Source organism: Eubalaena glacialis, chromosome 19 (genome assembly GCF_028564815.1).
Source record: "Eubalaena glacialis isolate mEubGla1 chromosome 19, mEubGla1.1.hap2.+ XY, whole genome shotgun sequence".
Taxonomy (NCBI): Eukaryota; Metazoa; Chordata; class Mammalia; order Artiodactyla; family Balaenidae; genus Eubalaena; species Eubalaena glacialis.
Genome location: NC_083734.1, coordinates 37,239,277 through 37,307,595, shown reverse-complemented (window position 1 = coordinate 37,307,595; position 68,319 = coordinate 37,239,277). Strand labels below are relative to the sequence as shown.

The 68,319-nt window shown below is 50.8% G+C and overlaps 8 protein-coding genes across 8 annotated transcripts in view; all 8 read left to right on the top strand.

Moving 5' to 3' along the window:
• The first annotated feature begins 2,031 nt into the window (after positions 1–2,031).
• LOC133080796 (transcription factor Sp6-like) lies at positions 2,032–8,124 on the top strand. Its single transcript, XM_061176898.1, has 2 exons — positions 2,032–2,052; positions 7,189–8,124. The coding sequence occupies exons 1-2, from the start codon at positions 2,032–2,034 to the stop codon at positions 8,122–8,124; spliced, it is 957 nt and encodes a 318-aa protein (XP_061032881.1).
• Positions 8,125–11,027: 2,903 nt separating this feature from the next.
• Positions 11,028–17,124, top strand: LOC133080795 (transcription factor Sp6-like). The gene is made up of 2 exons (XM_061176897.1): positions 11,028–11,048; positions 16,189–17,124. The coding sequence occupies exons 1-2, from the start codon at positions 11,028–11,030 to the stop codon at positions 17,122–17,124; spliced, it is 957 nt and encodes a 318-aa protein (XP_061032880.1).
• Positions 17,125–25,204: 8,080 nt separating this feature from the next.
• On the top strand, positions 25,205–26,128 carry LOC133080794 (transcription factor Sp6-like; the record flags this gene model as incomplete). Its single annotated transcript, XM_061176896.1, has 1 exon — positions 25,205–26,128. A coding segment is annotated over one exon (924 nt), but the record flags the coding sequence as incomplete, so codon positions are not given.
• Positions 26,129–29,031: 2,903 nt separating this feature from the next.
• LOC133080793 (transcription factor Sp6-like) lies at positions 29,032–35,114 on the top strand. The gene is made up of 2 exons (XM_061176895.1): positions 29,032–29,052; positions 34,179–35,114. The coding sequence occupies exons 1-2, from the start codon at positions 29,032–29,034 to the stop codon at positions 35,112–35,114; spliced, it is 957 nt and encodes a 318-aa protein (XP_061032878.1).
• Positions 35,115–38,017: 2,903 nt separating this feature from the next.
• Positions 38,018–44,115, top strand: LOC133080791 (transcription factor Sp6-like). The gene is made up of 2 exons (XM_061176894.1): positions 38,018–38,038; positions 43,180–44,115. Exons 1-2 carry the CDS (start codon positions 38,018–38,020, stop codon positions 44,113–44,115), a joined length of 957 nt encoding a protein of 318 aa, XP_061032877.1.
• Positions 44,116–47,016: 2,901 nt separating this feature from the next.
• LOC133080790 (transcription factor Sp6-like) lies at positions 47,017–53,117 on the top strand. Its single transcript, XM_061176893.1, has 2 exons — positions 47,017–47,037; positions 52,182–53,117. Exons 1-2 carry the CDS (start codon positions 47,017–47,019, stop codon positions 53,115–53,117), a joined length of 957 nt encoding a protein of 318 aa, XP_061032876.1.
• An 8,078-nt stretch (positions 53,118–61,195) lies between these two features.
• On the top strand, positions 61,196–62,128 carry LOC133080789 (transcription factor Sp6-like). The gene is made up of 2 exons (XM_061176892.1): positions 61,196–61,218; positions 61,276–62,128. The coding sequence occupies exons 1-2, from the start codon at positions 61,196–61,198 to the stop codon at positions 62,126–62,128; spliced, it is 876 nt and encodes a 291-aa protein (XP_061032875.1).
• Positions 62,129–65,034: 2,906 nt separating this feature from the next.
• Positions 65,035–68,319, top strand: part of LOC133080788 (transcription factor Sp6-like) — a 6,104-nt gene continuing 2,819 nt past the window's right edge. Inside the window, exon 1 of the mRNA XM_061176891.1 lies at positions 65,035–65,055. Coding sequence (XP_061032874.1) covers positions 65,035–65,055 — 21 coding nt within the window. The remainder of the gene's footprint in view (positions 65,056–68,319) is intronic.

Genomic DNA, 68,319 nt, shown 5'->3' with positions numbered 1-68,319 from the left:
CTCTCATCTGTCACCCCAGGCAGGCCTTCAAGGCAGCCAAGAGCCCTTGCTCCAGAACTGATGTAGTTCCTCACCCTTGGTGCCTGGCATTTGCCCTCCCCTGAGGGATGGAAGGAAGAGGGTGACCTCGGTTGGGTGAGGGTAGGTGGGGGTGTCCCAGCAGAGGGACCTCCAGCGGTTCCTGCTCAGAGTGGAGGACTCTGTCCCTGCCTGGCCATCTGCTTGCAGAGAAGCTAAGCCCCACTCTTTCTTTAGCTCGACCCTCCCCTTTCGTGCTGCCTACAAGCCTTGCCCCTCCTGTAGAGTGTGTTAGGAGGCTCCTCCCCATCTCATCTCTTGTGGGGCTCCCCTTCCATATGAGGAAGTTGTCCTGTCACTGGAAGGGGCCTGCCTTCTGAGGTGATGTCCAGGAAGCTGTCCCTGTTCCCTTCTTTAGATGCCAGAAATACGTCCTGATGGTGATCCTGGAGTGGGGAACGTGGGGAGGGGTGAAGCCAGAAGAGGCTGAGCCAGGCAAAAGGAAAAAAGCTGATGGGGGCAGGGTCTGACAGGCCGCAGGAGCCTGGAGCTAGTGGGCTTTCCCAGGCTCCAGGTAGAGGCCTTAAGATTCCCCCCGACCTCCCGTTTCCCTGCCTTTCTTTCTCCACCCAGAGCCCTGTGCAAGGATTAGTTGTGTATTGATTTTTTAAGTTATAAGCAAAGGGTATTTTATTTAATATTAGGACATGTGTGTTCATGTTGTGTGTACCCATGCATGTGTGTGTTTCTGTGTGTGTGTGTGTGTGTGTGTTTCTCTACTGAGCCTGGGGTCTCCAGCCAGGGAGACCCCATCTTGTTCACCCCAGCCGAGGTCCTGGAGCCTAGGGCCACGGCATCTCTTCCTTCCTTGGGGATATCAGTCCAAGGACTGGGTGCTATTGGGAAGTGGGGCTGGGATCTGGGTGGGAATATGTTTGTGTAGAAGAGAGCCCTTCTTAAGAGGGATGGGGTGACTCTCCCTGAAGGACGCATGGGCCTGGGGTAGGTTAAGAAGTAATGTCCTTTCTTTATGCTCCCTCTTCCCCTACCTCCTGCTAATCCGACCAGAGGTCCCTTTCCTTGCTGAGAGGGCTGGGGGCAGAAGAGAGTTGGCAGTGCCTGCAGGTTGCCTGGCCAGGTGGATGAGGGGGAGAGAGGGAGGGCGCTGTGGGTGTGAGATGCCGTTTTCCTCCAGCTGAGGAAACCAGCCACCTCTCCCTTTGCCACTAGGACAGCCTTTCCCAGTGACCATCCTCAGGGGAACTCCCAAATGTGCGTTGGGGAGAGGACAGCACGGATATTCCCATGGAGGCCCCGAGCTCTAAGGTGTGCTGGTGAGGGCTTTGGATAGGTTTTCTTTTGCTCCCCTCTTTTATAGATCTAGGTTGCTTGGCTGTCTGCCCCCTTCTAGGCAGCCCCCTAGAGGAGAAATGTAGGATTTTTTTTTCTTTAAGTGCTGTGAACCCATTTTGGGGGGGGGGGGAGGAGGAGGAAGAAGCAGCCTGTGTTTTTTATGCCATAATAAAGTCATCAACCACACCACTGCTTCATTTGTCTTCCAGCTCCGGTTTCCTTTTTGACTCATGGTCTCTCAGCAGCAAGGACCAGGCTGGCTGCAGGGTGGGGTGGACACTTCTCTTTGATCCTGCAGCCCAGGGCAGCCTCACCTCCCTTTGTTTGGGGGCAGAGCTGAGCTGATTGTTGAAGGGTCTGATCCTGCCCGGAGGTTGTTGATGCAGAAGGAGGGTGGCGCTCCCTCGGGGTTGATAGCTGGGCTGACTGTCCCTCCCTGGTCTTCTCCTGTGGAGATGAAAAGGTTCTAGATATTTCCTTCCTCTTCCACATGGAAGCCCCCTCTTTCGCCTCCCCTGCCAAGAATGCCGGTTCCCTGCCTTCCCAGAGATGGCCAGCCCCTTGGCCCCCTCACCCCACCCTCGTGGGTGTGTGCCTGTCAATCAGGCCTTCTGGCTCTGAGAGAGGTGGGGGTGACCGACAGCGATTTCTCCACCCAGGATGATCCCTATCAGGGACAAGGTGATGAAAGGCAGCCGAGATATCCGATGGGCTCCCGCCCAGCTGAAAAGCATGAGGGAAAGGTTCCTAGTGCAACTCCCAGCTAGAGACCTGCCGCAGTTACACAACCACGGTGTGCACAGAAGTTCCTCACTGGACCCATCGGGCACCCCCGGATATGCACAAATGCACACTTTCCCAGGCTGCTCAAACGCCTGGTGCACAGTTGGTGCCTAACACACGTCAGATGAGTAAAAGCCTCATGGCTCCAGGGCCCCAAACCTAGGAAAGTTGACAGAGGATCAGTTTTTGGCTCCAAGGGGGCAGAGTAGGTTATTACGTTCTTTCACCTTTCCATCCTACATCTTGGCCAAAATTATCATCTACCCCAGTGGGATTCCTATTTCCCCCCACTCTAACCCTAACCCAATTTCTCAGAGCCAAATCTGGTACCCAGGCTGGCCCATTCCACCACTTGTTTGGGAGAGTCTGGGGTCACAAAGTTTCTTAAATGGGGGCATCAGAATGATTTAGGGGTTACAGAGGAAAGCAGACCAGTTGAGGGGGCCATACGTTTGTTTCTGTCTGCCTGGGTGGCGGAGGGCCAGGCGTGTTACGGTGACCTCAGGCCCACCCCGCTCCCTGGGGCTCCTCTTTTGTCTTCCTGGTTCTGGGGGACTTAGACCCCAGGAGCCTGGCGAGTCCTCTCCTGCTCTCCCCCATTGCTGCCCCCAGGGCGAGGAGGGCAGCTGTGGGGGCGGCTGGGCCTGTCTGGGCAGGGCTGGGACTGCCCCTCCTCCCCTTGCAGCTCCTCCCGCTGACCTGCATTCTTATCGGGGGCCTTTGGTGCGGCTCTCATGCCTCTCACTCGCTCGCTCTGACCGGCAATGCTGCCTGGCTGCCGCCACTCCCCACCCCCCACACCCCACCCCCCCCCCCCGCAATGGAGCCCGAGGCCACCTCTGACCCCTCAGTTCTGGCACCCCTGGCAGGACAGTCCTGGAGGGGCTGAGAGGGAGTTCGGGAAATCAAAACATCTGGCCTGACCCCTGGGCAACGTCTCTGAGCCACCCTCTCCTCTCCTGGGAAGTGGGAATAGAATCCCTCTAGGGTGGGTGAGTGAAGTCAGGAATGGGAAAGTGACCGAGGAACCTGCAGCCTGGGGACTGCAGCCTGGGGCTGTGCTGTTCTGCCCGGTCCTGCCCCCAAGCGGGCAGCTGGGGAAGTTCAGGATGTGAACCGGCTTTCAGGCCAGCCACCTCGGGGACTCATGTTTATCACCACACAGTCTTGATGTTTGCTTCCGGAATGACGTCCAATGGCAACCTCCCGACCCCCACCCCGTACATCACACCAGAAGCAGCCTTCACCTCCCATTAATCCTTGTGAGTCTGACTGCTCAGCATCTGAGCAGTGGAGGTTTGAAAAGAATCTCAGGCGCCAAATAGTATTTGGTATTTGGATAAGTATTCTCATTCTTTAAAAAAGAATAAGTATTCTCATTCTTTAAAAAAAAAACTGCCAATCAATAAAAAAGCGAAAAAAGAATATGCTGATCAGCACTATGCCTAGTGTTGTAAACACAAAGACGGGTAAGACAGGACTCCTTTTAGCAACTCATGATCTCACAGGGAAAGTAAACATATAAGCTCAAACCATAACGACAAAGTGCTGTGGAGGCACCATGAAGTAATAAAACTACATTTCTTTTAAAACAGTCGTTTCCTCCTTCTATCCACTCCCCAGCTATTTGTTGATTTTATAAATATTTGAGTTTGCTTTATGTCCACGCGTTGGCTTTAAACATGATAGACGATGCACATAAGCAGGATCTAGTCCATACTTTGAAGGAGTTTCTGCTCAGAGGAAATGGGTTGCAAAAACAGCTATATTTAAAGAAAGAAATGAATATGGGCAATGAGAGCTATAAGTTGGTATTGGAGCACAAAAGAGGGAAAAAAGACTTCAAATTGGATCAGGGAAGATGTTACTAGAGCAATGCTGTTTAAACGGGACCTCGAAGGGCCATTGGGTATCAATGACGGACATCTTGGGAAGAATAAGCTTGCAACAGGAAAGTGGGAGAAAGGCAAAACACAGGAAAAATACTCTGAGTACCTGTAGAGTACAAGTGGGAAGAGTAGGAGCTTAGAGCCACATCATCTAGGGCTTTGGAGGCCAAGCCAGGGATACCATGCCAAGCTACCATGTTACCACAGCAGTGCTTTAGCACAAGCATTAGCCTGCAACAGAACCAACCACTTGGAGGGCTTGTGAAAACACAAGCTCCACTCCCATAGTTACTGATTCCAGAGGTCCAGAGTAGGGCTGACTATTCGTATCTTCAAGAAGTTCACAAGTGATGCTGGTATTTGAAGACCACTTCCGGAGAGTTAATCTGGTGATCGCGTGGAGGATGGCTTAGAAAGGGAGAGGGTAGAGATGGAAACACCAGTCAGAAGACAGTTATACCCATCCAGGTGAAATGAGAGACTAAGCTGGAATCAATGGAAATAAGATAGTCAGCTATAGTCAAGAGTAGGTATTTTCGAATAAAAGTCAATATGATAGAAAGTGTAATACTGAAGTAAAGCTACATATTAATGAGAGGAGTAACTTCCTTTCAAGTTGTGTGAAAGGGTATCTTTTATTTCTTCTGGTAGTGAATTGGCCTAGAAAAACAGAACTCTACTGGGAAGTGTGTAAATATAAGAATATTCCTTTTAATATTAGAAATTATAATGATATATAGAGATAAAAACTTTGAGCTCATAATCTAGAATTTGATGAGACCACAAAAGGTGGCATCTAATCAATGCTTCTGCTCTCAGGAAAGATTACCTCCAAAATCTATCAAGATCTATAGTTGTATATTTAATTTATGAAGATCCTGAAGGTGAGACTCTTAAGAGAGGTGAAGGCAGGGCTAGGGGCTCTGGAAGGTTCAAATAATAATTCCTAAGGTTTGGAGTTTAGACCAAAGCTTCTTATTTGTTATTATCATTCTAACCTCTACTAGTTATTCCTACTAATTAGATATCTAATAGCTAATTGAGGCAATATTCTCCTTTTCCTTTTCCTAGAGATTTATGCTGCAGTAAAATACAGTCTATCGAAAGACGTACATTTGAACCACTACCTTTTTTGCAGTTTATCTAAGTTACAAATATAACTTCATTATATTTGGAATTTTTGTAAAGCTTAATTTTTTATAAAATTAATTTGTTACTCATTTGGAAATATGATTAAGATTACTACTAAAATTTTGTAGCAAATCCTTTTTGTCTCTAGCAAAGATTAGTGTGAGAAGTATTACACAGATCAGAGTGAATCATTATAGAGCAGTGGCTCTCAACCAGGGTGATTTTGCACGCAGGTGACATTTGGTAGCGTCTGGAGACATTTTTGCTTGTCAGAACTGTATATGCTGCTGGCATCTAGTGGACAGAGGCCAGAGATGCTACTAAACGTCCAACAGTGTACAGGAGAGCCTCCCACAGCAAAGAATTATCCAGCCCAAAATGTCGATAGTGCTGCCTTTCTGGAGAAATAAAGATCACTTAACACAAGTATTTAATGAGCATTTACTATTTTGTATCTAATGCACCACATATATAATCATGAAAGTATAAATCATAATATCTTCCACAGTGAGATTTCTTTAGCGTATGGAGGGAGTAGTGTTGTTATGTTTCATCATATATAAATTAGAATTATTGCCAAAGGATAAATGTTCTGAAAGAATATATATTTTTATTCTTCTTTTGCTTGTGTCTTTTGTTGTAGAAATCTTGGTTGCAATTTACTCACAGAACTGAGCTTTGGAACGTTTCAGGCCTGGCATGGAATGCAGTTTTTACACAAGTTGTAAGTGGAATAGAAGATGAATACATGTAAAAAACTGTGTGTAAAAACACCATGCAGTTCTTGGTTAGCTGGGTGTAAGCCCAGGATGAATTCTGGAAAGTATGTCTTGAGAGCCATTTATTTTTTTTTTTCAAATGAGGAAACTAAGGTACAAAGAGGCCAAGAGACTTGTTTAACTCAAATATATGAATCGCTCTGCTTTCCATAGTACTGATCTTTGGCACGGGCAATAAAAGGCACCAAGCAAAAACACTCAAATTAGCATTGTCATGGAATCCCACTGATGCCTCTCCAATATGCGAATGGTCCACGAAGTTCCACTTTTGAATTTCACTTTGATTCCTGCTCATGTGCAAAGTTCCTAACTGCTTAAAATGTATGCAACACAGAGCTGCAAAGAACTAAGTTTAGCACCGAATTCTTCAGGGAGCAAAAGGTGTGGGTGCTTCCCCAACCATTATTAGCTCTTTTAAATGGTAAAGCAGAAAGAATTCCTGAACACCCACCACAGGGCTCTCCCCAGCCACCCAGAACATTATTTTTCAAAAAGCATATATCTCTGAAGTGAATTATCTGTGGCCAATAGGAAGCTCTGAGGTATGGAAAAAGACGTTGTTTGTGTTCAGCTGTAGTGTGAGAAATATAAAGAAAATACATTGCTGTAGCCTAATTCAATATACTTTCTTTGCTGACTACTCTTCAGTAAGAAGTGTGGGTTTTACACCCCTTCAGCTCAAAAATTCTGTGATTTCTCACGACACAAGCAAATGAGAGTGGGTACGTTCAATGGCCCGAAGGCGATTTTAGACTCAAGGTAAAGAGCTCTTCTACACCTGGCTTTGGAAAAGACTCCCTTACCTGTCTTGTGGTTCAGAAATCCAGTTTCACACAGTTCATTTTGGGTTAATGAAGGTGTTGAGGCTGTGTCTGGAGCTGGATTAGCAATTCCTGCAGATGCCTATCTTTAGCGGCCTCCTTCCTTTCCCTTGTTAGTTTGCTGATGCCTACCTTGGGGAGAGAGCACCGAGGGTCAGTTTTTCTTTTGCCAGCACACCGGAGAGCAGGCTCATGAGGTCCCTTCACCAGGAGGTTTTAGTAGCGTCAGTACAGCGTCTTAAACTCACCGCCTTTCCTAAACATCCCATAACACCAAGAGTTCCTTATAAGAATCAGAGTTTCACTATAGTTATGTAGGCAACACAGGAAAATACATTGTGGAAATCAATCAATCAATCAATCAATCAATCACAGTTTAAAAATTAATGAATTCATTCAAAAACATTCACTGAGTGCCATGCCCACTGTTACTCCTCTCGGGTAACCTGCGAGGACCTGGAAAGCGACAGTCCCTTGGCCCCGGGACCCTCTTCCAAGCTCCTGCAGCCGGACGTGTCACACCATTACGAATCGTGGTTCCGGCCGACACGCCCAGGCACCGAGGAGGGCTCGTGGTGGGACCTTCATCCGGGTACCAGCTGGATGGACCTCCCCCACACTCAGGGCGCGCTGACCTCACCTGGCCACCCCGGGGCGCTTCAGGCTGGCTTGGGGGGCTACGTCGGAGACCACCAGCTTTGTGCCCAGCCGCCCCACCCACACCCGCACCCGCACCACCTCCTCCCAGCCGCCGGAGGGCAGCACCTCCTCGGGCCTCCCGACGGGGCGAAGGCCTTGGAAGCAGCCGCCCCGGAATCCCAGGGGCTGGATACCAGTCTGGATGGGGCGGCCCGGCCCAAAGGCTCCCGGCGGTCAGCGCCCCGCAGCTCAGGCCAGACCGTGTGCCGCTGCCCCAACTGCCTGGAGGCGGAGCGACTGGGGGCTCCGTGCGGGCCCGATGGGGGCAAGAAGAAGCATTTGCACAATTGCCACATCCCGGGCTGTGGGAAAGCCTACGCCAAGACATCGCACCTGAAGGCACACTTGCGCTGGCACAGCGGCGACCGCCCCTTCGTGTGCAACTGGCTCTTCTGCGGCAAGCGCTTCACGCGCTCCGACGAGCTGCAGCGCCGCCTCCAGACCCACACCGGCACCAAGAAGTTCCCCTGCGCAGTCTGCAGCCGAGTCTTCATGCGCAGCGACCACCTGGCCAAACACATGAAAACCCACGAGGGCGCCAAAGAGGAGGCTGCCGGGGCGGCGGCGGGAGAGGGCAAGGCCGGCGGAGCGGAGCCCCCCGGGGGCAAAGGCAAGCGCGAGGCCGAGGGCAGCGCGGCTCCCTGCAGCTGAGCTCCTCGTCCCGCCTCCCCGTCCCGCCTCCCCGTTGGTCTCCCCTGGGGCCATCAGCAGAGAGCCCTCTGGCCTGATGCCCTTGGGGGGGGGGTGGCTTGAGTAAGAGAAGGTGGTTATTTATGGAGAGGGAGGGAAAGTGGTGCGGGGGTCAGGGAGCCGGGTCGCTTAGGGGTCTCTTAGTCTCTGGGGCTGGACAGGACGGACGCGTTTGACTGGGCGGGGAGGAGCTGCGCGTGCCCATCAGTTCTCCCCTTCCTCGCTCTTTCACTTCACGCCCCTGGGCTGGGGGGTTGGGGTGGACTACCCCAACGGCGGCTGGAGGGCCGAGGGGATAGGGTGGAGGATACGGCGCGTCCCTGGAGCAGAGAGGAGTGGGGCCGCCCCGGGCGCTGGGGGTAGCTGTCTGGACACGTCGTTAGCGCCTGGGAACCCGGACATAAAAGGGCCTCTGGAGCCGCGCTGCGGCCCGGGTCCCTGTCATCCCCCCTAGAGTGCTTTACCCCGGGGTTTCCGGAGGGAGAGCTGAGATGGGGTAGCAGAGGCTGGGGGTCCCCCTAAGGGAGGAGTTTCTATCTGGCTGGGAGGGTTGTCGCCGCAGAAATAATGTCTCTGATGTGCCTCCTTATTAAGCCTTCCAGACCCAGTGTGATGGAGCCACGAGGGAAGAAGGGAAGAGGGCCAGAATGGGCGACAGCTTCCAGCCAGAACTGTGGGGTGGAGGAGGGAGCCAGATGTGGAGGTTGAGCAAGGAAGTCTTCCTCTAAAATGAGAGAAAGGGATTTGGTCAGGGAGTGGAAGTAAGCCCTTCCCTCTCTAGCTCTGATTCAGTCCTTAACTCTTGGTCTTTATAAAAGTAAAGTTCAGTAGTCCACTCTCATCTGTCACCCCAGGCAGGCCTTCAAGGCAGCCAAGAGCCCTTGCTCCAGAACTGATGTAGTTCCTCACCCTTGGTGCCTGGCATTTGCCCTCCCCTGAGGGATGGAAGGAAGAGGGTGACCTCGGTTGGGTGAGGGTAGGTGGGGGTGTCCCAGCAGAGGGACCTCCAGCGGTTCCTGCTCAGAGTGGAGGACTCTGTCCCTGCCTGGCCATCTGCTTGCAGAGAAGCTAAGCCCCACTCTTTCTTTAGCTCGACCCTCCCCTTTCGTGCTGCCTACAAGCCTTGCCCCTCCTGTAGAGTGTGTTAGGAGGCTCCTCCCCATCTCATCTCTTGTGGGGCTCCCCTTCCATATGAGGAAGTTGTCCTGTCACTGGAAGGGGCCTGCCTTCTGAGGTGATGTCCAGGAAGCTGTCCCTGTTCCCTTCTTTAGATGCCAGAAATACGTCCTGATGGTGATCCTGGAGTGGGGAACGTGGGGAGGGGTGAAGCCAGAAGAGGCTGAGCCAGGCAAAAGGAAAAAAGCTGATGGGGGCAGGGTCTGACAGGCCGCAGGAGCCTGGAGCTAGTGGGCTTTCCCAGGCTCCAGGTAGAGGCCTTAAGATTCCCCCCGACCTCCCGTTTCCCTGCCTTTCTTTCTCCACCCAGAGCCCTGTGCAAGGATTAGTTGTGTATTGATTTTTTAAGTTATAAGCAAAGGGTATTTTATTTAATATTAGGACATGTGTGTTCATGTTGTGTGTACCCATGCATGTGTGTGTTTCTGTGTGTGTGTGTGTGTGTGTGTTTCTCTACTGAGCCTGGGGTCTCCAGCCAGGGAGACCCCATCTTGTTCACCCCAGCCAAGGTCCTGGAGCCTAGGGCCACGGCATCTCTTCCTTCCTTGGGGATATCAGTCCAAGGACTGGGTGCTATTGGGAAGTGGGGCTGGGATCTGGGTGGGAATATGTTTGTGTAGAAGAGAGCCCTTCTTAAGAGGGATGGGGTGACTCTCCCTGAAGGACGCATGGGCCTGGGGTAGGTTAAGAAGTAATGTCCTTTCTTTATGCTCCCTCTTCCCCTACCTCCTGCTAATCCGACCAGAGGTCCCTTTCCTTGCTGAGAGGGCTGGGGGCAGAAGAGAGTTGGCAGTGCCTGCAGGTTGCCTGGCCAGGTGGATGAGGGGGAGAGAGGGAGGGCGCTGTGGGTGTGAGATGCCGTTTTCCTCCAGCTGAGGAAACCAGCCACCTCTCCCTTTGCCACTAGGACAGCCTTTCCCAGTGACCATCCTCAGGGGAACTCCCAAATGTGCGTTGGGGAGAGGACAGCACGGATATTCCCATGGAGGCCCCGAGCTCTAAGGTGTGCTGGTGAGGGCTTTGGATAGGTTTTCTTTTGCTCCCCTCTTTTATAGATCTAGGTTGCTTGGCTGTCTGCCCCCTTCTAGGCAGCCCCCTAGAGGAGAAATGTAGGATTTTTTTTTCTTTAAGTGCTGTGAACCCATTTTGGGGGGGGGGAGGAGGAGGAAGAAGCAGCCTGTGTTTTTTATGCCATAATAAAGTCATCAACCACACCACTGCTTCATTTGTCTTCCAGCTCCGGTTTCCTTTTTGACTCATGGTCTCTCAGCAGCAAGGACCAGGCTGGCTGCAGGGTGGGGTGGACACTTCTCTTTGATCCTGCAGCCCAGGGCAGCCTCACCTCCCTTTGTTTGGGGGCAGAGCTGAGCTGATTGTTGAAGGGTCTGATCCTGCCCGGAGGTTGTTGATGCAGAAGGAGGGTGGCGCTCCCTCGGGGTTGATAGCTGGGCTGACTGTCCCTCCCTGGTCTTCTCCTGTGGAGATGAAAAGGTTCTAGATATTTCCTTCCTCTTCCACATGGAAGCCCCCTCTTTCGCCTCCCCTGCCAAGAATGCCGGTTCCCTGCCTTCCCAGAGATGGCCAGCCCCTTGGCCCCCTCACCCCACCCTCGTGGGTGTGTGCCTGTCAATCAGGCCTTCTGGCTCTGAGAGAGGTGGGGGTGACCGACAGCGATTTCTCCACCCAGGATGATCCCTATCAGGGACAAGGTGATGAAAGGCAGCCGAGATATCCGATGGGCTCCCGCCCAGCTGAAAAGCATGAGGGAAAGGTTCCTAGTGCAACTCCCAGCTAGAGACCTGCCGCAGTTACACAACCACGGTGTGCACAGAAGTTCCTCACTGGACCCATCGGGCACCCCCGGATATGCACAAATGCACACTTTCCCAGGCTGCTCAAACGCCTGGTGCACAGTTGGTGCCTAACACACGTCAGATGAGTAAAAGCCTCATGGCTCCAGGGCCCCAAACCTAGGAAAGTTGACAGAGGATCAGTTTTTGGCTCCAAGGGGGCAGAGTAGGTTATTACGTTCTTTCACCTTTCCATCCTACATCTTGGCCAAAATTATCATCTACCCCAGTGGGATTCCTATTTCCCCCCACTCTAACCCTAACCCAATTTCTCAGAGCCAAATCTGGTACCCAGGCTGGCCCATTCCACCACTTGTTTGGGAGAGTCTGGGGTCACAAAGTTTCTTAAATGGGGGCATCAGAATGATTTAGGGGTTACAGAGGAAAGCAGACCAGTTGAGGGGGCCATACGTTTGTTTCTGTCTGCCTGGGTGGCGGAGGGCCAGGCGTGTTACGGTGACCTCAGGCCCACCCCGCTCCCTGGGGCTCCTCTTTTGTCTTCCTGGTTCTGGGGGACTTAGACCCCAGGAGCCTGGCGAGTCCTCTCCTGCTCTCCCCCATTGCTGCCCCCAGGGCGAGGAGGGCAGCTGTGGGGGCGGCTGGGCCTGTCTGGGCAGGGCTGGGACTGCCCCTCCTCCCCTTGCAGCTCCTCCCGCTGACCTGCATTCTTATCGGGGGCCTTTGGTGCGGCTCTCATGCCTCTCACTCGCTCGCTCTGACCGGCAATGCTGCCTGGCTGCCGCCACTCCCCACCCCCCACACCCCACCCCCCCCCCCCGCAATGGAGCCCGAGGCCACCTCTGACCCCTCAGTTCTGGCACCCCTGGCAGGACAGTCCTGGAGGGGCTGAGAGGGAGTTCGGGAAATCAAAACATCTGGCCTGACCCCTGGGCAACGTCTCTGAGCCACCCTCTCCTCTCCTGGGAAGTGGGAATAGAATCCCTCTAGGGTGGGTGAGTGAAGTCAGGAATGGGAAAGTGACCGAGGAACCTGCAGCCTGGGGACTGCAGCCTGGGGCTGTGCTGTTCTGCCCGGTCCTGCCCCCAAGCGGGCAGCTGGGGAAGTTCAGGATGTGAACCGGCTTTCAGGCCAGCCACCTCGGGGACTCATGTTTATCACCACACAGTCTTGATGTTTGCTTCCGGAATGACGTCCAATGGCAACCTCCCGACCCCCACCCCGTACATCACACCAGAAGCAGCCTTCACCTCCCATTAATCCTTGTGAGTCTGACTGCTCAGCATCTGAGCAGTGGAGGTTTGAAAAGAATCTCAGGCGCCAAATAGTATTTGGTATTTGGATAAGTATTCTCATTCTTTAAAAAAGAATAAGTATTCTCATTCTTTAAAAAAAAAACTGCCAATCAATAAAAAAGCGAAAAAAGAATATGCTGATCAGCACTATGCCTAGTGTTGTAAACACAAAGACGGGTAAGACAGGACTCCTTTTAGCAACTCATGATCTCACAGGGAAAGTAAACATATAAGCTCAAACCATAACGACAAAGTGCTGTGGAGGCACCATGAAGTAATAAAACTACATTTCTTTTAAAACAGTCGTTTCCTCCTTCTATCCACTCCCCAGCTATTTGTTGATTTTATAAATATTTGAGTTTGCTTTATGTCCACGCGTTGGCTTTAAACATGATAGACGATGCACATAAGCAGGATCTAGTCCATACTTTGAAGGAGTTTCTGCTCAGAGGAAATGGGTTGCAAAAACAGCTATATTTAAAGAAAGAAATGAATATGGGCAATGAGAGCTATAAGTTGGTATTGGAGCACAAAAGAGGGAAAAAAGACTTCAAATTGGATCAGGGAAGATGTTACTAGAGCAATGCTGTTTAAACGGGACCTCGAAGGGCCATTGGGTATCAATGACGGACATCTTGGGAAGAATAAGCTTGCAACAGGAAAGTGGGAGAAAGGCAAAACACAGGAAAAATACTCTGAGTACCTGTAGAGTACAAGTGGGAAGAGTAGGAGCTTAGAGCCACATCATCTAGGGCTTTGGAGGCCAAGCCAGGGATACCATGCCAAGCTACCATGTTACCACAGCAGTGCTTTAGCACAAGCATTAGCCTGCAACAGAACCAACCACTTGGAGGGCTTGTGAAAACACAAGCTCCACTCCCATAGTTACTGATTCCAGAGGTCCAGAGTAGGGCTGACTATTCGTATCTTCAAGAAGTTCACAAGTGATGCTGGTATTTGAAGACCACTTCCGGAGAGTTAATCTGGTGATCGCGTGGAGGATGGCTTAGAAAGGGAGAGGGTAGAGATGGAAACACCAGTCAGAAGACAGTTATACCCATCCAGGTGAAATGAGAGACTAAGCTGGAATCAATGGAAATAAGATAGTCAGCTATAGTCAAGAGTAGGTATTTTCGAATAAAAGTCAATATGATAGAAAGTGTAATACTGAAGTAAAGCTACATATTAATGAGAGGAGTAACTTCCTTTCAAGTTGTGTGAAAGGGTATCTTTTATTTCTTCTGGTAGTGAATTGGCCTAGAAAAACAGAACTCTACTGGGAAGTGTGTAAATATAAGAATATTCCTTTTAATATTAGAAATTATAATGATATATAGAGATAAAAACTTTGAGCTCATAATCTAGAATTTGATGAGACCACAAAAGGTGGCATCTAATCAATGCTTCTGCTCTCAGGAAAGATTACCTCCAAAATCTATCAAGATCTATAGTTGTATATTTAATTTATGAAGATCCTGAAGGTGAGACTCTTAAGAGAGGTGAAGGCAGGGCTAGGGGCTCTGGAAGGTTCAAATAATAATTCCTAAGGTTTGGAGTTTAGACCAAAGCTTCTTATTTGTTATTATCATTCTAACCTCTACTAGTTATTCCTACTAATTAGATATCTAATAGCTAATTGAGGCAATATTCTCCTTTTCCTTTTCCTAGAGATTTATGCTGCAGTAAAATACAGTCTATCGAAAGACGTACATTTGAACCACTACCTTTTTTGCAGTTTATCTAAGTTACAAATATAACTTCATTATATTTGGAATTTTTGTAAAGCTTAATTTTTAATAAAATTAATTTGTTACTCATTTGGAAATATGATTAAGATTACTACTAAAATTTTGTAGCAAATCCTTTTTGTCTCTAGCAAAGATTAGTGTGAGAAGTATTACACAGATCAGAGTGAATCATTATAGAGCAGTGGCTCTCAACCAGGGTGATTTTGCACGCAGGTGACATTTGGTAGCGTCTGGAGACATTTTTGCTTGTCAGAACTGTATATGCTGCTGGCATCTAGTGGACAGAGGCCAGAGATGCTACTAAACGTCCAACAGTGTACAGGAGAGCCTCCCACAGCAAAGAATTATCCAGCCCAAAATGTCGATAGTGCTGCCTTTCTGGAGAAATAAAGATCACTTAACACAAGTATTTAATGAGCATTTACTATTTTGTATCTAATGCACCACATATATAATCATGAAAGTATAAATCATAATATCTTCCACAGTGAGATTTCTTTAGCGTATGGAGGGAGTAGTGTTGTTATGTTTCATCATATATAAATTAGAATTATTGCCAAAGGATAAATGTTCTGAAAGAATATATATTTTTATTCTTCTTTTGCTTGTGTCTTTTGTTGTAGAAATCTTGGTTGCAATTTACTCACAGAACTGAGCTTTGGAACGTTTCAGGCCTGGCATGGAATGCAGTTTTTACACAAGTTGTAAGTGGAATAGAAGATGAATACATGTAAAAAACTGTGTGTAAAAACACCATGCAGTTCTTGGTTAGCTGGGTGTAAGCCCAGGATGAATTCTGGAAAGTATGTCTTGAGAGCCATTTATTTTTTTTTTTCAAATGAGGAAACTAAGGTACAAAGAGGCCAAGAGACTTGTTTAACTCAAATATATGAATCGCTCTGCTTTCCATAGTACTGATCTTTGGCACGGGCAATAAAAGGCACCAAGCAAAAACACTCAAATTAGCATTGTCATGGAATCCCACTGATGCCTCTCCAATATGCGAATGGTCCACGAAGTTCCACTTTTGAATTTCACTTTGATTCCTGCTCATGTGCAAAGTTCCTAACTGCTTAAAATGTATGCAACACAGAGCTGCAAAGAACTAAGTTTAGCACCGAATTCTTCAGGGAGCAAAAGGTGTGGGTGCTTCCCCAACCATTATTAGCTCTTTTAAATGGTAAAGCAGAAAGAATTCCTGAACACCCACCACAGGGCTCTCCCCAGCCACCCAGAACATTATTTTTCAAAAAGCATATATCTCTGAAGTGAATTATCTGTGGCCAATAGGAAGCTCTGAGGTATGGAAAAAGACGTTGTTTGTGTTCAGCTGTAGTGTGAGAAATATAAAGAAAATACATTGCTGTAGCCTAATTCAATATACTTTCTTTGCTGACTACTCTTCAGTAAGAAGTGTGGGTTTTACACCCCTTCAGCTCAAAAATTCTGTGATTTCTCACGACACAAGCAAATGAGAGTGGGTACGTTCAATGGCCCGAAGGCGATTTTAGACTCAAGGTAAAGAGCTCTTCTACACCTGGCTTTGGAAAAGACTCCCTTACCTGTCTTGTGGTTCAGAAATCCAGTTTCACACAGTTCATTTTGGGTTAATGAAGGTGTTGAGGCTGTGTCTGGAGCTGGATTAGCAATTCCTGCAGATGCCTATCTTTAGCGGCCTCCTTCCTTTCCCTTGTTAGTTTGCTGATGCCTACCTTGGGGAGAGAGCACCGAGGGTCAGTTTTTCTTTTGCCAGCACACCGGAGAGCAGGCTCATGAGGTCCCTTCACCAGGAGGTTTTAGTAGCGTCAGTACAGCGTCTTAAACTCACCGCCTTTCCTAAACATCCCATAACACCAAGAGTTCCTTATAAGAATCAGAGTTTCACTATAGTTATGTAGGCAACACAGGAAAATACATTGTGGAAATCAATCAATCAATCAATCAATCAATCAATCACAGTTTAAAAATTAATGAATTCATTCAAAAACATTCACTGAGTGCCATGCCCACTGTTACTCCTCTCGGGTAACCTGCGAGGACCTGGAAAGCGACAGTCCCTTGGCCCCGGGACCCTCTTCCAAGCTCCTGCAGCCGGACGTGTCACACCATTACGAATCGTGGTTCCGGCCGACACGCCCAGGCACCGAGGAGGGCTCGTGGTGGGACCTTCATCCGGGTACCAGCTGGATGGACCTCCCCCACACTCAGGGCGCGCTGACCTCACCTGGCCACCCCGGGGCGCTTCAGGCTGGCTTGGGGGGCTACGTCGGAGACCACCAGCTTTGTGCCCAGCCGCCCCACCCACACCCGCACCCGCACCACCTCCTCCCAGCCGCCGGAGGGCAGCACCTCCTCGGGCCTCCCGACGGGGCGAAGGCCTTGGAAGCAGCCGCCCCGGAATCCCAGGGGCTGGATACCAGTCTGGATGGGGCGGCCCGGCCCAAAGGCTCCCGGCGGTCAGCGCCCCGCAGCTCAGGCCAGACCGTGTGCCGCTGCCCCAACTGCCTGGAGGCGGAGCGACTGGGGGCTCCGTGCGGGCCCGATGGGGGCAAGAAGAAGCATTTGCACAATTGCCACATCCCGGGCTGTGGGAAAGCCTACGCCAAGACATCGCACCTGAAGGCACACTTGCGCTGGCACAGCGGCGACCGCCCCTTCGTGTGCAACTGGCTCTTCTGCGGCAAGCGCTTCACGCGCTCCGACGAGCTGCAGCGCCGCCTCCAGACCCACACCGGCACCAAGAAGTTCCCCTGCGCAGTCTGCAGCCGAGTCTTCATGCGCAGCGACCACCTGGCCAAACACATGAAAACCCACGAGGGCGCCAAAGAGGAGGCTGCCGGGGCGGCGGCGGGAGAGGGCAAGGCCGGCGGAGCGGAGCCCCCCGGGGGCAAAGGCAAGCGCGAGGCCGAGGGCAGCGCGGCTCCCTGCAGCTGAGCTCCTCGTCCCGCCTCCCCGTCCCGCCTCCCCGTTGGTCTCCCCTGGGGCCATCAGCAGAGAGCCCTCTGGCCTGATGCCCTTGGGGGGGGGTGGCTTGAGTAAGAGAAGGTGGTTATTTATGGAGAGGGAGGGAAAGTGGTGCGGGGGTCAGGGAGCCGGGTCGCTTAGGGGTCTCTTAGTCTCTGGGGCTGGACAGGACGGACGCGTTTGACTGGGCGGGGAGGAGCTGCGCGTGCCCATCAGTTCTCCCCTTCCTCGCTCTTTCACTTCACGCCCCTGGGCTGGGGGGTTGGGGTGGACTACCCCAACGGCGGCTGGAGGGCCGAGGGGATAGGGTGGAGGATACGGCGCGTCCCCGGAGCAGAGAGGAGTGGGGCCGCCCCGGGCGCTGGGGGTAGCTGTCTGGACACGTCGTTAGCGCCTGGGAACCCGGACATAAAAGGGCCTCTGGAGCCGCGCTGCGGCCCGGGTCCCTGTCATCCCCCCTAGAGTGCTTTACCCCGGGGTTTCCGGAGGGAGAGCTGAGATGGGGTAGCAGAGGCTGGGGGTCCCCCTAAGGGAGGAGTTTCTATCTGGCTGGGAGGGTTGTCGCCGCAGAAATAATGTCTCTGATGTGCCTCCTTATTAAGCCTTCCAGACCCAGTGTGATGGAGCCACGAGGGAAGAAGGGAAGAGGGCCAGAATGGGCGACAGCTTCCAGCCAGAACTGTGGGGTGGAGGAGGGAGCCAGATGTGGAGGTTGAGCAAGGAAGTCTTCCTCTAAAATGAGAGAAAGGGATTTGGTCAGGGAGTGGAAGTAAGCCCTTCCCTCTCTAGCTCTGATTCAGTCCTTAACTCTTGGTCTTTATAAAAGTAAAGTTCAGTAGTCCACTCTCATCTGTCACCCCAGGCAGGCCTTCAAGGCAGCCAAGAGCCCTTGCTCCAGAACTGATGTAGTTCCTCACCCTTGGTGCCTGGCATTTGCCCTCCCCTGAGGGATGGAAGGAAGAGGGTGACCTCGGTTGGGTGAGGGTAGGTGGGGGTGTCCCAGCAGAGGGACCTCCAGCGGTTCCTGCTCAGAGTGGAGGACTCTGTCCCTGCCTGGCCATCTGCTTGCAGAGAAGCTAAGCCCCACTCTTTCTTTAGCTCGACCCTCCCCTTTCGTGCTGCCTACAAGCCTTGCCCCTCCTGTAGAGTGTGTTAGGAGGCTCCTCCCCATCTCATCTCTTGTGGGGCTCCCCTTCCATATGAGGAAGTTGTCCTGTCACTGGAAGGGGCCTGCCTTCTGAGGTGATGTCCAGGAAGCTGTCCCTGTTCCCTTCTTTAGATGCCAGAAATACGTCCTGATGGTGATCCTGGAGTGGGGAACGTGGGGAGGGGTGAAGCCAGAAGAGGCTGAGCCAGGCAAAAGGAAAAAAGCTGATGGGGGCAGGGTCTGACAGGCCGCAGGAGCCTGGAGCTAGTGGGCTTTCCCAGGCTCCAGGTAGAGGCCTTAAGATTCCCCCCGACCTCCCGTTTCCCTGCCTTTCTTTCTCCACCCAGAGCCCTGTGCAAGGATTAGTTGTGTATTGATTTTTTAAGTTATAAGCAAAGGGTATTTTATTTAATATTAGGACATGTGTGTTCATGTTGTGTGTACCCATGCATGTGTGTGTTTCTGTGTGTGTGTGTGTGTGTGTGTTTCTCTACTGAGCCTGGGGTCTCCAGCCAGGGAGACCCCATCTTGTTCACCCCAGCCGAGGTCCTGGAGCCTAGGGCCACGGCATCTCTTCCTTCCTTGGGGATATCAGTCCAAGGACTGGGTGCTATTGGGAAGTGGGGCTGGGATCTGGGTGGGAATATGTTTGTGTAGAAGAGAGCCCTTCTTAAGAGGGATGGGGTGACTCTCCCTGAAGGACGCATGGGCCTGGGGTAGGTTAAGAAGTAATGTCCTTTCTTTATGCTCCCTCTTCCCCTACCTCCTGCTAATCCGACCAGAGGTCCCTTTCCTTGCTGAGAGGGCTGGGGGCAGAAGAGAGTTGGCAGTGCCTGCAGGTTGCCTGGCCAGGTGGATGAGGGGGAGAGAGGGAGGGCGCTGTGGGTGTGAGATGCCGTTTTCCTCCAGCTGAGGAAACCAGCCACCTCTCCCTTTGCCACTAGGACAGCCTTTCCCAGTGACCATCCTCAGGGGAACTCCCAAATGTGCGTTGGGGAGAGGACAGCACGGATATTCCCATGGAGGCCCCGAGCTCTAAGGTGTGCTGGTGAGGGCTTTGGATAGGTTTTCTTTTGCTCCCCTCTTTTATAGATCTAGGTTGCTTGGCTGTCTGCCCCCTTCTAGGCAGCCCCCTAGAGGAGAAATGTAGGATTTTTTTTTCTTTAAGTGCTGTGAACCCATTTTGGGGGGGGGGAGGAGGAGGAAGAAGCAGCCTGTGTTTTTTATGCCATAATAAAGTCATCAACCACACCACTGCTTCATTTGTCTTCCAGCTCCGGTTTCCTTTTTGACTCATGGTCTCTCAGCAGCAAGGACCAGGCTGGCTGCAGGGTGGGGTGGACACTTCTCTTTGATCCTGCAGCCCAGGGCAGCCTCACCTCCCTTTGTTTGGGGGCAGAGCTGAGCTGATTGTTGAAGGGTCTGATCCTGCCCGGAGGTTGTTGATGCAGAAGGAGGGTGGCGCTCCCTCGGGGTTGATAGCTGGGCTGACTGTCCCTCCCTGGTCTTCTCCTGTGGAGATGAAAAGGTTCTAGATATTTCCTTCCTCTTCCACATGGAAGCCCCCTCTTTCGCCTCCCCTGCCAAGAATGCCGGTTCCCTGCCTTCCCAGAGATGGCCAGCCCCTTGGCCCCCTCACCCCACCCTCGTGGGTGTGTGCCTGTCAATCAGGCCTTCTGGCTCTGAGAGAGGTGGGGGTGACCGACAGCGATTTCTCCACCCAGGATGATCCCTATCAGGGACAAGGTGATGAAAGGCAGCCGAGATATCCGATGGGCTCCCGCCCAGCTGAAAAGCATGAGGGAAAGGTTCCTAGTGCAACTCCCAGCTAGAGACCTGCCGCAGTTACACAACCACGGTGTGCACAGAAGTTCCTCACTGGACCCATCGGGCACCCCCGGATATGCACAAATGCACACTTTCCCAGGCTGCTCAAACGCCTGGTGCACAGTTGGTGCCTAACACACGTCAGATGAGTAAAAGCCTCATGGCTCCAGGGCCCCAAACCTAGGAAAGTTGACAGAGGATCAGTTTTTGGCTCCAAGGGGGCAGAGTAGGTTATTACGTTCTTTCACCTTTCCATCCTACATCTTGGCCAAAATTATCATCTACCCCAGTGGGATTCCTATTTCCCCCCACTCTAACCCTAACCCAATTTCTCAGAGCCAAATCTGGTACCCAGGCTGGCCCATTCCACCACTTGTTTGGGAGAGTCTGGGGTCACAAAGTTTCTTAAATGGGGGCATCAGAATGATTTAGGGGTTACAGAGGAAAGCAGACCAGTTGAGGGGGCCATACGTTTGTTTCTGTCTGCCTGGGTGGCGGAGGGCCAGGCGTGTTACGGTGACCTCAGGCCCACCCCGCTCCCTGGGGCTCCTCTTTTGTCTTCCTGGTTCTGGGGGACTTAGACCCCAGGAGCCTGGCGAGTCCTCTCCTGCTCTCCCCCATTGCTGCCCCCAGGGCGAGGAGGGCAGCTGTGGGGGCGGCTGGGCCTGTCTGGGCAGGGCTGGGACTGCCCCTCCTCCCCTTGCAGCTCCTCCCGCTGACCTGCATTCTTATCGGGGGCCTTTGGTGCGGCTCTCATGCCTCTCACTCGCTCGCTCTGACCGGCAATGCTGCCTGGCTGCCGCCACTCCCCACCCCCCACACCCCACCCCCCCCCCCCCGCAATGGAGCCCGAGGCCACCTCTGACCCCTCAGTTCTGGCACCCCTGGCAGGACAGTCCTGGAGGGGCTGAGAGGGAGTTCGGGAAATCAAAACATCTGGGCTGACCCCTGGGCAACGTCTCTGAGCCACCCTCTCCTCTCCTGGGAAGTGGGAATAGAATCCCTCTAGGGTGGGTGAGTGAAGTCAGGAATGGGAAAGTGACCGAGGAACCTGCAGCCTGGGGACTGCAGCCTGGGGCTGTGCTGTTCTGCCCGGTCCTGCCCCCAAGCGGGCAGCTGGGGAAGTTCAGGATGTGAACCGGCTTTCAGGCCAGCCACCTCGGGGACTCATGTTTATCACCACACAGTCTTGATGTTTGCTTCCGGAATGACGTCCAATGGCAACCTCCCGACCCCCACCCCGTACATCACACCAGAAGCAGCCTTCACCTCCCATTAATCCTTGTGAGTCTGACTGCTCAGCATCTGAGCAGTGGAGGTTTGAAAAGAATCTCAGGCGCCAAATAGTATTTGGTATTTGGATAAGTATTCTCATTCTTTAAAAAAGAATAAGTATTCTCATTCTTTAAAAAAAAAACTGCCAATCAATAAAAAAGCGAAAAAAGAATATGCTGATCAGCACTATGCCTAGTGTTGTAAACACAAAGACGGGTAAGACAGGACTCCTTTTAGCAACTCATGATCTCACAGGGAAAGTAAACATATAAGCTCAAACCATAACGACAAAGTGCTGTGGAGGCACCATGAAGTAATAAAACTACATTTCTTTTAAAACAGTCGTTTCCTCCTTCTATCCACTCCCCAGCTATTTGTTGATTTTATAAATATTTGAGTTTGCTTTATGTCCACGCGTTGGCTTTAAACATGATAGACGATGCACATAAGCAGGATCTAGTCCATACTTTGAAGGAGTTTCTGCTCAGAGGAAATGGGTTGCAAAAACAGCTATATTTAAAGAAAGAAATGAATATGGGCAATGAGAGCTATAAGTTGGTATTGGAGCACAAAAGAGGGAAAAAAGACTTCAAATTGGATCAGGGAAGATGTTACTAGAGCAATGCTGTTTAAACGGGACCTCGAAGGGCCATTGGGTATCAATGACGGACATCTTGGGAAGAATAAGCTTGCAACAGGAAAGTGGGAGAAAGGCAAAACACAGGAAAAATACTCTGAGTACCTGTAGAGTACAAGTGGGAAGAGTAGGAGCTTAGAGCCACATCATCTAGGGCTTTGGAGGCCAAGCCAGGGATACCATGCCAAGCTACCATGTTACCACAGCAGTGCTTTAGCACAAGCATTAGCCTGCAACAGAACCAACCACTTGGAGGGCTTGTGAAAACACAAGCTCCACTCCCATAGTTACTGATTCCAGAGGTCCAGAGTAGGGCTGACTATTCGTATCTTCAAGAAGTTCACAAGTGATGCTGGTATTTGAAGACCACTTCCGGAGAGTTAATCTGGTGATCGCGTGGAGGATGGCTTAGAAAGGGAGAGGGTAGAGATGGAAACACCAGTCAGAAGACAGTTATACCCATCCAGGTGAAATGAGAGACTAAGCTGGAATCAATGGAAATAAGATAGTCAGCTATAGTCAAGAGTAGGTATTTTCGAATAAAAGTCAATATGATAGAAAGTGTAATACTGAATTAAAGCTACATATTAATGAGAGGAGTAACTTCCTTTCAAGTTGTGTGAAAGGGTATCTTTTATTTCTTCTGGTAGTGAATTGGCCTAGAAAAACAGAACTCTACTGGGAAGTGTGTAAATATAAGAATATTCCTTTTAATATTAGAAATTATAATGATATATAGAGATAAAAACTTTGAGCTCATAATCTAGAATTTGATGAGACCACAAAAGGTGGCATCTAATCAATGCTTCTGCTCTCAGGAAAGATTACCTCCAAAATCTATCAAGATCTATAGTTGTATATTTAATTTATGAAGATCCTGAAGGTGAGACTCTTAAGAGAGGTGAAGGCAGGGCTAGGGGCTCTGGAAGGTTCAAATAATAATTCCTAAGGTTTGGAGTTTAGACCAAAGCTTCTTATTTGTTATTATCATTCTAACCTCTACTAGTTATTCCTACTAATTAGATATCTAATAGCTAATTGAGGCAATATTCTCCTTTTCCTTTTCCTAGAGATTTATGCTGCAGTAAAATACAGTCTATCGAAAGACGTACATTTGAACCACTACCTTTTTTGCAGTTTATCTAAGTTACAAATATAACTTCATTATATTTGGAATTTTTGTAAAGCTTAATTTTTAATAAAATTAATTTGTTACTCATTTGGAAATATGATTAAGATTACTACTAAAATTTTGTAGCAAATCCTTTTTGTCTCTAGCAAAGATTAGTGTGAGAAGTATTACACAGATCAGAGTGAATCATTATAGAGCAGTGGCTCTCAACCAGGGTGATTTTGCACGCAGGTGACATTTGGTAGCGTCTGGAGACATTTTTGCTTGTCAGAACTGTATATGCTGCTGGCATCTAGTGGACAGAGGCCAGAGATGCTACTAAACGTCCAACAGTGTACAGGAGAGCCTCCCACAGCAAAGAATTATCCAGCCCAAAATGTCGATAGTGCTGCCTTTCTGGAGAAATAAAGATCACTTAACACAAGTATTTAATGAGCATTTACTATTTTGTATCTAATGCACCACATATATAATCATGAAAGTATAAATCATAATATCTTCCACAGTGAGATTTCTTTAGCGTATGGAGGGAGTAGTGTTGTTATGTTTCATCATATATAAATTAGAATTATTGCCAAAGGATAAATGTTCTGAAAGAATATATATTTTTATTCTTCTTTTGCTTGTGTCTTTTGTTGTAGAAATCTTGGTTGCAATTTACTCACAGAACTGAGCTTTGGAACGTTTCAGGCCTGGCATGGAATGCAGTTTTTACACAAGTTGTAAGTGGAATAGAAGATGAATACATGTAAAAAACTGTGTGTAAAAACACCATGCAGTTCTTGGTTAGCTGGGTGTAAGCCCAGGATGAATTCTGGAAAGTATGTCTTGAGAGCCATTTATTTTTTTTTTTCAAATGAGGAAACTAAGGTACAAAGAGGCCAAGAGACTTGTTTAACTCAAATATATGAATCGCTCTGCTTTCCATAGTACTGATCTTTGGCACGGGCAATAAAAGGCACCAAGCAAAAACACTCAAATTAGCATTGTCATGGAATCCCACTGATGCCTCTCCAATATGCGAATGGTCCATGAAGTTCCACTTTTGAATTTCACTTTGATTCCTGCTCATGTGCAAAGTTCCTAACTGCTTAAAATGTATGCAACACAGAGCTGCAAAGAACTAAGTTTAGCACCGAATTCTTCAGGGAGCAAAAGGTGTGGGTGCTTCCCCAACCATTATTAGCTCTTTTAAATGGTAAAGCAGAAAGAATTCCTGAACACCCACCACAGGGCTCTCCCCAGCCACCCAGAACATTATTTTTCAAAAAGCATATATCTCTGAAGTGAATTATCTGTGGCCAATAGGAAGCTCTGAGGTATGGAAAAAGACGTTGTTTGTGTTCAGCTGTAGTGTGAGAAATATAAAGAAAATACATTGCTGTAGCCTAATTCAATATACTTTCTTTGCTGACTACTCTTCAGTAAGAAGTGTGGGTTTTACACCCCTTCAGCTCAAAAATTCTGTGATTTCTCACGACACAAGCAAATGAGAGTGGGTACGTTCAATGGCCCGAAGGCGATTTTAGACTCAAGGTAAAGAGCTCTTCTACACCTGGCTTTGGAAAAGACTCCCTTACCTGTCTTGTGGTTCAGAAATCCAGTTTCACACAGTTCATTTTGGGTTAATGAAGGTGTTGAGGCTGTGTCTGGAGCTGGATTAGCAATTCCTGCAGATGCCTATCTTTAGCGGCCTCCTTCCTTTCCCTTGTTAGTTTGCTGATGCCTACCTTGGGGAGAGAGCACCGAGGGTCAGTTTTTCTTTTGCCAGCACACCGGAGAGCAGGCTCATGAGGTCCCTTCACCAGGAGGTTTTAGTAGCGTCAGTACAGCGTCTTAAACTCACCGCCTTTCCTAAACATCCCATAACACCAAGAGTTCCTTATAAGAATCAGAGTTTCACTATAGTTATGTAGGCAACACAGGAAAATACATTGTGGAAATCAATCAATCAATCAATCAATCAATCAATCAATCACAGTTTAAAAATTAATGAATTCATTCAAAAACATTCACTGAATGCCATGCCCACTGTTACTCCTCTCGGGTAACCTGCGAGGACCTGGAAAGCGACAGTCCCTTGGCCCCGGGACCCTCTTCCAAGCTCCTGCAGCCGGACGTGTCACACCATTACGAATCGTGGTTCCGGCCGACACGCCCAGGCACCGAGGAGGGCTCGTGGTGGGACCTTCATCCGGGTACCAGCTGGATGGACCTCCCCCACACTCAGGGCGCGCTGACCTCACCTGGCCACCCCGGGGCGCTTCAGGCTGGCTTGGGGGGCTACGTCGGAGACCACCAGCTTTGTGCCCAGCCGCCCCACCCACACCCGCACCCGCACCACCTCCTCCCAGCCGCCGGAGGGCAGCACCTCCTCGGGCCTCCCGACGGGGCGAAGGCCTTGGAAGCAGCCGCCCCGGAATCCCAGGGGCTGGATACCAGTCTGGATGGGGCGGCCCGGCCCAAAGGCTCCCGGCGGTCAGCGCCCCGCAGCTCAGGCCAGACCGTGTGCCGCTGCCCCAACTGCCTGGAGGCGGAGCGACTGGGGGCTCCGTGCGGGCCCGATGGGGGCAAGAAGAAGCATTTGCACAATTGCCACATCCCGGGCTGTGGGAAAGCCTACGCCAAGACATCGCACCTGAAGGCACACTTGCGCTGGCACAGCGGCGACCGCCCCTTCGTGTGCAACTGGCTCTTCTGCGGCAAGCGCTTCACGCGCTCCGACGAGCTGCAGCGCCGCCTCCAGACCCACACCGGCACCAAGAAGTTCCCCTGCGCAGTCTGCAGCCGAGTCTTCATGCGCAGCGACCACCTGGCCAAACACATGAAAACCCACGAGGGCGCCAAAGAGGAGGCTGCCGGGGCGGCGGCGGGAGAGGGCAAGGCCGGCGGAGCGGAGCCCCCCGGGGGCAAAGGCAAGCGCGAGGCCGAGGGCAGCGCGGCTCCCTGCAGCTGAGCTCCTCGTCCCGCCTCCCCGTCCCGCCTCCCCGTTGGTCTCCCCTGGGGCCATCAGCAGAGAGCCCTCTGGCCTGATGCCCTTGGGGGGGGGGTGGCTTGAGTAAGAGAAGGTGGTTATTTATGGAGAGGGAGGGAAAGTGGTGCGGGGGTCAGGGAGCCGGGTCGCTTAGGGGTCTCTTAGTCTCTGGGGCTGGACAGGACGGACGCGTTTGACTGGGCGGGGAGGAGCTGCGCGTGCCCATCAGTTCTCCCCTTCCTCGCTCTTTCACTTCACGCCCCTGGGCTGGGGGGTTGGGGTGGACTACCCCAACGGCGGCTGGAGGGCCGAGGGGATAGGGTGGAGGATACGGCGCGTCCCCGGAGCAGAGAGGAGTGGGGCCGCCCCGGGCGCTGGGGGTAGCTGTCTGGACACGTCGTTAGCGCCTGGGAACCCGGACATAAAAGGGCCTCTGGAGCCGCGCTGCGGCCCGGGTCCCTGTCATCCCCCCTAGAGTGCTTTACCCCGGGGTTTCCGGAGGGAGAGCTGAGATGGGGTAGCAGAGGCTGGGGGTCCCCCTAAGGGAGGAGTTTCTATCTGGCTGGGAGGGTTGTCACCGCAGAAATAATGTCTCTGATGTGCCTCCTTATTAAGCCTTCCAGACCCAGTGTGATGGAGCCACGAGGGAAGAAGGGAAGAGGGCCAGAATGGGCGACAGCTTCCAGCCAGAACTGTGGGGTGGAGGAGGGAGCCAGATGTGGAGGTTGAGCAAGGAAGTCTTCCTCTAAAATGAGAGAAAGGGATTTGGTCAGGGAGTGGAAGTAAGCCCTTCCCTCTCTAGCTCTGATTCAGTCCTTAACTCTTGGTCTTTATAAAAGTAAAGTTCAGTAGTCCACTCTCATCTGTCACCCCAGGCAGGCCTTCAAGGCAGCCAAGAGCCCTTGCTCCAGAACTGATGTAGTTCCTCACCCTTGGTGCCTGGCATTTGCCCTCCCCTGAGGGATGGAAGGAAGAGGGTGACCTCGGTTGGGTGAGGGTAGGTGGGGGTGTCCCAGCAGAGGGACCTCCAGCGGTTCCTGCTCAGAGTGGAGGACTCTGTCCCTGCCTGGCCATCTGCTTGCAGAGAAGCTAAGCCCCACTCTTTCTTTAGCTCGACCCTCCCCTTTCGTGCTGCCTACAAGCCTTGCCCCTCCTGTAGAGTGTGTTAGGAGGCTCATCCCCATCTCATCTCTTGTGGGGCTCCCCTTCCATATGAGGAAGTTGTCCTGTCACTGGAAGGGGCCTGCCTTCTGAGGTGATGTCCAGGAAGCTGTCCCTGTTCCCTTCTTTAGATGCCAGAAATACGTCCTGATGGTGATCCTGGAGTGGGGAACGTGGGGAGGGGTGAAGCCAGAAGAGGCTGAGCCAGGCAAAAGGAAAAAAGCTGATGGGGGCAGGGTCTGACAGGCCGCAGGAGCCTGGAGCTAGTGGGCTTTCCCAGGCTCCAGGTAGAGGCCTTAAGATTCCCCCCGACCTCCCGTTTCCCTGCCTTTCTTTCTCCACCCAGAGCCCTGTGCAAGGATTAGTTGTGTATTGATTTTTTAAGTTATAAGCAAAGGGTATTTTATTTAATATTAGGACATGTGTGTTCATGTTGTGTGTACCCATGCATGTGTGTGTTTCTGTGTGTGTGTGTGTGTGTGTGTTTCTCTACTGAGCCTGGGGTCTCCAGCCAGGGAGACCCCATCTTGTTCACCCCAGCCGAGGTCCTGGAGCCTAGGCCCACGGCATCTCTTCCTTCCTTGGGGATATCAGTCCAAGGACTGGGTGCTATTGGGAAGTGGGGCTGGGATCTGGGTGGGAATATGTTTGTGTAGAAGAGAGCCCTTCTTAAGAGGGATGGGGTGACTCTCCCTGAAGGACGCATGGGCCTGGGGTAGGTTAAGAAGTAATGTCCTTTCTTTATGCTCCCTCTTCCCCTACCTCCTGCTAATCCGACCAGAGGTCCCTTTCCTTGCTGAGAGGGCTGGGGGCAGAAGAGAGTTGGCAGTGCCTGCAGGTTGCCTGGCCAGGTGGATGAGGGGGAGAGAGGGAGGGCGCTGTGGGTGTGAGATGCCGTTTTCCTCCAGCTGAGGAAACCAGCCACCTCTCCCTTTGCCACTAGGACAGCCTTTCCCAGTGACCATCCTCAGGGGAACTCCCAAATGTGCGTTGGGGAGAGGACAGCACGGATATTCCCATGGAGGCCCCGAGCTCTAAGGTGTGCTGGTGAGGGCTTTGGATAGGTTTTCTTTTGCTCCCCTCTTTTATAGATCTAGGTTGCTTGGCTGTCTGCCCCCTTCTAGGCAGCCCCCTAGAGGAGAAATGTAGGATTTTTTTTTCTTTAAGTGCTGTGAACCCATTTTGGGGGGGGGGAGGAGGAGGAAGAAGCAGCCTGTGTTTTTTATGCCATAATAAAGTCATCAACCACACCACTGCTTCATTTGTCTTCCAGCTCCGGTTTCCTTTTTGACTCATGGTCTCTCAGCAGCAAGGACCAGGCTGGCTGCAGGGTGGGGTGGACACTTCTCTTTGATCCTGCAGCCCAGGGCAGCCTCACCTCCCTTTGTTTGGGGGCAGAGCTGAGCTGATTGTTGAAGGGTCTGATCCTGCCCGGAGGTTGTTGATGCAGAAGGAGGGTGGCGCTCCCTCGGGGTTGATAGCTGGGCTGACTGTCCCTCCCTGGTCTTCTCCTGTGGAGATGAAAAGGTTCTAGATATTTCCTTCCTCTTCCACATGGAAGCCCCCTCTTTCGCCTCCCCTGCCAAGAATGCCGGTTCCCTGCCTTCCCAGAGATGGCCAGCCCCTTGGCCCCCTCACCCCACCCTCGTGGGTGTGTGCCTGTCAATCAGGCCTTCTGGCTCTGAGAGAGGTGGGGGTGACCGACAGCGATTTCTCCACCCAGGATGATCCCTATCAGGGACAAGGTGATGAAAGGCAGCCGAGATATCCGATGGGCTCCCGCCCAGCTGAAAAGCATGAGGGAAAGGTTCCTAGTGCAACTCCCAGCTAGAGACCTGCCGCAGTTACACAACCACGGTGTGCACAGAAGTTCCTCACTGGACCCATCGGGCACCCCCGGATATGCACAAATGCACACTTTCCCAGGCTGCTCAAACGCCTGGTGCACAGTTGGTGCCTAACACACGTCAGATGAGTAAAAGCCTCATGGCTCCAGGGCCCCAAACCTAGGAAAGTTGACAGAGGATCAGTTTTTGGCTCCAAGGGGGCAGAGTAGGTTATTACGTTCTTTCACCTTTCCATCCTACATCTTGGCCAAAATTATCATCTACCCCAGTGGGATTCCTATTTCCCCCCACTCTAACCCTAACCCAATTTCTCAGAGCCAAATCTGGTACCCAGGCTGGCCCATTCCACCACTTGTTTGGGAGAGTCTGGGGTCACAAAGTTTCTTAAATGGGGGCATCAGAATGATTTAGGGGTTACAGAGGAAAGCAGACCAGTTGAGGGGGCCATACGTTTGTTTCTGTCTGCCTGGGTGGCGGAGGGCCAGGCGTGTTACGGTGACCTCAGGCCCACCCCGCTCCCTGGGGCTCCTCTTTTGTCTTCCTGGTTCTGGGGGACTTAGACCCCAGGAGCCTGGCGAGTCCTCTCCTGCTCTCCCCCATTGCTGCCCCCAGGGCGAGGAGGGCAGCTGTGGGGGCGGCTGGGCCTGTCTGGGCAGGGCTGGGACTGCCCCTCCTCCCCTTGCAGCTCCTCCCGCTGACCTGCATTCTTATCGGGGGCCTTTGGTGCGGCTCTCATGCCTCTCACTCGCTCGCTCTGACCGGCAATGCTGCCTGGCTGCCGCCACTCCCCACCCCCCACACCCCACCCCCCCCCCCCCCGCAATGGAGCCCGAGGCCACCTCTGACCCCTCAGTTCTGGCACCCCTGGCAGGACAGTCCTGGAGGGGCTGAGAGGGAGTTCGGGAAATCAAAACATCTGGCCTGACCCCTGGGCAACGTCTCTGAGCCACCCTCTCCTCTCCTGGGAAGTGGGAATAGAATCCCTCTAGGGTGGGTGAGTGAAGTCAGGAATGGGAAAGTGACCGAGGAACCTGCAGCCTGGGGACTGCAGCCTGGGGCTGTGCTGTTCTGCCCGGTCCTGCCCCCAAGCGGGCAGCTGGGGAAGTTCAGGATGTGAACCGGCTTTCAGGCCAGCCACCTCGGGGACTCATGTTTATCACCACACAGTCTTGATGTTTGCTTCCGGAATGACGTCCAATGGCAACCTCCCGACCCCCACCCCGTACATCACACCAGAAGCAGCCTTCACCTCCCATTAATCCTTGTGAGTCTGACTGCTCAGCATCTGAGCAGTGGAGGTTTGAAAAGAATCTCAGGCGCCAAATAGTATTTGGTATTTGGATAAGTATTCTCATTCTTTAAAAAAGAATAAGTATTCTCATTCTTTAAAAAAAAAACTGCCAATCAATAAAAAAGCGAAAAAAGAATATGCTGATCAGCACTATGCCTAGTGTTGTAAACACAAAGACGGGTAAGACAGGACTCCTTTTAGCAACTCATGATCTCACAGGGAAAGTAAACATATAAGCTCAAACCATAACGACAAAGTGCTGTGGAGGCACCATGAAGTAATAAAACTACATTTCTTTTAAAACAGTCGTTTCCTCCTTCTATCCACTCCCCAGCTATTTGTTGATTTTATAAATATTTGAGTTTGCTTTATGTCCACGCGTTGGCTTTAAACATGATAGACGATGCACATAAGCAGGATCTAGTCCATACTTTGAAGGAGTTTCTGCTCAGAGGAAATGGGTTGCAAAAACAGCTATATTTAAAGAAAGAAATGAATATGGGCAATGAGAGCTATAAGTTGGTATTGGAGCACAAAAGAGGGAAAAAAGACTTCAAATTGGATCAGGGAAGATGTTACTAGAGCAATGCTGTTTAAACGGGACCTCGAAGGGCCATTGGGTATCAATGACGGACATCTTGGGAAGAATAAGCTTGCAACAGGAAAGTGGGAGAAAGGCAAAACACAGGAAAAATACTCTGAGTACCTGTAGAGTACAAGTGGGAAGAGTAGGAGCTTAGAGCCACATCATCTAGGGCTTTGGAGGCCAAGCCAGGGATACCATGCCAAGCTACCATGTTACCACAGCAGTGCTTTAGCACAAGCATTAGCCTGCAACAGAACCAACCACTTGGAGGGCTTGTGAAAACACAAGCTCCACTCCCATAGTTACTGATTCCAGAGGTCCAGAGTAGGGCTGACTATTCGTATCTTCAAGAAGTTCACAAGTGATGCTGGTATTTGAAGACCACTTCCGGAGAGTTAATCTGGTGATCGCGTGGAGGATGGCTTAGAAAGGGAGAGGGTAGAGATGGAAACACCAGTCAGAAGACAGTTATACCCATCCAGGTGAAATGAGAGACTAAGCTGGAATCAATGGAAATAAGATAGTCAGCTATAGTCAAGAGTAGGTATTTTCGAATAAAAGTCAATATGATAGAAAGTGTAATACTGAATTAAAGCTACATATTAATGAGAGGAGTAACTTCCTTTCAAGTTGTGTGAAAGGGTATCTTTTATTTCTTCTGGTAGTGAATTGGCCTAGAAAAACAGAACTCTACTGGGAAGTGTGTAAATATAAGAATATTCCTTTTAATATTAGAAATTATAATGATATATAGAGATAAAAACTTTGAGCTCATAATCTAGAATTTGATGAGACCACAAAAGGTGGCATCTAATCAATGCTTCTGCTCTCAGGAAAGATTACCTCCAAAATCTATCAAGATCTATAGTTGTATATTTAATTTATGAAGATCCTGAAGGTGAGACTCTTAAGAGAGGTGAAGGCAGGGCTAGGGGCTCTGGAAGGTTCAAATAATAATTCCTAAGGTTTGGAGTTTAGACCAAAGCTTCTTATTTGTTATTATCATTCTAACCTCTACTAGTTATTCCTACTAATTAGATATCTAATAGCTAATTGAGGCAATATTCTCCTTTTCCTTTTCCTAGAGATTTATGCTGCAGTAAAATACAGTCTATCGAAAGACGTACATTTGAACCACTACCTTTTTTGCAGTTTATCTAAGTTACAAATATAACTTCATTATATTTGGAATTTTTGTAAAGCTTAATTTTTAATAAAATTAATTTGTTACTCATTTGGAAATATGATTAAGATTACTACTAAAATTTTGTAGCAAATCCTTTTTGTCTCTAGCAAAGATTAGTGTGAGAAGTATTACACAGATCAGAGTGAATCATTATAGAGCAGTGGCTCTCAACCAGGGTGATTTTGCACGCAGGTGACATTTGGTAGCGTCTGGAGACATTTTTGCTTGTCAGAACTGTATATGCTGCTGGCATCTAGTGGACAGAGGCCAGAGATGCTACTAAACGTCCAACAGTGTACAGGAGAGCCTCCCACAGCAAAGAATTATCCAGCCCAAAATGTCGATAGTGCTGCCTTTCTGGAGAAATAAAGATCACTTAACACAAGTATTTAATGAGCATTTACTATTTTGTATCTAATGCACCACATATATAATCATGAAAGTATAAATCATAATATCTTCCACAGTGAGATTTCTTTAGCGTATGGAGGGAGTAGTGTTGTTATGTTTCATCATATATAAATTAGAATTATTGCCAAAGGATAAATGTTCTGAAAGAATATATATTTTTATTCTTCTTTTGCTTGTGTCTTTTGTTGTAGAAATCTTGGTTGCAATTTACTCACAGAACTGAGCTTTGGAACGTTTCAGGCCTGGCATGGAATGCAGTTTTTACACAAGTTGTAAGTGGAATAGAAGATGAATACATGTAAAAAACTGTGTGTAAAAACACCATGCAGTTCTTGGTTAGCTGGGTGTAAGCCCAGGATGAATTCTGGAAAGTATGTCTTGAGAGCCATTTATTTTTTTTTTTCAAATGAGGAAACTAAGGTACAAAGAGGCCAAGAGACTTGTTTAACTCAAATATATGAATCGCTCTGCTTTCCATAGTACTGATCTTTGGCACGGGCAATAAAAGGCACCAAGCAAAAACACTCAAATTAGCATTGTCATGGAATCCCACTGATGCCTCTCCAATATGCGAATGGTCCACGAAGTTCCACTTTTGAATTTCACTTTGATTCCTGCTCATGTGCAAAGTTCCTAACTGCTTAAAATGTATGCAACACAGAGCTGCAAAGAACTAAGTTTAGCACCGAATTCTTCAGGGAGCAAAAGGTGTGGGTGCTTCCCCAACCATTATTAGCTCTTTTAAATGGTAAAGCAGAAAGAATTCCTGAACACCCACCACAGGGCTCTCCCCAGCCACCCAGAACATTATTTTTCAAAAAGCATATATCTCTGAAGTGAATTATCTGTGGCCAATAGGAAGCTCTGAGGTATGGAAAAAGACGTTGTTTGTGTTCAGCTGTAGTGTGAGAAATATAAAGAAAATACATTGCTGTAGCCTAATTCAATATACTTTCTTTGCTGACTACTCTTCAGTAAGAAGTGTGGGTTTTACACCCCTTCAGCTCAAAAATTCTGTGATTTCTCACGACACAAGCAAATGAGAGTGGGTACGTTCAATGGCCCGAAGGCGATTTTAGACTCAAGGTAAAGAGCTCTTCTACACCTGGCTTTGGAAAAGACTCCCTTACCTGTCTTGTGGTTCAGAAATCCAGTTTCACACAGTTCATTTTGGGTTAATGAAGGTGTTGAGGCTGTGTCTGGAGCTGGATTAGCAATTCCTGCAGATGCCTATCTTTAGCGGCCTCCTTCCTTTCCCTTGTTAGTTTGCTGATGCCTACCTTGGGGAGAGAGCACCGAGGGTCAGTTTTTCTTTTGCCAGCACACCGGAGAGCAGGCTCATGAGGTCCCTTCACCAGGAGGTTTTAGTAGCGTCAGTACAGCGTCTTAAACTCACCGCCTTTCCTAAACATCCCATAACACCAAGAGTTCCTTATAAGAATCAGAGTTTCACTATAGTTATGTAGGCAACACAGGAAAATACATTGTGGAAATCAATCAATCAATCACAGTTTAAAAATTAATGAATTCATTCAAAAACATTCACTGAGTGCCATGCCCACTGTTACTCCTCTCGGGTAACCTGCGAGGACCTGGAAAGCGACAGTCCCTTGGCCCCGGGACCCTCTTCCAAGCTCCTGCAGCCGGACGTGTCACACCATTACGAATCGTGGTTCCGGCCGACACGCCCAGGCACCGAGGAGGGCTCGTGGTGGGACCTTCATCCGGGTACCAGCTGGATGGACCTCCCCCACACTCAGGGCGCGCTGACCTCACCTGGCCACCCCGGGGCGCTTCAGGCTGGCTTGGGGGGCTACGTCGGAGACCACCAGCTTTGTGCCCAGCCGCCCCACCCACACCCGCACCCGCACCACCTCCTCCCAGCCGCCGGAGGGCAGCACCTCCTCGGGCCTCCCGACGGGGCGAAGGCCTTGGAAGCAGCCGCCCCGGAATCCCAGGGGCTGGATACCAGTCTGGATGGGGCGGCCCGGCCCAAAGGCTCCCGGCGGTCAGCGCCCCGCAGCTCAGGCCAGACCGTGTGCCGCTGCCCCAACTGCCTGGAGGCGGAGCGACTGGGGGCTCCGTGCGGGCCCGATGGGGGCAAGAAGAAGCATTTGCACAATTGCCACATCCCGGGCTGTGGGAAAGCCTACGCCAAGACATCGCACCTGAAGGCACACTTGCGCTGGCACAGCGGCGACCGCCCCTTCGTGTGCAACTGGCTCTTCTGCGGCAAGCGCTTCACGCGCTCCGACGAGCTGCAGCGCCGCCTCCAGACCCACACCGGCACCAAGAAGTTCCCCTGCGCAGTCTGCAGCCGAGTCTTCATGCGCAGCGACCACCTGGCCAAACACATGAAAACCCACGAGGGCGCCAAAGAGGAGGCTGCCGGGGCGGCGGCGGGAGAGGGCAAGGCCGGCGGAGCGGAGCCCCCCGGGGGCAAAGGCAAGCGCGAGGCCGAGGGCAGCGCGGCTCCCTGCAGCTGAGCTCCTCGTCCCGCCTCCCCGTCCCGCCTCCCCGTTGGTCTCCCCTGGGGCCATCAGCAGAGAGCCCTCTGGCCTGATGCCCTTGGGGGGGGGTGGCTTGAGTAAGAGAAGGTGGTTATTTATGGAGAGGGAGGGAAAGTGGTGCGGGGGTCAGGGAGCCGGGTCGCTTAGGGGTCTCTTAGTCTCTGGGGCTGGACAGGACGGACGCGTTTGACTGGGCGGGGAGGAGCTGCGCGTGCCCATCAGTTCTCCCCTTCCTCGCTCTTTCACTTCACGCCCCTGGGCTGGGGGGTTGGGGTGGACTACCCCAACGGCGGCTGGAGGGCCGAGGGGATAGGGTGGAGGATACGGCGCGTCCCCGGAGCAGAGAGGAGTGGGGCCGCCCCGGGCGCTGGGGGTAGCTGTCTGGACACGTCGTTAGCGCCTGGGAACCCGGACATAAAAGGGCCTCTGGAGCCGCGCTGCGGCCCGGGTCCCTGTCATCCCCCCTAGAGTGCTTTACCCCGGGGTTTCCGGAGGGAGAGCTGAGATGGGGTAGCAGAGGCTGGGGGTCCCCCTAAGGGAGGAGTTTCTATCTGGCTGGGAGGGTTGTCACCGCAGAAATAATGTCTCTGATGTGCCTCCTTATTAAGCCTTCCAGACCCAGTGTGATGGAGCCACGAGGGAAGAAGGGAAGAGGGCCAGAATGGGCGACAGCTTCCAGCCAGAACTGTGGGGTGGAGGAGGGAGCCAGATGTGGAGGTTGAGCAAGGAAGTCTTCCTCTAAAATGAGAGAAAGGGATTTGGTCAGGGAGTGGAAGTAAGCCCTTCCCTCTCTAGCTCTGATTCAGTCCTTAACTCTTGGTCTTTATAAAAGTAAAGTTCAGTAGTCCACTCTCATCTGTCACCCCAGGCAGGCCTTCAAGGCAGCCAAGAGCCCTTGCTCCAGAACTGATGTAGTTCCTCACCCTTGGTGCCTGGCATTTGCCCTCCCCTGAGGGATGGAAGGAAGAGGGTGACCTCGGTTGGGTGAGGGTAGGTGGGGGTGTCCCAGCAGAGGGACCTCCAGCGGTTCCTGCTCAGAGTGGAGGACTCTGTCCCTGCCTGGCCATCTGCTTGCAGAGAAGCTAAGCCCCACTCTTTCTTTAGCTCGACCCTCCCCTTTCGTGCTGCCTACAAGCCTTGCCCCTCCTGTAGAGTGTGTTAGGAGGCTCCTCCCCATCTCATCTCTTGTGGGGCTCCCCTTCCATATGAGGAAGTTGTCCTGTCACTGGAAGGGGCCTGCCTTCTGAGGTGATGTCCAGGAAGCTGTCCCTGTTCCCTTCTTTAGATGCCAGAAATACGTCCTGATGGTGATCCTGGAGTGGGGAACGTGGGGAGGGGTGAAGCCAGAAGAGGCTGAGCCAGGCAAAAGGAAAAAAGCTGATGGGGGCAGGGTCTGACAGGCCGCAGGAGCCTGGAGCTAGTGGGCTTTCCCAGGCTCCAGGTAGAGGCCTTAAGATTCCCCCCGACCTCCCGTTTCCCTGCCTTTCTTTCTCCACCCAGAGCCCTGTGCAAGGATTAGTTGTGTATTGATTTTTTAAGTTATAAGCAAAGGGTATTTTATTTAATATTAGGACATGTGTGTTCATGTTGTGTGTACCCATGCATGTGTGTGTTTCTGTGTGTGTGTGTGTGTGTGTGTTTCTCTACTGAGCCTGGGGTCTCCAGCCAGGGAGACCCCATCTTGTTCACCCCAGCCAAGGTCCTGGAGCCTAGGCCCACGGCATCTCTTCCTTCCTTGGGGATATCAGTCCAAGGACTGGGTGCTATTGGGAAGTGGGGCTGGGATCTGGGTGGGAATATGTTTGTGTAGAAGAGAGCCCTTCTTAAGAGGGATGGGGTGACTCTCCCTGAAGGACGCATGGGCCTGGGGTAGGTTAAGAAGTAATGTCCTTTCTTTATGCTCCCTCTTCCCCTACCTCCTGCTAATCCGACCAGAGGTCCCTTTCCTTGCTGAGAGGGCTGGGGGCAGAAGAGAGTTGGCAGTGCCTGCAGGTTGCCTGGCCAGGTGGATGAGGGGGAGAGAGGGAGGGCGCTGTGGGTGTGAGATGCCGTTTTCCTCCAGCTGAGGAAACCAGCCACCTCTCCCTTTGCCACTAGGACAGCCTTTCCCAGTGACCATCCTCAGGGGAACTCCCAAATGTGCGTTGGGGAGAGGACAGCACGGATATTCCCATGGAGGCCCCGAGCTCTAAGGTGTGCTGGTGAGGGCTTTGGATAGGTTTTCTTTTGCTCCCCTCTTTTATAGATCTAGGTTGCTTGGCTGTCTGCCCCCTTCTAGGCAGCCCCCTAGAGGAGAAATGTAGGATTTTTTTTTCTTTAAGTGCTGTGAACCCATTTTGGGGGGGGGGGAGGAGGAGGAAGAAGCAGCCTGTGTTTTTTATGCCATAATAAAGTCATCAACCACACCACTGCTTCATTTGTCTTCCAGCTCCGGTTTCCTTTTTGACTCATGGTCTCTCAGCAGCAAGGACCAGGCTGGCTGCAGGGTGGGGTGGACACTTCTCTTTGATCCTGCAGCCCAGGGCAGCCTCACCTCCCTTTGTTTGGGGGCAGAGCTGAGCTGATTGTTGAAGGGTCTGATCCTGCCCGGAGGTTGTTGATGCAGAAGGAGGGTGGCGCTCCCTCGGGGTTGATAGCTGGGCTGACTGTCCCTCCCTGGTCTTCTCCTGTGGAGATGAAAAGGTTCTAGATATTTCCTTCCTCTTCCACATGGAAGCCCCCTCTTTCGCCTCCCCTGCCAAGAATGCCGGTTCCCTGCCTTCCCAGAGATGGCCAGCCCCTTGGCCCCCTCACCCCACCCTCGTGGGTGTGTGCCTGTCAATCAGGCCTTCTGGCTCTGAGAGAGGTGGGGGTGACCGACAGCGATTTCTCCACCCAGGATGATCCCTATCAGGGACAAGGTGATGAAAGGCAGCCGAGATATCCGATGGGCTCCCGCCCAGCTGAAAAGCATGAGGGAAAGGTTCCTAGTGCAACTCCCAGCTAGAGACCTGCCGCAGTTACACAACCACGGTGTGCACAGAAGTTCCTCACTGGACCCATCGGGCACCCCCGGATATGCACAAATGCACACTTTCCCAGGCTGCTCAAACGCCTGGTGCACAGTTGGTGCCTAACACACGTCAGATGAGTAAAAGCCTCATGGCTCCAGGGCCCCAAACCTAGGAAAGTTGACAGAGGATCAGTTTTTGGCTCCAAGGGGGCAGAGTAGGTTATTACGTTCTTTCACCTTTCCATCCTACATCTTGGCCAAAATTATCATCTACCCCAGTGGGATTCCTATTTCCCCCCACTCTAACCCTAACCCAATTTCTCAGAGCCAAATCTGGTACCCAGGCTGGCCCATTCCACCACTTGTTTGGGAGAGTCTGGGGTCACAAAGTTTCTTAAATGGGGGCATCAGAATGATTTAGGGGTTACAGAGGAAAGCAGACCAGTTGAGGGGGCCATACGTTTGTTTCTGTCTGCCTGGGTGGCGGAGGGCCAGGCGTGTTACGGTGACCTCAGGCCCACCCCGCTCCCTGGGGCTCCTCTTTTGTCTTCCTGGTTCTGGGGGACTTAGACCCCAGGAGCCTGGCGAGTCCTCTCCTGCTCTCCCCCATTGCTGCCCCCAGGGCGAGGAGGGCAGCTGTGGGGGCGGCTGGGCCTGTCTGGGCAGGGCTGGGACTGCCCCTCCTCCCCTTGCAGCTCCTCCCGCTGACCTGCATTCTTATCGGGGGCCTTTGGTGCGGCTCTCATGCCTCTCACTCGCTCGCTCTGACCGGCAATGCTGCCTGGCTGCCGCCACTCCCCACCCCCCACACCCCACCCCCCCCCCCCCGCAATGGAGCCCGAGGCCACCTCTGACCCCTCAGTTCTGGCACCCCTGGCAGGACAGTCCTGGAGGGGCTGAGAGGGAGTTCGGGAAATCAAAACATCTGGCCTGACCCCTGGGCAACGTCTCTGAGCCACCCTCTCCTCTCCTGGGAAGTGGGAATAGAATCCCTCTAGGGTGGGTGAGTGAAGTCAGGAATGGGAAAGTGACCGAGGAACCTGCAGCCTGGGGACTGCAGCCTGGGGCTGTGCTGTTCTGCCCGGTCCTGCCCCCAAGCGGGCAGCTGGGGAAGTTCAGGATGTGAACCGGCTTTCAGGCCAGCCACCTCGGGGACTCATGTTTATCACCACACAGTCTTGATGTTTGCTTCCGGAATGACGTCCAATGGCAACCTCCCGACCCCCACCCCGTACATCACACCAGAAGCAGCCTTCACCTCCCATTAATCCTTGTGAGTCTGACTGCTCAGCATCTGAGCAGTGGAGGTTTGAAAAGAATCTCAGGCGCCAAATAGTATTTGGTATTTGGATAAGTATTCTCATTCTTTAAAAAAGAATAAGTATTCTCATTCTTTAAAAAAAAAACTGCCAATCAATAAAAAAGCGAAAAAAGAATATGCTGATCAGCACTATGCCTAGTGTTGTAAACACAAAGACGGGTAAGACAGGACTCCTTTTAGCAACTCATGATCTCACAGGGAAAGTAAACATATAAGCTCAAACCATAACGACAAAGTGCTGTGGAGGCACCATGAAGTAATAAAACTACATTTCTTTTAAAACAGTCGTTTCCTCCTTCTATCCACTCCCCAGCTATTTGTTGATTTTATAAATATTTGAGTTTGCTTTATGTCCACGCGTTGGCTTTAAACATGATAGACGATGCACATAAGCAGGATCTAGTCCATACTTTGAAGGAGTTTCTGCTCAGAGGAAATGGGTTGCAAAAACAGCTATATTTAAAGAAAGAAATGAATATGGGCAATGAGAGCTATAAGTTGGTATTGGAGCACAAAAGAGGGAAAAAAGACTTCAAATTGGATCAGGGAAGATGTTACTAGAGCAATGCTGTTTAAACGGGACCTCGAAGGGCCATTGGGTATCAATGACGGACATCTTGGGAAGAATAAGCTTGCAACAGGAAAGTGGGAGAAAGGCAAAACACAGGAAAAATACTCTGAGTACCTGTAGAGTACAAGTGGGAAGAGTAGGAGCTTAGAGCCACATCATCTAGGGCTTTGGAGGCCAAGCCAGGGATACCATGCCAAGCTACCATGTTACCACAGCAGTGCTTTAGCACAAGCATTAGCCTGCAACAGAACCAACCACTTGGAGGGCTTGTGAAAACACAAGCTCCACTCCCATAGTTACTGATTCCAGAGGTCCAGAGTAGGGCTGACTATTCGTATCTTCAAGAAGTTCACAAGTGATGCTGGTATTTGAAGACCACTTCCGGAGAGTTAATCTGGTGATCGCGTGGAGGATGGCTTAGAAAGGGAGAGGGTAGAGATGGAAACACCAGTCAGAAGACAGTTATACCCATCCAGGTGAAATGAGAGACTAAGCTGGAATCAATGGAAATAAGATAGTCAGCTATAGTCAAGAGTAGGTATTTTCGAATAAAAGTCAATATGATAGAAAGTGTAATACTGAATTAAAGCTACATATTAATGAGAGGAGTAACTTCCTTTCAAGTTGTGTGAAAGGGTATCTTTTATTTCTTCTGGTAGTGAATTGGCCTAGAAAAACAGAACTCTACTGGGAAGTGTGTAAATATAAGAATATTCCTTTTAATATTAGAAATTATAATGATATATAGAGATAAAAACTTTGAGCTCATAATCTAGAATTTGATGAGACCACAAAAGGTGGCATCTAATCAATGCTTCTGCTCTCAGGAAAGATTACCTCCAAAATCTATCAAGATCTATAGTTGTATATTTAATTTATGAAGATCCTGAAGGTGAGACTCTTAAGAGAGGTGAAGGCAGGGCTAGGGGCTCTGGAAGGTTCAAATAATAATTCCTAAGGTTTGGAGTTTAGACCAAAGCTTCTTATTTGTTATTATCATTCTAACCTCTACTAGTTATTCCTACTAATTAGATATCTAATAGCTAATTGAGGCAATATTCTCCTTTTCCTTTTCCTAGAGATTTATGCTGCAGTAAAATACAGTCTATCGAAAGACGTACATTTGAACCACTACCTTTTTTGCAGTTTATCTAAGTTACAAATATAACTTCATTATATTTGGAATTTTTGTAAAGCTTAATTTTTAATAAAATTAATTTGTTACTCATTTGGAAATATGATTAAGATTACTACTAAAATTTTGTAGCAAATCCTTTTTGTCTCTAGCAAAGATTAGTGTGAGAAGTATTACACAGATCAGAGTGAATCATTATAGAGCAGTGGCTCTCAACCAGGGTGATTTTGCACGCAGGTGACATTTGGTAGCGTCTGGAGACATTTTTGCTTGTCAGAACTGTATATGCTGCTGGCATCTAGTGGACAGAGGCCAGAGATGCTACTAAACGTCCAACAGTGTACAGGAGAGCCTCCCACAGCAAAGAATTATCCAGCCCAAAATGTCGATAGTGCTGCCTTTCTGGAGAAATAAAGATCACTTAACACAAGTATTTAATGAGCATTTACTATTTTGTATCTAATGCACCACATATATAATCATGAAAGTATAAATCATAATATCTTCCACAGTGAGATTTCTTTAGCGTATGGAGGGAGTAGTGTTGTTATGTTTCATCATATATAAATTAGAATTATTGCCAAAGGATAAATGTTCTGAAAGAATATATATTTTTATTCTTCTTTTGCTTGTGTCTTTTGTTGTAGAAATCTTGGTTGCAATTTACTCACAGAACTGAGCTTTGGAACGTTTCAGGCCTGGCATGGAATGCAGTTTTTACACAAGTTGTAAGTGGAATAGAAGATGAATACATGTAAAAAACTGTGTGTAAAAACACCATGCAGTTCTTGGTTAGCTGGGTGTAAGCCCAGGATGAATTCTGGAAAGTATGTCTTGAGAGCCATTTATTTTTTTTTTTCAAATGAGGAAACTAAGGTACAAAGAGGCCAAGAGACTTGTTTAACTCAAATATATGAATCGCTCTGCTTTCCATAGTACTGATCTTTGGCACGGGCAATAAAAGGCACCAAGCAAAAACACTCAAATTAGCATTGTCATGGAATCCCACTGATGCCTCTCCAATATGCGAATGGTCCATGAAGTTCCACTTTTGAATTTCACTTTGATTCCTGCTCATGTGCAAAGTTCCTAACTGCTTAAAATGTATGCAACACAGAGCTGCAAAGAACTAAGTTTAGCACCGAATTCTTCAGGGAGCAAAAGGTGTGGGTGCTTCCCCAACCATTATTAGCTCTTTTAAATGGTAAAGCAGAAAGAATTCCTGAACACCCACCACAGGGCTCTCCCCAGCCACCCAGAACATTATTTTTCAAAAAGCATATATCTCTGAAGTGAATTATCTGTGGCCAATAGGAAGCTCTGAGGTATGGAAAAAGACGTTGTTTGTGTTCAGCTGTAGTGTGAGAAATATAAAGAAAATACATTGCTGTAGCCTAATTCAATATACTTTCTTTGCTGACTACTCTTCAGTAAGAAGTGTGGGTTTTACACCCCTTCAGCTCAAAAATTCTGTGATTTCTCACGACACAAGCAAATGAGAGTGGGTACGTTCAATGGCCCGAAGGCGATTTTAGACTCAAGGTAAAGAGCTCTTCTACACCTGGCTTTGGAAAAGACTCCCTTACCTGTCTTGTGGTTCAGAAATCCAGTTTCACACAGTTCATTTTGGGTTAATGAAGGTGTTGAGGCTGTGTCTGGAGCTGGATTAGCAATTCCTGCAGATGCCTATCTTTAGCGGCCTCCTTCCTTTCCCTTGTTAGTTTGCTGATGCCTACCTTGGGGAGAGAGCACCGAGGGTCAGTTTTTCTTTTGCCAGCACACCGGAGAGCAGGCTCATGAGGTCCCTTCACCAGGAGGTTTTAGTAGCGTCAGTACAGCGTCTTAAACTCACCGCCTTTCCTAAACATCCCATAACACCAAGAGTTCCTTATAAGAATCAGAGTTTCACTATAGTTATGTAGGCAACACAGGAAAATACATTGTGGAAATCAATCAATCAATCAATCAATCAATCAATCACAGTTTAAAAATTAATGAATTCATTCAAAAACATTCACTGAGTGCCATGCCCACTGTTACTCCTCTCGGGTAACCTGCGAGGACCTGGAAAGCGACAGTCCCTTGGCCCCGGGACCCTCTTCCAAGCTCCTGCAGCCGGACGTGTCACACCATTACGAATCGTGGTTCCGGCCGACACGCCCAGGCACCGAGGAGGGCTCGTGGTGGGACCTTCATCCGGGTACCAGCTGGATGGACCTCCCCCACACTCAGGGCGCGCTGACCTCACCTGGCCACCCCGGGGCGCTTCAGGCTGGCTTGGGGGGCTACGTCGGAGACCACCAGCTTTGTGCCCAGCCGCCCCACCCACACCCGCACCCGCACCACCTCCTCCCAGCCGCCGGAGGGCAGCACCTCCTCGGGCCTCCCGACGGGGCGAAGGCCTTGGAAGCAGCCGCCCCGGAATCCCAGGGGCTGGATACCAGTCTGGATGGGGCGGCCCGGCCCAAAGGCTCCCGGCGGTCAGCGCCCCGCAGCTCAGGCCAGACCGTGTGCCGCTGCCCCAACTGCCTGGAGGCGGAGCGACTGGGGGCTCCGTGCGGGCCCGATGGGGGCAAGAAGAAGCATTTGCACAATTGCCACATCCCGGGCTGTGGGAAAGCCTACGCCAAGACATCGCACCTGAAGGCACACTTGCGCTGGCACAGCGGCGACCGCCCCTTCGTGTGCAACTGGCTCTTCTGCGGCAAGCGCTTCACGCGCTCCGACGAGCTGCAGCGCCGCCTCCAGACCCACACCGGCACCAAGAAGTTCCCCTGCGCAGTCTGCAGCCGAGTCTTCATGCGCAGCGACCACCTGGCCAAACACATGAAAACCCACGAGGGCGCCAAAGAGGAGGCTGCCGGGGCGGCGGCGGGAGAGGGCAAGGCCGGCGGAGCGGAGCCCCCCGGGGGCAAAGGCAAGCGCGAGGCCGAGGGCAGCGCGGCTCCCTGCAGCTGAGCTCCTCGTCCCGCCTCCCCGTCCCGCCTCCCCGTTGGTCTCCCCTGGGGCCATCAGCAGAGAGCCCTCTGGCCTGATGCCCTTGGGGGGGGGTGGCTTGAGTAAGAGAAGGTGGTTATTTATGGAGAGGGAGGGAAAGTGGTGCGGGGGTCAGGGAGCCGGGTCGCTTAGGGGTCTCTTAGTCTCTGGGGCTGGACAGGACGGACGCGTTTGACTGGGCGGGGAGGAGCTGCGCGTGCCCATCAGTTCTCCCCTTCCTCGCTCTTTCACTTCACGCCCCTGGGCTGGGGGGTTGGGGTGGACTACCCCAACGGCGGCTGGAGGGCCGAGGGGATAGGGTGGAGGATACGGCGCGTCCCCGGAGCAGAGAGGAGTGGGGCCGCCCCGGGCGCTGGGGGTAGCTGTCTGGACACGTCGTTAGCGCCTGGGAACCCGGACATAAAAGGGCCTCTGGAGCCGCGCTGCGGCCCGGGTCCCTGTCATCCCCCCTAGAGTGCTTTACCCCGGGGTTTCCGGAGGGAGAGCTGAGATGGGGTAGCAGAGGCTGGGGGTCCCCCTAAGGGAGGAGTTTCTATCTGGCTGGGAGGGTTGTCGCCGCAGAAATAATGTCTCTGATGTGCCTCCTTATTAAGCCTTCCAGACCCAGTGTGATGGAGCCACGAGGGAAGAAGGGAAGAGGGCCAGAATGGGCGACAGCTTCCAGCCAGAACTGTGGGGTGGAGGAGGGAGCCAGATGTGGAGGTTGAGCAAGGAAGTCTTCCTCTAAAATGAGAGAAAGGGATTTGGTCAGGGAGTGGAAGTAAGCCCTTCCCTCTCTAGCTCTGATTCAGTCCTTAACTCTTGGTCTTTATAAAAGTAAAGTTCAGTAGTCCACTCTCATCTGTCACCCCAGGCAGGCCTTCAAGGCAGCCAAGAGCCCTTGCTCCAGAACTGATGTAGTTCCTCACCCTTGGTGCCTGGCATTTGCCCTCCCCTGAGGGATGGAAGGAAGAGGGTGACCTCGGTTGGGTGAGGGTAGGTGGGGGTGTCCCAGCAGAGGGACCTCCAGCGGTTCCTGCTCAGAGTGGAGGACTCTGTCCCTGCCTGGCCATCTGCTTGCAGAGAAGCTAAGCCCCACTCTTTCTTTAGCTCGACCCTCCCCTTTCGTGCTGCCTACAAGCCTTGCCCCTCCTGTAGAGTGTGTTAGGAGGCTCCTCCCCATCTCATCTCTTGTGGGGCTCCCCTTCCATATGAGGAAGTTGTCCTGTCACTGGAAGGGGCCTGCCTTCTGAGGTGATGTCCAGGAAGCTGTCCCTGTTCCCTTCTTTAGATGCCAGAAATACGTCCTGATGGTGATCCTGGAGTGGGGAACGTGGGGAGGGGTGAAGCCAGAAGAGGCTGAGCCAGGCAAAAGGAAAAAAGCTGATGGGGGCAGGGTCTGACAGGCCGCAGGAGCCTGGAGCTAGTGGGCTTTCCCAGGCTCCAGGTAGAGGCCTTAAGATTCCCCCCGACCTCCCGTTTCCCTGCCTTTCTTTCTCCACCCAGAGCCCTGTGCAAGGATTAGTTGTGTATTGATTTTTTAAGTTATAAGCAAAGGGTATTTTATTTAATATTAGGACATGTGTGTTCATGTTGTGTGTACCCATGCATGTGTGTGTTTCTGTGTGTGTGTGTGTGTGTGTTTCTATACTGAGCCTGGGGTCTCCAGCCAGGGAGACCCCATCTTGTTCACCCCAGCCAAGGTCCTGGAGCCTAGGCCCACGGCATCTCTTCCTTCCTTGGGGATATCAGTCCAAGGACTGGGTGCTATTGGGAAGTGGGGCTGGGATCTGGGTGGGAATATGTTTGTGTAGAAGAGAGCCCTTCTTAAGAGGGATGGGGTGACTCTCCCTGAAGGACGCATGGGCCTGGGGTAGGTTAAGAAGTAATGTCCTTTCTTTATGCTCCCTCTTCCCCTACCTCCTGCTAATCCGACCAGAGGTCCCTTTCCTTGCTGAGAGGGCTGGGGGCAGAAGAGAGTTGGCAGTGCCTGCAGGTTGCCTGGCCAGGTGGATGAGGGGGAGAGAGGGAGGGCGCTGTGGGTGTGAGATGCCGTTTTCCTCCAGCTGAGGAAACCAGCCACCTCTCCCTTTGCCACTAGGACAGCCTTTCCCAGTGACCATCCTCAGGGGAACTCCCAAATGTGCGTTGGGGAGAGGACAGCACGGATATTCCCATGGAGGCCCCGAGCTCTAAGGTGTGCTGGTGAGGGCTTTGGATAGGTTTTCTTTTGCTCCCCTCTTTTATAGATCTAGGTTGCTTGGCTGTCTGCCCCCTTCTAGGCAGCCCCCTAGAGGAGAAATGTAGGATTTTTTTTTCTTTAAGTGCTGTGAACCCATTTTGGGGGGGGGGGAGGAGGAGGAAGAAGCAGCCTGTGTTTTTTATGCCATAATAAAGTCATCAACCACACCACTGCTTCATTTGTCTTCCAGCTCCGGTTTCCTTTTTGACTCATGGTCTCTCAGCAGCAAGGACCAGGCTGGCTGCAGGGTGGGGTGGACACTTCTCTTTGATCCTGCAGCCCAGGGCAGCCTCACCTCCCTTTGTTTGGGGGCAGAGCTGAGCTGATTGTTGAAGGGTCTGATCCTGCCCGGAGGTTGTTGATGCAGAAGGAGGGTGGCGCTCCCTCGGGGTTGATAGCTGGGCTGACTGTCCCTCCCTGGTCTTCTCCTGTGGAGATGAAAAGGTTCTAGATATTTCCTTCCTCTTCCACATGGAAGCCCCCTCTTTCGCCTCCCCTGCCAAGAATGCCGGTTCCCTGCCTTCCCAGAGATGGCCAGCCCCTTGGCCCCCTCACCCCACCCTCGTGGGTGTGTGCCTGTCAATCAGGCCTTCTGGCTCTGAGAGAGGTGGGGGTGACCGACAGCGATTTCTCCACCCAGGATGATCCCTATCAGGGACAAGGTGATGAAAGGCAGCCGAGATATCCGATGGGCTCCCGCCCAGCTGAAAAGCATGAGGGAAAGGTTCCTAGTGCAACTCCCAGCTAGAGACCTGCCGCAGTTACACAACCACGGTGTGCACAGAAGTTCCTCACTGGACCCATCGGGCACCCCCGGATATGCACAAATGCACACTTTCCCAGGCTGCTCAAACGCCTGGTGCACAGTTGGTGCCTAACACACGTCAGATGAGTAAAAGCCTCATGGCTCCAGGGCCCCAAACCTAGGAAAGTTGACAGAGGATCAGTTTTTGGCTCCAAGGGGGCAGAGTAGGTTATTACGTTCTTTCACCTTTCCATCCTACATCTTGGCCAAAATTATCATCTACCCCAGTGGGATTCCTATTTCCCCCCACTCTAACCCTAACCCAATTTCTCAGAGCCAAATCTGGTACCCAGGCTGGCCCATTCCACCACTTGTTTGGGAGAGTCTGGGGTCACAAAGTTTCTTAAATGGGGGCATCAGAATGATTTAGGGGTTACAGAGGAAAGCAGACCAGTTGAGGGGGCCATACGTTTGTTTCTGTCTGCCTGGGTGGCGGAGGGCCAGGCGTGTTACGGTGACCTCAGGCCCACCCCGCTCCCTGGGGCTCCTCTTTTGTCTTCCTGGTTCTGGGGGACTTAGACCCCAGGAGCCTGGCGAGTCCTCTCCTGCTCTCCCCCATTGCTGCCCCCAGGGCGAGGAGGGCAGCTGTGGGGGCGGCTGGGCCTGTCTGGGCAGGGCTGGGACTGCCCCTCCTCCCCTTGCAGCTCCTCCCGCTGACCTGCATTCTTATCGGGGGCCTTTGGTGCGGCTCTCATGCCTCTCACTCGCTCGCTCTGACCGGCAATGCTGCCTGGCTGCCGCCACTCCCCACCCCCCACACCCCACCCCCCCCCCCCGCAATGGAGCCCGAGGCCACCTCTGACCCCTCAGTTCTGGCACCCCTGGCAGGACAGTCCTGGAGGGGCTGAGAGGGAGTTCGGGAAATCAAAACATCTGGCCTGACCCCTGGGCAACGTCTCTGAGCCACCCTCTCCTCTCCTGGGAAGTGGGAATAGAATCCCTCTAGGGTGGGTGAGTGAAGTCAGGAATGGGAAAGTGACCGAGGAACCTGCAGCCTGGGGACTGCAGCCTGGGGCTGTGCTGTTCTGCCCGGTCCTGCCCCCAAGCGGGCAGCTGGGGAAGTTCAGGATGTGAACCGGCTTTCAGGCCAGCCACCTCGGGGACTCATGTTTATCACCACACAGTCTTGATGTTTGCTTCCGGAATGACGTCCAATGGCAACCTCCCGACCCCCACCCCGTACATCACACCAGAAGCAGCCTTCACCTCCCATTAATCCTTGTGAGTCTGACTGCTCAGCATCTGAGCAGTGGAGGTTTGAAAAGAATCTCAGGCGCCAAATAGTATTTGGTATTTGGATAAGTATTCTCATTCTTTAAAAAAGAATAAGTATTCTCATTCTTTAAAAAAAAAACTGCCAATCAATAAAAAAGCGAAAAAAGAATATGCTGATCAGCACTATGCCTAGTGTTGTAAACACAAAGACGGGTAAGACAGGACTCCTTTTAGCAACTCATGATCTCACAGGGAAAGTAAACATATAAGCTCAAACCATAACGACAAAGTGCTGTGGAGGCACCATGAAGTAATAAAACTACATTTCTTTTAAAACAGTCGTTTCCTCCTTCTATCCACTCCCCAGCTATTTGTTGATTTTATAAATATTTGAGTTTGCTTTATGTCCACGCGTTGGCTTTAAACATGATAGACGATGCACATAAGCAGGATCTAGTCCATACTTTGAAGGAGTTTCTGCTCAGAGGAAATGGGTTGCAAAAACAGCTATATTTAAAGAAAGAAATGAATATGGGCAATGAGAGCTATAAGTTGGTATTGGAGCACAAAAGAGGGAAAAAAGACTTCAAATTGGATCAGGGAAGATGTTACTAGAGCAATGCTGTTTAAACGGGACCTCGAAGGGCCATTGGGTATCAATGACGGACATCTTGGGAAGAATAAGCTTGCAACAGGAAAGTGGGAGAAAGGCAAAGCACAGGAAAAATACTCTGAGTACCTGTAGAGTACAAGTGGGAAGAGTAGGAGCTTAGAGCCACATCATCTAGGGCTTTGGAGGCCAAGCCAGGGATACCATGCCAAGCTACCATGTTACCACAGCAGTGCTTTAGCACAAGCATTAGCCTGCAACAGAACCAACCACTTGGAGGGCTTGTGAAAACACAAGCTCCACTCCCATAGTTACTGATTCCAGAGGTCCAGAGTAGGGCTGACTATTCGTATCTTCAAGAAGTTCACAAGTGATGCTGGTATTTGAAGACCACTTCCGGAGAGTTAATCTGGTGATCGCGTGGAGGATGGCTTAGAAAGGGAGAGGGTAGAGATGGAAACACCAGTCAGAAGACAGTTATACCCATCCAGGTGAAATGAGAGACTAAGCTGGAATCAATGGAAATAAGATAGTCAGCTATAGTCAAGAGTAGGTATTTTCGAATAAAAGTCAATATGATAGAAAGTGTAATACTGAATTAAAGCTACATATTAATGAGAGGAGTAACTTCCTTTCAAGTTGTGTGAAAGGGTATCTTTTATTTCTTCTGGTAGTGAATTGGCCTAGAAAAACAGAACTCTACTGGGAAGTGTGTAAATATAAGAATATTCCTTTTAATATTAGAAATTATAATGATATATAGAGATAAAAACTTTGAGCTCATAATCTAGAATTTGATGAGACCACAAAAGGTGGCATCTAATCAATGCTTCTGCTCTCAGGAAAGATTACCTCCAAAATCTATCAAGATCTATAGTTGTATATTTAATTTATGAAGATCCTGAAGGTGAGACTCTTAAGAGAGGTGAAGGCAGGGCTAGGGGCTCTGGAAGGTTCAAATAATAATTCCTAAGGTTTGGAGTTTAGACCAAAGCTTCTTATTTGTTATTATCATTCTAACCTCTACTAGTTATTCCTACTAATTAGATATCTAATAGCTAATTGAGGCAATATTCTCCTTTTCCTTTTCCTAGAGATTTATGCTGCAGTAAAATACAGTCTATCGAAAGACGTACATTTGAACCACTACCTTTTTTGCAGTTTATCTAAGTTACAAATATAACTTCATTATATTTGGAATTTTTGTAAAGCTTAATTTTTAATAAAATTAATTTGTTACTCATTTGGAAATATGATTAAGATTACTACTAAAATTTTGTAGCAAATCCTTTTTGTCTCTAGCAAAGATTAGTGTGAGAAGTATTACACAGATCAGAGTGAATCATTATAGAGCAGTGGCTCTCAACCAGGGTGATTTTGCACGCAGGTGACATTTGGTAGCGTCTGGAGACATTTTTGCTTGTCAGAACTGTATATGCTGCTGGCATCTAGTGGACAGAGGCCAGAGATGCTATTAAACGTCCAACAGTGTACAGGAGAGCCTCCCACAGCAAAGAATTATCCAGCCCAAAATGTCGATAGTGCTGCCTTTCTGGAGAAATAAAGATCACTTAACACAAGTATTTAATGAGCATTTACTATTTTGTATCTAATGCACCACATATATAATCATGAAAGTATAAATCATAATATCTTCCACAGTGAGATTTCTTTAGCGTATGGAGGGAGTAGTGTTGTTATGTTTCATCATATATAAATTAGAATTATTGCCAAAGGATAAATGTTCTGAAAGAATATATATTTTTATTCTTCTTTTGCTTGTGTCTTTTGTTGTAGAAATCTTGGTTGCAATTTACTCACAGAACTGAGCTTTGGAACGTTTCAGGCCTGGCATGGAATGCAGTTTTTACACAAGTTGTAAGTGGAATAGAAGATGAATACATGTAAAAAACTGTGTGTAAAAACACCATGCAGTTCTTGGTTAGCTGGGTGTAAGCCCAGGATGAATTCTGGAAAGTATGTCTTGAGAGCCATTTATTTTTTTTTTTCAAATGAGGAAACTAAGGTACAAAGAGGCCAAGAGACTTGTTTAACTCAAATATATGAATCGCTCTGCTTTCCATAGTACTGATCTTTGGCACGGGCAATAAAAGGCACCAAGCAAAAACACTCAAATTAGCATTGTCATGGAATCCCACTGATGCCTCTCCAATATGCGAATGGTCCATGAAGTTCCACTTTTGAATTTCACTTTGATTCCTGCTCATGTGCAAAGTTCCTAACTGCTTAAAATGTATGCAACACAGAGCTGCAAAGAACTAAGTTTAGCACCGAATTCTTCAGGGAGCAAAAGGTGTGGGTGCTTCCCCAACCATTATTAGCTCTTTTAAATGGTAAAGCAGAAAGAATTCCTGAACACCCACCACAGGGCTCTCCCCAGCCACCCAGAACATTATTTTTCAAAAAGCATATATCTCTGAAGTGAATTATCTGTGGCCAATAGGAAGCTCTGAGGTATGGAAAAAGACGTTGTTTGTGTTCAGCTGTAGTGTGAGAAATATAAAGAAAATACATTGCTGTAGCCTAATTCAATATACTTTCTTTGCTGACTACTCTTCAGTAAGAAGTGTGGGTTTTACACCCCTTCAGCTCAAAAATTCTGTGATTTCTCACGACACAAGCAAATGAGAGTGGGTACGTTCAATGGCCCGAAGGCGATTTTAGACTCAAGGTAAAGAGCTCTTCTACACCTGGCTTTGGAAAAGACTCCCTTACCTGTCTTGTGGTTCAGAAATCCAGTTTCACACAGTTCATTTTGGGTTAATGAAGGTGTTGAGGCTGTGTCTGGAGCTGGATTAGCAATTCCTGCAGATGCCTATCTTTAGCGGCCTCCTTCCTTTCCCTTGTTAGTTTGCTGATGCCTACCTTGGGGAGAGAGCACCGAGGGTCAGTTTTTCTTTTGCCAGCACACCGGAGAGCAGGCTCATGAGGTCCCTTCACCAGGAGGTTTTAGTAGCGTCAGTACAGCGTCTTAAACTCACCGCCTTTCCTAAACATCCCATAACACCAAGAGTTCCTTATAAGAATCAGAGTTTCACTATAGTTATGTAGGCAACACAGGAAAATACATTGTGGAAATCAATCAATCAATCAATCAATCAATCAATCAATCACAGTTTAAAAATTAATGAATTCATTCAAAAACATTCACTGAGTGCCATGCCCACTGTTACTCCTCTCGGGTAACCTGCGAGGACCTGGAAAGCGACAGTCCCTTGGCCCCGGGACCCTCTTCCAAGCTCCTGCAGCCGGACGTGTCACACCATTACGAATCGTGGTTCCGGCCGACACGCCCAGGCACCGAGGAGGGCTCGTGGTGGGACCTTCATCCGGGTACCAGCTGGATGGACCTCCCCCACACTCAGGGCGCGCTGACCTCACCTGGCCACCCCGGGGCGCTTCAGGCTGGCTTGGGGGGCTACGTCGGAGACCACCAGCTTTGTGCCCAGCCGCCCCACCCACACCCGCACCCGCACCACCTCCTCCCAGCCGCCGGAGGGCAGCACCTCCTCGGGCCTCCCGACGGGGCGAAGGCCTTGGAAGCAGCCGCCCCGGAATCCCAGGGGCTGGATACCAGTCTGGATGGGGCGGCCCGGCCCAAAGGCTCCCGGCGGTCAGCGCCCCGCAGCTCAGGCCAGACCGTGTGCCGCTGCCCCAACTGCCTGGAGGCGGAGCGACTGGGGGCTCCGTGCGGGCCCGATGGGGGCAAGAAGAAGCATTTGCACAATTGCCACATCCCGGGCTGTGGGAAAGCCTACGCCAAGACATCGCACCTGAAGGCACACTTGCGCTGGCACAGCGGCGACCGCCCCTTCGTGTGCAACTGGCTCTTCTGCGGCAAGCGCTTCACGCGCTCCGACGAGCTGCAGCGCCGCCTCCAGACCCACACCGGCACCAAGAAGTTCCCCTGCGCAGTCTGCAGCCGAGTCTTCATGCGCAGCGACCACCTGGCCAAACACATGAAAACCCACGAGGGCGCCAAAGAGGAGGCTGCCGGGGCGGCGGCGGGAGAGGGCAAGGCCGGCGGAGCGGAGCCCCCCGGGGGCAAAGGCAAGCGCGAGGCCGAGGGCAGCGCGGCTCCCTGCAGCTGAGCTCCTCGTCCCGCCTCCCCGTCCCGCCTCCCCGTTGGTCTCCCCTGGGGCCATCAGCAGAGAGCCCTCTGGCCTGATGCCCTTGGGGGGGGGGGGTGGCTTGAGTAAGAGAAGGTGGTTATTTATGGAGAGGGAGGGAAAGTGGTGCGGGGGTCAGGGAGCCGGGTCGCTTAGGGGTCTCTTAGTCTCTGGGGCTGGACAGGACGGACGCGTTTGACTGGGCGGGGAGGAGCTGCGCGTGCCCATCAGTTCTCCCCTTCCTCGCTCTTTCACTTCACGCCCCTGGGCTGGGGGGTTGGGGTGGACTACCCCAACGGCGGCTGGAGGGCCGAGGGGATAGGGTGGAGGATACGGCGCGTCCCCGGAGCAGAGAGGAGTGGGGCCGCCCCGGGCGCTGGGGGTAGCTGTCTGGACACGTCGTTAGCGCCTGGGAACCCGGACATAAAAGGGCCTCTGGAGCCGCGCTGCGGCCCGGGTCCCTGTCATCCCCCCTAGAGTGCTTTACCCCGGGGTTTCCGGAGGGAGAGCTGAGATGGGGTAGCAGAGGCTGGGGGTCCCCCTAAGGGAGGAGTTTCTATCTGGCTGGGAGGGTTGTCGCCGCAGAAATAATGTCTCTGATGTGCCTCCTTATTAAGCCTTCCAGACCCAGTGTGATGGAGCCACGAGGGAAGAAGGGAAGAGGGCCAGAATGGGCGACAGCTTCCAGCCAGAACTGTGGGGTGGAGGAGGGAGCCAGATGTGGAGGTTGAGCAAGGAAGTCTTCCTCTAAAATGAGAGAAAGGGATTTGGTCAGGGAGTGGAAGTAAGCCCTTCCCTCTCTAGCTCTGATTCAGTCCTTAACTCTTGGTCTTTATAAAAGTAAAGTTCAGTAGTCCACTCTCATCTGTCACCCCAGGCAGGCCTTCAAGGCAGCCAAGAGCCCTTGCTCCAGAACTGATGTAGTTCCTCACCCTTGGTGCCTGGCATTTGCCCTCCCCTGAGGGATGGAAGGAAGAGGGTGACCTCGGTTGGGTGAGGGTAGGTGGGGGTGTCCCAGCAGAGGGACCTCCAGCGGTTCCTGCTCAGAGTGGAGGACTCTGTCCCTGCCTGGCCATCTGCTTGCAGAGAAGCTAAGCCCCACTCTTTCTTTAGCTCGACCCTCCCCTTTCGTGCTGCCTACAAGCCTTGCCCCTCCTGTAGAGTGTGTTAGGAGGCTCCTCCCCATCTCATCTCTTGTGGGGCTCCCCTTCCATATGAGGAAGTTGTCCTGTCACTGGAAGGGGCCTGCCTTCTGAGGTGATGTCCAGGAAGCTGTCCCTGTTCCCTTCTTTAGATGCCAGAAATACGTCCTGATGGTGATCCTGGAGTGGGGAACGTGGGGAGGGGTGAAGCCAGAAGAGGCTGAGCCAGGCAAAAGGAAAAAAGCTGATGGGGGCAGGGTCTGACAGGCCGCAGGAGCCTGGAGCTAGTGGGCTTTCCCAGGCTCCAGGTAGAGGCCTTAAGATTCCCCCCGACCTCCCGTTTCCCTGCCTTTCTTTCTCCACCCAGAGCCCTGTGCAAGGATTAGTTGTGTATTGATTTTTTAAGTTATAAGCAAAGGGTATTTTATTTAATATTAGGACATGTGTGTTCATGTTGTGTGTACCCATGCATGTGTGTGTTTCTGTGTGTGTGTGTGTGTGTGTGTGTTTCTCTACTGAGCCTGGGGTCTCCAGCCAGGGAGACCCCATCTTGTTCACCCCAGCCAAGGTCCTGGAGCCTAGGCCCACGGCATCTCTTCCTTCCTTGGGGATATCAGTCCAAGGACTGGGTGCTATTGGGAAGTGGGGCTGGGATCTGGGTGGGAATATGTTTGTGTAGAAGAGAGCCCTTCTTAAGAGGGATGGGGTGACTCTCCCTGAAGGACGCATGGGCCTGGGGTAGGTTAAGAAGTAATGTCCTTTCTTTATGCTCCCTCTTCCCCTACCTCCTGCTAATCCGACCAGAGGTCCCTTTCCTTGCTGAGAGGGCTGGGGGCAGAAGAGAGTTGGCAGTGCCTGCAGGTTGCCTGGCCAGGTGGATGAGGGGGAGAGAGGGAGGGCGCTGTGGGTGTGAGATGCCGTTTTCCTCCAGCTGAGGAAACCAGCCACCTCTCCCTTTGCCACTAGGACAGCCTTTCCCAGTGACCATCCTCAGGGGAACTCCCAAATGTGCGTTGGGGAGAGGACAGCACGGATATTCCCATGGAGGCCCCGAGCTCTAAGGTGTGCTGGTGAGGGCTTTGGATAGGTTTTCTTTTGCTCCCCTCTTTTATAGATCTAGGTTGCTTGGCTGTCTGCCCCCTTCTAGGCAGCCCCCTAGAGGAGAAATGTAGGATTTTTTTTTCTTTAAGTGCTGTGAACCCATTTTGGGGGGGGGGGAGGAGGAGGAAGAAGCAGCCTGTGTTTTTTATGCCATAATAAAGTCATCAACCACACCACTGCTTCATTTGTCTTCCAGCTCCGGTTTCCTTTTTGACTCATGGTCTCTCAGCAGCAAGGACCAGGCTGGCTGCAGGGTGGGGTGGACACTTCTCTTTGATCCTGCAGCCCAGGGCAGCCTCACCTCCCTTTGTTTGGGGGCAGAGCTGAGCTGATTGTTGAAGGGTCTGATCCTGCCCGGAGGTTGTTGATGCAGAAGGAGGGTGGCGCTCCCTCGGGGTTGATAGCTGGGCTGACTGTCCCTCCCTGGTCTTCTCCTGTGGAGATGAAAAGGTTCTAGATATTTCCTTCCTCTTCCACATGGAAGCCCCCTCTTTCGCCTCCCCTGCCAAGAATGCCGGTTCCCTGCCTTCCCAGAGATGGCCAGCCCCTTGGCCCCCTCACCCCACCCTCGTGGGTGTGTGCCTGTCAATCAGGCCTTCTGGCTCTGAGAGAGGTGGGGGTGACCGACAGCGATTTCTCCACCCAGGATGATCCCTATCAGGGACAAGGTGATGAAAGGCAGCCGAGATATCCGATGGGCTCCCGCCCAGCTGAAAAGCATGAGGGAAAGGTTCCTAGTGCAACTCCCAGCTAGAGACCTGCCGCAGTTACACAACCACGGTGTGCACAGAAGTTCCTCACTGGACCCATCGGGCACCCCCGGATATGCACAAATGCACACTTTCCCAGGCTGCTCAAACGCCTGGTGCACAGTTGGTGCCTAACACACGTCAGATGAGTAAAAGCCTCATGGCTCCAGGGCCCCAAACCTAGGAAAGTTGACAGAGGATCAGTTTTTGGCTCCAAGGGGGCAGAGTAGGTTATTACGTTCTTTCACCTTTCCATCCTACATCTTGGCCAAAATTATCATCTACCCCAGTGGGATTCCTATTTCCCCCCACTCTAACCCTAACCCAATTTCTCAGAGCCAAATCTGGTACCCAGGCTGGCCCATTCCACCACTTGTTTGGGAGAGTCTGGGGTCACAAAGTTTCTTAAATGGGGGCATCAGAATGATTTAGGGGTTACAGAGGAAAGCAGACCAGTTGAGGGGGCCATACGTTTGTTTCTGTCTGCCTGGGTGGCGGAGGGCCAGGCGTGTTACGGTGACCTCAGGCCCACCCCGCTCCCTGGGGCTCCTCTTTTGTCTTCCTGGTTCTGGGGGACTTAGACCCCAGGAGCCTGGCGAGTCCTCTCCTGCTCTCCCCCATTGCTGCCCCCAGGGCGAGGAGGGCAGCTGTGGGGGCGGCTGGGCCTGTCTGGGCAGGGCTGGGACTGCCCCTCCTCCCCTTGCAGCTCCTCCCGCTGACCTGCATTCTTATCGGGGGCCTTTGGTGCGGCTCTCATGCCTCTCACTCGCTCGCTCTGACCGGCAATGCTGCCTGGCTGCCGCCACTCCCCACCCCCCACACCCCACCCCCCCCCCCCCGCAATGGAGCCCGAGGCCACCTCTGACCCCTCAGTTCTGGCACCCCTGGCAGGACAGTCCTGGAGGGGCTGAGAGGGAGTTCGGGAAATCAAAACATCTGGCCTGACCCCTGGGCAACGTCTCTGAGCCACCCTCTCCTCTCCTGGGAAGTGGGAATAGAATCCCTCTAGGGTGGGTGAGTGAAGTCAGGAATGGGAAAGTGACCGAGGAACCTGCAGCCTGGGGACTGCAGCCTGGGGCTGTGCTGTTCTGCCCGGTCCTGCCCCCAAGCGGGCAGCTGGGGAAGTTCAGGATGTGAACCGGCTTTCAGGCCAGCCACCTCGGGGACTCATGTTTATCACCACACAGTCTTGATGTTTGCTTCCGGAATGACGTCCAATGGCAACCTCCCGACCCCCACCCCGTACATCACACCAGAAGCAGCCTTCACCTCCCATTAATCCTTGTGAGTCTGACTGCTCAGCATCTGAGCAGTGGAGGTTTGAAAAGAATCTCAGGCGCCAAATAGTATTTGGTATTTGGATAAGTATTCTCATTCTTTAAAAAAGAATAAGTATTCTCATTCTTTAAAAAAAAAACTGCCAATCAATAAAAAAGCGAAAAAAGAATATGCTGATCAGCACTATGCCTAGTGTTGTAAACACAAAGACGGGTAAGACAGGACTCCTTTTAGCAACTCATGATCTCACAGGGAAAGTAAACATATAAGCTCAAACCATAACGACAAAGTGCTGTGGAGGCACCATGAAGTAATAAAACTACATTTCTTTTAAAACAGTCGTTTCCTCCTTCTATCCACTCCCCAGCTATTTGTTGATTTTATAAATATTTGAGTTTGCTTTATGTCCACGCGTTGGCTTTAAACATGATAGACGATGCACATAAGCAGGATCTAGTCCATACTTTGAAGGAGTTTCTGCTCAGAGGAAATGGGTTGCAAAAACAGCTATATTTAAAGAAAGAAATGAATATGGGCAATGAGAGCTATAAGTTGGTATTGGAGCACAAAAGAGGGAAAAAAGACTTCAAATTGGATCAGGGAAGATGTTACTAGAGCAATGCTGTTTAAACGGGACCTCGAAGGGCCATTGGGTATCAATGACGGACATCTTGGGAAGAATAAGCTTGCAACAGGAAAGTGGGAGAAAGGCAAAGCACAGGAAAAATACTCTGAGTACCTGTAGAGTACAAGTGGGAAGAGTAGGAGCTTAGAGCCACATCATCTAGGGCTTTGGAGGCCAAGCCAGGGATACCATGCCAAGCTACCATGTTACCACAGCAGTGCTTTAGCACAAGCATTAGCCTGCAACAGAACCAACCACTTGGAGGGCTTGTGAAAACACAAGCTCCACTCCCATAGTTACTGATTCCAGAGGTCCAGAGTAGGGCTGACTATTCGTATCTTCAAGAAGTTCACAAGTGATGCTGGTATTTGAAGACCACTTCCGGAGAGTTAATCTGGTGATCGCGTGGAGGATGGCTTAGAAAGGGAGAGGGTAGAGATGGAAACACCAGTCAGAAGACAGTTATACCCATCCAGGTGAAATGAGAGACTAAGCTGGAATCAATGGAAATAAGATAGTCAGCTATAGTCAAGAGTAGGTATTTTCGAATAAAAGTCAATATGATAGAAAGTGTAATACTGAATTAAAGCTACATATTAATGAGAGGAGTAACTTCCTTTCAAGTTGTGTGAAAGGGTATCTTTTATTTCTTCTGGTAGTGAATTGGCCTAGAAAAACAGAACTCTACTGGGAAGTGTGTAAATATAAGAATATTCCTTTTAATATTAGAAATTATAATGATATATAGAGATAAAAACTTTGAGCTCATAATCTAGAATTTGATGAGACCACAAAAGGTGGCATCTAATCAATGCTTCTGCTCTCAGGAAAGATTACCTCCAAAATCTATCAAGATCTATAGTTGTATATTTAATTTATGAAGATCCTGAAGGTGAGACTCTTAAGAGAGGTGAAGGCAGGGCTAGGGGCTCTGGAAGGTTCAAATAGTAATTCCTAAGGTTTGGAGTTTAGACCAAAGCTTCTTATTTGTTATTATCATTCTAACCTCTACTAGTTATTCCTACTAATTAGATATCTAATAGCTAATTGAGGCAATATTCTCCTTTTCCTTTTCCTAGAGATTTATGCTGCAGTAAAATACAGTCTATCGAAAGACGTACATTTGAACCACTACCTTTTTTGCAGTTTATCTAAGTTACAAATATAACTTCATTATATTTGGAATTTTTGTAAAGCTTAATTTTTAATAAAATTAATTTGTTACTCATTTGGAAATATGATTAAGATTACTACTAAAATTTTGTAGCAAATCCTTTTTGTCTCTAGCAAAGATTAGTGTGAGAAGTATTACACAGATCAGAGTGAATCATTATAGAGCAGTGGCTCTCAACCAGGGTGATTTTGCACGCAGGTGACATTTGGTAGCGTCTGGAGACATTTTTGCTTGTCAGAACTGTATATGCTGCTGGCATCTAGTGGACAGAGGCCAGAGATGCTACTAAACGTCCAACAGTGTACAGGAGAGCCTCCCACAGCAAAGAATTATCCAGCCCAAAATGTCGATAGTGCTGCCTTTCTGGAGAAATAAAGATCACTTAACACAAGTATTTAATGAGCATTTACTATTTTGTATCTAATGCACCACATATATAATCATGAAAGTATAAATCATAATATCTTCCACAGTGAGATTTCTTTAGCGTATGGAGGGAGTAGTGTTGTTATGTTTCATCATATATAAATTAGAATTATTGCCAAAGGATAAATGTTCTGAAAGAATATATATTTTTATTCTTCTTTTGCTTGTGTCTTTTGTTGTAGAAATCTTGGTTGCAATTTACTCACAGAACTGAGCTTTGGAACGTTTCAGGCCTGGCATGGAATGCAGTTTTTACACAAGTTGTAAGTGGAATAGAAGATGAATACATGTAAAAAACTGTGTGTAAAAACACCATGCAGTTCTTGGTTAGCTGGGTGTAAGCCCAGGGTGAATTCTGGAAAGTATGTCTTGAGAGCCATTTATTTTTTTTTTTCAAATGAGGAAACGAAGGTACAAAGAGGCCAAGAGACTTGTTTAACTCAAATATATGAATCGCTCTGCTTTCCATAGTACTGATCTTTGGCACGGGCAATAAAAGGCACCAAGCAAAAACACTCAAATTAGCATTGTCATGGAATCCCACTGATGCCTCTCCAATATGCGAATGGTCCATGAAGTTCCACTTTTGAATTTCACTTTGATTCCTGCTCATGTGCAAAGTTCCTAACTGCTTAAAATGTATGCAACACAGAGCTGCAAAGAACTAAGTTTAGCACCGAATTCTTCAGGGAGCAAAAGGTGTGGGTGCTTCCCCAACCATTATTAGCTCTTTTAAATGGTAAAGCAGAAAGAATTCCTGAACACCCACCACAGGGCTCTCCCCAGCCACCCAGAACATTATTTTTCAAAAAGCATATATCTCTGAAGTGAATTATCTGTGGCCAATAGGAAGCTCTGAGGTATGGAAAAAGACGTTGTTTGTGTTCAGCTGTAGTGTGAGAAATATAAAGAAAATACATTGCTGTAGCCTAATTCAATATACTTTCTTTGCTGACTACTCTTCAGTAAGAAGTGTGGGTTTTACACCCCTTCAGCTCAAAAATTCTGTGATTTCTCACGACACAAGCAAATGAGAGTGGGTACGTTCAATGGCCCGAAGGCGATTTTAGACTCAAGGTAAAGAGCTCTTCTACACCTGGCTTTGGAAAAGACTCCCTTACCTGTCTTGTGGTTCAGAAATCCAGTTTCACACAGTTCATTTTGGGTTAATGAAGGTGTTGAGGCTGTGTCTGGAGCTGGATTAGCAATTCCTGCAGATGCCTATCTTTAGCGGCCTCCTTCCTTTCCCTTGTTAGTTTGCTGATGCCTACCTTGGGGAGAGAGCACCGAGGGTCAGTTTTTCTTTTGCCAGCACACCGGAGAGCAGGCTCATGAGGTCCCTTCACCAGGAGGTTTTAGTAGCGTCAGTACAGCGTCTTAAACTCACCGCCTTTCCTAAACATCCCATAACACCAAGAGTTCCTTATAAGAATCAGAGTTTCACTATAGTTATGTAGGCAACACAGGAAAATACATTGTGGAAATCAATCAATCAATCAATCAATCAATCAATCAATCACAGTTTAAAAATTAATGAATTCATTCAAAAACATTCACTGAGTGCCATGCCCACTGTTACTCCTCTCGGGTAACCTGCGAGGACCTGGAAAGCGACAGTCCCTTGGCCCCGGGACCCTCTTCCAAGCTCCTGCAGCCGGACGTGTCACACCATTACGAATCGTGGTTCCGGCCGACACGCCCAGGCACCGAGGAGGGCTCGTGGTGGGACCTTCATCCGGGTACCAGCTGGATGGACCTCCCCCCACACTCAGGGCGCGCTGACCTCACCTGGCCACCCCGGGGCGCTTCAGGCTGGCTTGGGGGGCTACGTCGGAGACCACCAGCTTTGTGCCCAGCCGCCCCACCCACACCCGCACCCGCACCACCTCCTCCCAGCCGCCGGAGGGCAGCACCTCCTCGGGCCTCCCGACGGGGCGAAGGCCTTGGAAGCAGCCGCCCCGGAATCCCAGGGGCTGGATACCAGTCTGGATGGGGCGGCCCGGCCCAAAGGCTCCCGGCGGTCAGCGCCCCGCAGCTCAGGCCAGACCGTGTGCCGCTGCCCCAACTGCCTGGAGGCGGAGCGACTGGGGGCTCCGTGCGGGCCCGATGGGGGCAAGAAGAAGCATTTGCACAATTGCCACATCCCGGGCTGTGGGAAAGCCTACGCCAAGACATCGCACCTGAAGGCACACTTGCGCTGGCACAGCGGCGACCGCCCCTTCGTGTGCAACTGGCTCTTCTGCGGCAAGCGCTTCACGCGCTCCGACGAGCTGCAGCGCCGCCTCCAGACCCACACCGGCACCAAGAAGTTCCCCTGCGCAGTCTGCAGCCGAGTCTTCATGCGCAGCGACCACCTGGCCAAACACATGAAAACCCACGAGGGCGCCAAAGAGGAGGCTGCCGGGGCGGCGGCGGGAGAGGGCAAGGCCGGCGGAGCGGAGCCCCCCGGGGGCAAAGGCAAGCGCGAGGCCGAGGGCAGCGCGGCTCCCTGCAGCTGAGCTCCTCGTCCCGCCTCCCCGTCCCGCCTCCCCGTTGGTCTCCCCTGGGGCCATCAGCAGAGCGCCCTCTGGCCTGATGCCCTTGGGGGGGGGGTGGCTTGAGTAAGAGAAGGTGGTTATTTATGGAGAGGGAGGGAAAGTGGTGCGGGGGTCAGGGAGCCGGGTCGCTTAGGGGTCTCTTAGTCTCTGGGGCTGGACAGGACGGACGCGTTTGACTGGGCGGGGAGGAGCTGCGCGTGCCCATCAGTTCTCCCCTTCCTCGCTCTTTCACGTCACGCCCCTGGGCTGGGGGGTTGGGGTGGACTACCCCAACGGCGGCTGGAGGGCCGAGGGGATAGGGTGGAGGATACGGCGCGTCCCCGGAGCAGAGAGGAGTGGGGCCGCCCCGGGCGCTGGGGGTAGCTGTCTGGACACGTCGTTAGCGCCTGGGAACCCGGACATAAAAGGGCCTCTGGAGCCGCGCTGCGGCCCGGGTCCCTGTCATCCCCCCTAGAGTGCTTTACCCCGGGGTTTCCGGAGGGAGAGCTGAGATGGGGTAGCAGAGGCTGGGGGTCCCCCTAAGGGAGGAGTTTCTATCTGGCTGGGAGGGTTGTCACCGCAGAAATAATGTCTCTGATGTGCCTCCTTATTAAGCCTTCCAGACCCAGTGTGATGGAGCCACGAGGGAAGAAGGGAAGAGGGCCAGAATGGGCGACAGCTTCCAGCCAGAACTGTGGGGTGGAGGAGGGAGCCAGATGTGGAGGTTGAGCAAGGAAGTCTTCCTCTAAAATGAGAGAAAGGGATTTGGTCAGGGAGTGGAAGTAAGCCCTTCCCTCTCTAGCTCTGATTCAGTCCTTAACTCTTGGTCTTTATAAAAGTAAAGTTCAGTAGTCCACTCTCATCTGTCACCCCAGGCAGGCCTTCAAGGCAGCCAAGAGCCCTTGCTCCAGAACTGATGTAGTTCCTCACCCTTGGTGCCTGGCATTTGCCCTCCCCTGAGGGATGGAAGGAAGAGGGTGACCTCGGTTGGGTGAGGGTAGGTGGGGGTGTCCCAGCAGAGGGACCTCCAGCGGTTCCTGCTCAGAGTGGAGGACTCTGTCCCTGCCTGGCCATCTGCTTGCAGAGAAGCTAAGCCCCACTCTTTCTTTAGCTCGACCCTCCCCTTTCGTGCTGCCTACAAGCCTTGCCCCTCCTGTAGAGTGTGTTAGGAGGCTCCTCCCCATCTCATCTCTTGTGGGGCTCCCCTTCCATATGAGGAAGTTGTCCTGTCACTGGAAGGGGCCTGCCTTCTGAGGTGATGTCCAGGAAGCTGTCCCTGTTCCCTTCTTTAGATGCCAGAAATACGTCCTGATGGTGATCCTGGAGTGGGGAACGTGGGGAGGGGTGAAGCCAGAAGAGGCTGAGCCAGGCAAAAGGAAAAAAGCTGATGGGGGCAGGGTCTGACAGGCCGCAGGAGCCTGGAGCTAGTGGGCTTTCCCAGGCTCCAGGTAGAGGCCTTAAGATTCCCCCCGACCTCCCGTTTCCCTGCCTTTCTTTCTCCACCCAGAGCCCTGTGCAAGGATTAGTTGTGTATTGATTTTTTAAGTTATAAGCAAAGGGTATTTTATTTAATATTAGGACATGTGTGTTCATGTTGTGTGTACCCATGCATGTGTGTGTTTCTGTGTGTGTGTGTGTGTGTGTGTGTTTCTCTACTGAGCCTGGGGTCTCCAGCCAGGGAGACCCCATCTTGTTCACCCCAGCCAAGGTCCTGGAGCCTAGGCCCACGGCATCTCTTCCTTCCTTGGGGATATCAGTCCAAGGACTGGGTGCTATTGGGAAGTGGGGCTGGGATCTGGGTGGGAATATGTTTGTGTAGAAGAGAGCCCTTCTTAAGAGGGATGGGGTGACTCTCCCTGAAGGACGCATGGGCCTGGGGTAGGTTAAGAAGTAATGTCCTTTCTTTATGCTCCCTCTTCCCCTACCTCCTGCTAATCCGACCAGAGGTCCCTTTCCTTGCTGAGAGGGCTGGGGGCAGAAGAGAGTTGGCAGTGCCTGCAGGTTGCCTGGCCAGGTGGATGAGGGGGAGAGAGGGAGGGCGCTGTGGGTGTGAGATGCCGTTTTCCTCCAGCTGAGGAAACCAGCCACCTCTCCCTTTGCCACTAGGACAGCCTTTCCCAGTGACCATCCTCAGGGGAACTCCCAAATGTGCGTTGGGGAGAGGACAGCACGGATATTCCCATGGAGGCCCCGAGCTCTAAGGTGTGCTGGTGAGGGCTTTGGATAGGTTTTCTTTTGCTCCCCTCTTTTATAGATCTAGGTTGCTTGGCTGTCTGCCCCCTTCTAGGCAGCCCCCTAGAGGAGAAATGTAGGATTTTTTTTTCTTTAAGTGCTGTGAACCCATTTTGGGGGGGGGGGAGGAGGAGGAAGAAGCAGCCTGTGTTTTTTATGCCATAATAAAGTCATCAACCACACCACTGCTTCATTTGTCTTCCAGCTCCGGTTTCCTTTTTGACTCATGGTCTCTCAGCAGCAAGGACCAGGCTGGCTGCAGGGTGGGGTGGACACTTCTCTTTGATCCTGCAGCCCAGGGCAGCCTCACCTCCCTTTGTTTGGGGGCAGAGCTGAGCTGATTGTTGAAGGGTCTGATCCTGCCCGGAGGTTGTTGATGCAGAAGGAGGGTGGCGCTCCCTCGGGGTTGATAGCTGGGCTGACTGTCCCTCCCTGGTCTTCTCCTGTGGAGATGAAAAGGTTCTAGATATTTCCTTCCTCTTCCACATGGAAGCCCCCTCTTTCGCCTCCCCTGCCAAGAATGCCGGTTCCCTGCCTTCCCAGAGATGGCCAGCCCCTTGGCCCCCTCACCCCACCCTCGTGGGTGTGTGCCTGTCAATCAGGCCTTCTGGCTCTGAGAGAGGTGGGGGTGACCGACAGCGATTTCTCCACCCAGGATGATCCCTATCAGGGACAAGGTGATGAAAGGCAGCCGAGATATCCGATGGGCTCCCGCCCAGCTGAAAAGCATGAGGGAAAGGTTCCTAGTGCAACTCCCAGCTAGAGACCTGCCGCAGTTACACAACCACGGTGTGCACAGAAGTTCCTCACTGGACCCATCGGGCACCCCCGGATATGCACAAATGCACACTTTCCCAGGCTGCTCAAACGCCTGGTGCACAGTTGGTGCCTAACACACGTCAGATGAGTAAAAGCCTCATGGCTCCAGGGCCCCAAACCTAGGAAAGTTGACAGAGGATCAGTTTTTGGCTCCAAGGGGGCAGAGTAGGTTATTACGTTCTTTCACCTTTCCATCCTACATCTTGGCCAAAATTATCATCTACCCCAGTGGGATTCCTATTTCCCCCCACTCTAACCCTAACCCAATTTCTCAGAGCCAAATCTGGTACCCAGGCTGGCCCATTCCACCACTTGTTTGGGAGAGTCTGGGGTCACAAAGTTTCTTAAATGGGGGCATCAGAATGATTTAGGGGTTACAGAGGAAAGCAGACCAGTTGAGGGGGCCATACGTTTGTTTCTGTCTGCCTGGGTGGCGGAGGGCCAGGCGTGTTACGGTGACCTCAGGCCCACCCCGCTCCCTGGGGCTCCTCTTTTGTCTTCCTGGTTCTGGGGGACTTAGACCCCAGGAGCCTGGCGAGTCCTCTCCTGCTCTCCCCCATTGCTGCCCCCAGGGCGAGGAGGGCAGCTGTGGGGGCGGCTGGGCCTGTCTGGGCAGGGCTGGGACTGCCCCTCCTCCCCTTGCAGCTCCTCCCGCTGACCTGCATTCTTATCGGGGGCCTTTGGTGCGGCTCTCATGCCTCTCACTCGCTCGCTCTGACCGGCAATGCTGCCTGGCTGCCGCCACTCCCCACCCCCCACACCCCACCCCCCCCCCCCCCCGCAATGGAGCCCGAGGCCACCTCTGACCCCTCAGTTCTGGCACCCCTGGCAGGACAGTCCTGGAGGGGCTGAGAGGGAGTTCGGGAAATCAAAACATCTGGCCTGACCCCTGGGCAACGTCTCTGAGCCACCCTCTCCTCTCCTGGGAAGTGGGAATAGAATCCCTCTAGGGTGGGTGAGTGAAGTCAGGAATGGGAAAGTGACCGAGGAACCTGCAGCCTGGGGACTGCAGCCTGGGGCTGTGCTGTTCTGCCCGGTCCTGCCCCCAAGCGGGCAGCTGGGGAAGTTCAGGATGTGAACCGGCTTTCAGGCCAGCCACCTCGGGGACTCATGTTTATCACCACACAGTCTTGATGTTTGCTTCCGGAATGACGTCCAATGGCAACCTCCCGACCCCCACCCCGTACATCACACCAGAAGCAGCCTTCACCTCCCATTAATCCTTGTGAGTCTGACTGCTCAGCATCTGAGCAGTGGAGGTTTGAAAAGAATCTCAGGCGCCAAATAGTATTTGGTATTTGGATAAGTATTCTCATTCTTTAAAAAAGAATAAGTATTCTCATTCTTTAAAAAAAAAACTGCCAATCAATAAAAAAGCGAAAAAAGAATATGCTGATCAGCACTATGCCTAGTGTTGTAAACACAAAGACGGGTAAGACAGGACTCCTTTTAGCAACTCATGATCTCACAGGGAAAGTAAACATATAAGCTCAAACCATAACGACAAAGTGCTGTGGAGGCACCATGAAGTAATAAAACTACATTTCTTTTAAAACAGTCGTTTCCTCCTTCTATCCACTCCCCAGCTATTTGTTGATTTTATAAATATTTGAGTTTGCTTTATGTCCACGCGTTGGCTTTAAACATGATAGACGATGCACATAAGCAGGATCTAGTCCATACTTTGAAGGAGTTTCTGCTCAGAGGAAATGGGTTGCAAAAACAGCTATATTTAAAGAAAGAAATGAATATGGGCAATGAGAGCTATAAGTTGGTATTGGAGCACAAAAGAGGGAAAAAAGACTTCAAATTGGATCAGGGAAGATGTTACTAGAGCAATGCTGTTTAAACGGGACCTCGAAGGGCCATTGGGTATCAATGACGGACATCTTGGGAAGAATAAGCTTGCAACAGGAAAGTGGGAGAAAGGCAAAGCACAGGAAAAATACTCTGAGTACCTGTAGAGTACAAGTGGGAAGAGTAGGAGCTTAGAGCCACATCATCTAGGGCTTTGGAGGCCAAGCCAGGGATACCATGCCAAGCTACCATGTTACCACAGCAGTGCTTTAGCACAAGCATTAGCCTGCAACAGAACCAACCACTTGGAGGGCTTGTGAAAACACAAGCTCCACTCCCATAGTTACTGATTCCAGAGGTCCAGAGTAGGGCTGACTATTCGTATCTTCAAGAAGTTCACAAGTGATGCTGGTATTTGAAGACCACTTCCGGAGAGTTAATCTGGTGATCGCGTGGAGGATGGCTTAGAAAGGGAGAGGGTAGAGATGGAAACACCAGTCAGAAGACAGTTATACCCATCCAGGTGAAATGAGAGACTAAGCTGGAATCAATGGAAATAAGATAGTCAGCTATAGTCAAGAGTAGGTATTTTCGAATAAAAGTCAATATGATAGAAAGTGTAATACTGAATTAAAGCTACATATTAATGAGAGGAGTAACTTCCTTTCAAGTTGTGTGAAAGGGTATCTTTTATTTCTTCTGGTAGTGAATTGGCCTAGAAAAACAGAACTCTACTGGGAAGTGTGTAAATATAAGAATATTCCTTTTAATATTAGAAATTATAATGATATATAGAGATAAAAACTTTGAGCTCATAATCTAGAATTTGATGAGACCACAAAAGGTGGCATCTAATCAATGCTTCTGCTCTCAGGAAAGATTACCTCCAAAATCTATCAAGATCTATAGTTGTATATTTAATTTATGAAGATCCTGAAGGTGAGACTCTTAAGAGAGGTGAAGGCAGGGCTAGGGGCTCTGGAAGGTTCAAATAGTAATTCCTAAGGTTTGGAGTTTAGACCAAAGCTTCTTATTTGTTATTATCATTCTAACCTCTACTAGTTATTCCTACTAATTAGATATCTAATAGCTAATTGAGGCAATATTCTCCTTTTCCTTTTCCTAGAGATTTATGCTGCAGTAAAATACAGTCTATCGAAAGACGTACATTTGAACCACTACCTTTTTTGCAGTTTATCTAAGTTACAAATATAACTTCATTATATTTGGAATTTTTGTAAAGCTTAATTTTTAATAAAATTAATTTGTTACTCATTTGGAAATATGATTAAGATTACTACTAAAATTTTGTAGCAAATCCTTTT

Coding starts and splice junctions, on each gene's coding strand:
- LOC133080796 (XM_061176898.1), top strand. CDS start 2,032: ATGATCCCTATCAGGGACAAG. Junction 2,053..7,188: donor TGATCCCTATCAGGGACAAG/GTGATGAAAGGC, acceptor ACATTCACTGAG/TGCCATGCCCACTGTTACTC.
- LOC133080795 (XM_061176897.1), top strand. CDS start 11,028: ATGATCCCTATCAGGGACAAG. Junction 11,049..16,188: donor TGATCCCTATCAGGGACAAG/GTGATGAAAGGC, acceptor ACATTCACTGAG/TGCCATGCCCACTGTTACTC.
- LOC133080793 (XM_061176895.1), top strand. CDS start 29,032: ATGATCCCTATCAGGGACAAG. Junction 29,053..34,178: donor TGATCCCTATCAGGGACAAG/GTGATGAAAGGC, acceptor ACATTCACTGAG/TGCCATGCCCACTGTTACTC.
- LOC133080791 (XM_061176894.1), top strand. CDS start 38,018: ATGATCCCTATCAGGGACAAG. Junction 38,039..43,179: donor TGATCCCTATCAGGGACAAG/GTGATGAAAGGC, acceptor ACATTCACTGAG/TGCCATGCCCACTGTTACTC.
- LOC133080790 (XM_061176893.1), top strand. CDS start 47,017: ATGATCCCTATCAGGGACAAG. Junction 47,038..52,181: donor TGATCCCTATCAGGGACAAG/GTGATGAAAGGC, acceptor ACATTCACTGAG/TGCCATGCCCACTGTTACTC.
- LOC133080789 (XM_061176892.1), top strand. CDS start 61,196: ATGCCCACTGTTACTCCTCTCGG. Junction 61,219..61,275: donor CCCACTGTTACTCCTCTCGG/GTAACCTGCGAG, acceptor CCCTCTTCCAAG/CTCCTGCAGCCGGACGTGTC.